Consider the following 72,089-nt stretch of genomic DNA (forward strand, 5'->3'; position numbering starts at 1 on the left):
TTTACCCTCTAAGGAGTATATTTGAAACAACCTGTAACTAAGCAACAGGATTGTTTAGGTAACAGAGCTAAAAAAAAGTTCTCTCTCCTGGTTTATTTTTTTCCTCTTTCTACCCTCCCAAAAAAAAGATTCCCTTCAATTTATAAAAAAGGTAAAGAGAGAAGCTTTTATATAAAACCTTTTTACAATTTATTTCTTATTATTAATCTTTAAAGTATAAAAATGAGTCTCTAGCTAAATGAAGGACTTCAATGGTAAAATTTTGTCCATGTAAACAAATAAATAATTATTTACAGTCTTTGGCAAAACAAAGCAAGTTTCATCAATCTGGACAAGAAGGATTTTTTAAAAAAGAAAAACATCATAAATAATTTACAAAGGAAAATATGGTACAGTCTAAATATTAACATCATTGTCCCACACTGATGTACCGTTTCAGTCAAGCAACTCCCAATAACCTAAATCCTACACGGCCATGATGACTGTGACATTTAATGAAGTCTCCCCCACCCTTACTTGGAATTGGGATACAGTTCCAAAAACCAGAAGCATGAACTGAGAAAGACTGAAAACATTACAAAACCAAATCAACAATAAAAGTAAGCAATCTTTAAAAATTTGCTAATATGAAAATGCAATAAAATGTGCAACAGTATCAAAAGCTGTAGATTATTCTTATTGTAATAGGAATACAATCTCCACTGTAAAGAAAAAGATAGGGAAAGAGAGAGAGAATTTGCCCAGGGCCAGGCAAGAGACAGTTTTCTTTTAGTAAAGTCCATATGTGAAGTTTGATTACCAAGTATTTCCTGTGCAGAAAATACATGCAATTTAATGCAAAGAAAAAAGTATTGAACATTTTTTATATTAGTGAATAACTGACTAACTGGTGGATCTGGTTAGACTAAATGCTGGTTTCCCTTCATTACTCAATCAAGAAACATCCTATGTACAGCAGACAGATAATAGTATAAAATAGTGAATTAAAATTGGGGGTAACTATATATATATATATATATTAAGGTTCCATTTATAAACTCTTTATTATGATTTCACCCTATGGTAATCTATAGCATTCTATATGACAAATTAATACTATCAAGCCATGTATTTTGACAGGCACATACATTGTTTTAGCAATATGTACACATTGCTATATGGTCATTATACTTCTATTTCTCAAAAATGTACTATAGAGGCCATGTATGACACGCTTAAAATAAGTTATTGGGGAATGTAGCTGCATCTGATAATAATCTAATAAATATTAACAAACATTTATAATTGGAACCTTAATTTAATGTGTTACCAAACTAGGTAACAGTAACATTGCCATCATTTGCAAAGCCCGGATCAGGATTTACATGTCAAAGTGCATTTGTTTGTGTTTTTTTTCTTTTGTTTTTAATTTTTTCAGCAGCAGAGATTGGGAAAATGGATCAGAGGGGAAAAACAACAACAACCCACAAGAAATCAGGGAATGGCAAACCATGGTGGGGGGGCGGGGAGGGGATTTACAAGAGTATGGAGCTCAAGCCAGGGCAGTCTGCTTTGTTATTGCATACATGGATTTTCTTTTGGTGGGGTGGACTCTTCTTCCAACCAATAGAACCTAAGCTTTCACTGTCAAAAATGAGGCCTTAAGGCTAGGTCTCTGCTTCAAGGTATTTCCTGATCTTGATGTGGAAAGATGGCTTTGGTAAGTGTGGGTTGTTTTGGTTATTATCTGTGGGATTTTCTCCTCAAGAACATCTCCCCCGCAATCAGTTGGACATGTTACGCTGGCTTCTGTGACTCTCATACCACACTCCAACTCTTTCTTTACTATTGCAGCACCTACAATCTTGATTTAACTCCTATTTACTCTTGGCTGATGTATTCATGTAGGCCAGTCCTGGATTGAGAAGTGGTTTAGCACTTGTTTTCCTGCTTAATTTAAGATGTGGCTTATACTCAGCATCCTCTTCAGCTACATATACATAAATATATCAAGTAATTACACTTTACATGTAAACGTCATTCTTTTAAAACAAACAAACAAAAACAGTGACATACATAGTCATAATCAATTTTTTTTTTTGTTCTGCAGGAAGCCTCTGTCATATTTTGCTTCTATGGCATATTGGCCACTTGTGTTAGGGTCCTTTGGATATTGCTTCTCAGAAGTCACTTAGGCATAGGATTGGGTGAGCAACTCCTGGGAATGGAGAGATGAAAGGCCACTCAAAGGAAAGGGCCAAGGAACTGGAGGAAGAGTAGGCACAGAGAGAGGAGGTTGAAGTACCGCGATGAATTGAGGTGTCTAAGTTACACACTGCACATACAGTACTTTGTTGGAAAGGCAGCATCCCTCACTCAGACATCTGCAGGAAGAAAAAGAGATAAAATGAATAAATGGGACTGTGAAATGAGCTACCTTTGGGCAATGGACTTTGCCCCTCTGGGGCAATGTAAGAGAGAGGAAGACTTGATAATAAGAACATAGGGTGATAAATTGAGAGCTGAAAGGACCTTCAAAAGCCATCTAGTCCAATTGGTTCATTTTATAAGCTCCAAGGAAGTTATGTGACTTATGATTTCTTAAGTCCAAGTCCTGTGAAAGGTTATTCTGCAATAGTACATTGTTCTGCACAGAGTAAACACACACATGCTTATGGGAAAAGTGCCTGAAGCTATTTTGAGAGAAGATGAAATAAGGGAAAGAGAGACAGAAGTCAAGGATTCTAGTTCTTCTCCCTCTACCACTCACTAACTATGACCTTACTCAAGCCTCTTCAATTCTCTGACCCTCAGGTGTCTCATCCCATCTCTAAAAATACCTTACCTGTTTGAAGGCAGGAACTTGGACTCTTGAAGTCCATTCAAGGAAAAACATTTGACATCATAATTCAAATGTTACTGAATGTTGAAGGGTAATGATCTTTTGTCTATAAGATTCCTCTGTCCAAAATTTTAACTCACAACACAGATATTACATGGAGAAGAGGCACTTCTTTTTTTAACTCATCACAGGTTCATAGATCATCTGGAGGTTATTAAATGACTTAGTCACAGCTCGTTGAATAGCATAAATCCCCAAAAGTCCATTGGAGGTCTTTACGCATAGTCATTTTTTTTTTTTGTATTTCACCTGTGATTTCATTAACATGGGGAATTCCAAGGAGGAAACTCTATCTACTAATGCAAATTGGCCCTGCTTTCCAAGTTAAAGTTGTACCCTCTGGGACAGGCAATTGCTTCCAAAGGAAAATGCACCAAAACTTACCTCGGCATTCATATTTGAGGTCTGAGAAAAAGACCATTTCTTGAGAGAAGACAAAAAGACCTAATCGTCCCCCAGCATAGGTTTGATCATAGATTGGTCCTGAATCTGCCATAACCTGCTTTCCTTCATGTACTAAAACTCTGTTGGAAAAGAAATAATAAAAGTGCAATCAACTTCCTAGAGAATGTGGACAAATACACTAATAATAGTTGGTGTTTATACAGTATATTTCAAGAATGTTTTGAGGTATGTATGCAAAGCCCTTATATATACACTGTCTCATTGGATCTCAGGGGTCAAATTATGATGATCATAAATGACATGCACCTACTCTTTACATTCAGCAAAGCATTTTATGCAAGTTATTTCACTTGATCCTCAGTCAAGTAACTCCTACAAAAGTTATTTTTTTTGACAATTTCTATAATTTCTTTGCTATAGGGAATATTTGGTACAGAAACTCCCTTTACCAATTGAAGTCAATACCAGTTGTGCAACTTAAGTAGTCTTATGAAGGAGTCTGGAGTACTGAAAGGTTAAGGGATCATATATCCAATATGTATCAGAAGTAGGATATAAATGCTGGACCAGCTCTCTATCCACTATGGTACAGTGCCTCTCTATAGATATTATTATCTCAACCATACAGATGAGGAGATAGAGGTGTAGGAAAGTAATGGAACTTTCCCATGGTTCACACAACTATTACGTGTCAGAGTGATATTTGAACCCTAGTATCTCTTAACTCGGAATCTAGTGGGCTTTTGATTCTATTGTGCTGCATCTTTAATAATCCTACATATACACACACATATATATTACACATATACATATACATTACATACATATATATGTGATGAATCTATTTCATCCTTAGTCTAGAGGCCAGCAATGTTAAACCATCACCTCTGAGAGCTTTCACATCATCTCACCTAGAACTAGACCCCCATGCCACTTCCCAGCCATCTTCCTATCATACTACCTGCAATCTGGTCATCTTCCCTATCCCCTTCTCTTTGGAACTTTGGGCTCATCCCTTAGGATGCCAGGCTCTGATAGTTCATCTTTTGCCTTATCTTGCCTTAGAATCAAACCTCCATGCTACTGCCCTACCATTTACAAACAATCTCCTTTGTTAGAATATCTACTCCCTGAGTTCTAGGAAAGCTCTTGCTTGCTTGCATCTGTGTCCCCAGAATTTGGGACAGTGCCTATTATAGTAAACGATGAATACATGTTTTCGCTCTCTATCTATTCCAACCTGTGTTGGTTGTCTTTAAACTATTCCCCCATTCCTGCTTGGCTAGTAGCTACATTTCATTAGACACACAGGTACAGTTCTGTGAAGTATTTGACTGTAACAAGAATAAAAAAAAAACTGTATTCCAATGGGTCACACAGCTAGTAAGTGTCGGATTCAAACTCAGGTCCTTCTGAATCCAGGGCCGGTGCTCTATTCGCTGTGCCACCAAGCTGACCCCCCACCATCTTTTTAAAAACTTATTCTACCATAACCAAGTATGCTAGAGTAATTTCTGTGCTCCAGGCAATTAGACTTCAGTGTTAATCTGTCTGATATTTCACTGCACAGGATTTGACAAATGAGATGAATATATTAACTTCTTTTAAAAAACAAATTATATACAAAAGGTGTGTGTCCATTTAATGATTGTAAAGTGTTAACAGAGAAGCAGGGACTAGGGTGTTTCTTTTTATTAACTGAGGGTGGGGTTTTTTTGGTTTTTGGTTTTTTGTGAGGCAATTGGGGTTAAGTGACTTGCCCAGAGTCACACAGCTAGTAAGTGTTAATTGTCTGAGTTCGGATTTTAACTCAGGTCCTCCTGAAACCAGGGCCAGTGCTCTATATACTGCACCACCTAACTGCCCCATTGAGTTTTAAAGGGTTTTTTTTAATTAAATATTTTTCCTGTTGGTTGAGATTAACCTATCAAGACTATTCACAAGTATATTTGTTGGTCATCTTTAATATGTTTCTAGTTATTAAGATAAAATGTTCTAAATCCTATTTGAATATTTAGAGATGCTAATTTCTAAATAGCAATTTAGCAAAATGCACTAAATAATTTACAATTTAATAATCTGCCTCTGTGTGTGTGATCCTGAGAAAGTCACTGAACCTGATTTTCTGCCTTGGTTTGCTTATCTATGAGATGATAATATGATAACAAAATGAGAATAATAATAGTATCTATCATGTAGGCTTATTGTGAGAATCAAATGGAATAATACACATTTCCATAGCTTGAAACACTATATAAATGCTAACTATGGTTATTGTTATTCCTGGATAATTACTTATTGATGACTGATTATGCTGTTCATTTAACTCTTTTTTCCTTCTTTGGCCTTCCACCCTAATTTTCAGTGGAAATTAATTTCAAAAACTTTTAAAAATGTATTTTGTTATATCAGAAAGAAAATTATATCTTTCAAAGAAGCAAATCTTCATATTTCATTATATACATACATACATACATACATACATACATACATACATATATATATATATATATATATATATATTACTCACAAACTAGGATCAGTTTGGAACCAGTTGAATAGCTACATTATGGGTTGTTTACATAGCATATTTTTTTTTCCATTTCGGTTACTGATAATTCTACCAATCTTGCCACCCCACACCCAATGTGTACACATACACACACACACACACACACACACACACACACACACACACACACACACACACACACCTAACCAAATTTTATTTTTAGAGAAATTTCTTTAAATTAATCCACCATAAAGAAGTAGAAAATTAAAATGTTTTGAAACTAAGATTCCAGAGAAGAATTTGCAAATAGGACAAATTAATGAATTAATCCACTAATCTTTACATTTACCATCCTTTTTTTAAGAAAGAGAAAGCTAGAAAAAGCTAATTTATACTCAGGAAACAGAAAAGAAACTACAAGAACTGAGGCCTTTCTTACCTCATATAACCTGTCTTGGGTCTGTGAGTCAGATGCCACCTGTAGGCAGTATAATCTTTCCAACCTATATTCTTGGGGTCATGCCATAATGTCCGTACCTGGAAATTAAAATATATATATATATATATATATATATATATATATATATATATATATATATATATATATATACCATTGAACATTTGATAGTGAATGTAATAGCTATTATTTAGAATCACTTTCTACAAGAAATAGCACATCTAATTTTTTAAAAACCCAGAAAGTTTCACATACAAACTGATTCTTATTACTTAGTCTTTCTAAAGTACCACTACATCATTTCCTAAAGACCAATAAACTAACATCTACAAGTAAGTGGAATAAAAGCAGCTGCTGCTGGAAGAGAACAGGAGCTTTCAATATCCCTTTTTTTTTTTTTTTTTTTTTTTTGGTGAGGCAATTGGAGTTAAGTAACTTGCCCAGGATCACACAGCTAGTAAGTGTTAAGTGTCTGAGGCCAGATCTGAACTCAGGTCCTCCTGACTCCAGGGTCGGTGCTCTATCTACTGCACCACCTAGCTGCCCCAATACCCCATTTTTTAAATAAATGGTAACTACAAGAAGCTGAAGGAGAAAGCAGATAATCAGCTTCCCCCTACTAATTTTACACTTTATAAACCTCAGTTTCCTTACTTGTCCTTCAGTGTTTCCTGTGTGCCACAGAGCATTCCTGAGATGTTCTCCAGTCCCAGTAGTAGAATTCACCACTTTGAGCGATACACCTGAGTAGCCATAAGCCCTGGTGGGCTGATTTTCCCAATAAGTCTGGGTGACCTGCTTCCACATTACAACATAAAACCGACTGCTTGACTGGTAACCAAACACAAACCCGGCATAATCATCATCACGGTCAGTGTTGACATAAAATGTGCCACTGAAGTCAACAGAGCCAAACTCATCAAAACCTGGATTCAAATGAGAAACATGCATGCAGTTAGAAGCAATAATTTTAGATAAAAAGAAATAATCTTTTAATTTCATTGATTAGTCCAACAATCATTAAAACATTACTATAGGTGTTTGTCCTTCCGGGAGGTAGGTGCTATTATTATCCACATTACTAATAGGCACTTAAATGGTTGTTGACTGGTGTTGTTAGGTACTATGAAAGGATTTGATTACTTGAGTGACCTCAAGGAGTTTATAGCACACTGGGGAGATAAGGATGAAATAACTACACATATGATAAATCCTATAATAGAGACACAGATAATGTATTATGAAATTAGAAAGAGAAGAAAGATTCCTTCCACGTCAAGAAAAGCTACATATGTCCTTGATTTTAACTCTGGTTTTTGGCATCCTGGTGTTTTTCTTTGTTTTTGTCTCTGTTTTTGTTTGAACATCATGAGACTGGGAAGGGATTAAAAAAACATACAAAGGTCAATTTTGTCTATAATGATAACAACTCATATTAAAAGTGCCTCAAAAGTCACAAAGCACTTTTCTCACAAGAACCATATAAGGTAAGCAATGTGTTGAGTCCTCTTTTACAGAGAGGGAAACTTAGGGTCAGAGAGGTTAAGTAACTTGCTGATGATTGCACAGCAAATAAATATGCAAGTTGGGATTTAGACCCAGGTCACCTGACTTTATGGACAACATTGGTTCTGATAGCCACATCTAAAGACAAAGTGGCATCTCAGTCATCATAGAGAGATCAGCCTCTAGTTTTTAAGGGATGTTTTCAGGAAATGAGATTCCACATTATCCCCCTCCTGGATACTCAAGGATGCTTCAATTATTGGTAGTATGAACTATCAGAAAGCTTAATTTATCTAAACAAAATCATTCTTTTAAAAGTCTGATGCTGGCTTTCCTGGAACTGTTTTCATGGGCTTCTATGGGCATTTAATGTTACATTTAACACTCCAATGAATCTCAAATGAAAGAATAGCAATAATTGTCCCTTTTTTCTTCCCCATTTCCTCCTAGAAAGAGCTGCATATATCCTTGTATTAAAAATGTTAGTAAATGTCATGCTTTTCTTGTAAGCCCTTCCCTTTGCATATGATATGCTGGATTACTCCAAAGACCATGCTCCAGAATACAAAATGGCTTGCTTGATATTAAATATTAATAGCTCATTTCTTGCTATGGTGATGGTTCTAGTAAACAAAAATTTGAACTGGCACCCAGTCAATGAGAATACTCAAAATATGACACCAAACACCACCCATAGAGTTTGCATAGCAATACCTGTTTCTCTTGTGATTCTCAACCATTCAAGGATTATAATGGTGTCATGTTTTGTTTGGAAACTCACCTACAGCTATACCAGGATCAGAATTGGCTGTCTGCACCAGCTCCTTGCCTTGGTGACGAATTACCCAGTTGGGATCTATCTGAGTTGTTCCCTTAGGGTCTAAATGCACCATTTGGAACTTTCTGAAATCAGTTTCACTGATAGCATTGTTTTCAGGACACACATCATCAATATCAGGGACGTTGTCATTGTCAAAGTCATCTTTACAAATATCACCCCTTCCATCACCTGTATAAAAAAAAAAAGAAAGGAACCTAGATTAGTAAAAAGATAGTGATGTTGGTCAGTTTGTCTAAGAAAAGTAAATTATCATGTCCTGAAAAATGAAGTGAAGTTGCTATAGAGTCTTGAGGTCTATATTCTTTTATCAATCTCTATTCTGGGACTTCCACACCAATTAGCCTAATTAACCTCATTTTCACTTCATTCCATCTATTCACACACACCTCACCTCAAAAAAAAATGGTGATGTGCTAAGTAAAGAAGCAGAAATTAATAGCATATATTGGGGAAAAACCAAATCTCTAATGAATTTCTATTTTGGAATAAATCATTTATGTGTTGGGAGGTTTTTTTGTGTGTTTTACTCTTTACTCTGTTGTAAACCTCCTAAACTGATGCTAATTTTTTTTCTCTTTGTAAAATATTTCTTTCCTAATCTTCAGTTCCCTCCTTCTTCCAGAAGGATTATTAAGATATGGGATTGGTTTATTTAAGATTTACTTAGTGGAAAACTTTTAGCAAATTTATCAGGAACAGTTAGTGTAAAGGAATCTACTTGAGAACAATTCGATTAACTACCTGAGCTCTACAGAACTCATATCATAATGCTATCAATATGACATTCCTGGACACAATTAGGTAGCATCTTATTGGTCAATCCCATTTTGCCTAGAGTTCTGTGTCTGTAAGGAGATTATACCAAATGTATTGGAGAATCATGGAGTCCTATGTGACCCCAGAGGCCTATGCCTGAACAAACACTCCATCTGCAATATATCCCACAATAGGTCATTCAGTCTTTGCCTGAAGACTTAGAGTGAGAGGGAACCCTTTACCTCACAAAGAAACCCATTCTCTTTTTAAGTAATTCTATATGTTTAGAAGATTTGGGGGGTTTATTTATCCTTAAACTTTCAAATTATCAGAGTGCAAGAAATCATATTCTACAACTTAGAGAAAGTGCCCGGGAAGATGTTTTGTGGTTTTTTTTGGTTTTGGTTTTTTGGGTTTTTTTAATGAGATGTCTTTACTTGATTGAAAAAAGAGAGTTCTAGATAAAGAATCAGATGAATAGAGTTTGAACCCCAGCTCTGATATTAATACCAGTGTGACTTTAAGAAAGTAATTTAACCTATGTGGGCCTTAGTTCCCTTATATATAAAAAAGAGGTGGTTAGACAAGATGAACTCTAAATTCCCTTACAGCTCGAAATCTATAATACTATGATCCTAGGACCTTCAAATGCTATGCAAGGAAGCAATCCAGCTGCTAGGAAAAGGAGACCAGATTCTCCAGAGTTGTGTTCAAGTTTCCAAGACCATTTTACTTGGTAATATCCCAAGACAAACTTCAAATCTTGGACAGCTGTGAGCCCCTGAACTTGTTTGCCTTAACACTTACGATAACACTAGGGTCTCCTACTCTGAATTCCTTTGCACTAGTCACAGGGAGAGTCCTTGTGTCCAAAACTGGGATTTGAGCAAATTTATCAACCTATGAGGTGCCTCTTTTCCCAGGGGTAATGGCTGGCAAGACGTAGGATTCCTAACTATAAGCTCTTGGAAAAATGTATCCTTTGAGTAACATGGCATTTCAAGGGACCCCTGATTTAACATGGGCCATAGATCAGAATATTTGTGTACTTCTTTATTTAGATGCGAAATAAAATTAAACATAGATACCATATAATGACAGCCATAGCCAGGAGCTTTCTCCACTGTCACATATGCCATTGAGACAATTTTCCCAATCTCCCCGTTTCTAAAAGATTCTATAATTTGTAAATGCAAATTCATTTTTCCTCTAAAATTATAATTTCCCTCGAGGAAGATTAGAATTTTATGCTATTTTTTTAATTTATACTCTGCCAATAAAAAACAAAAGAATTCTAGCTATCTAGCAATTCCCATTATTTCTCTCAGAGGAAAAAAAATATCATTCCCAGGTCAATAGTTCATGTCTTTCTCTATGTCTAATGGTGAAACTTGTTCCTTAAAGATCACCAGACTCTATAAATTATGAAAACTCTGACATTACCTATCCCCCACTGCCAAATATATACACATTTGATGTTTAGCATCTGTTGAGGAACGCAAACACAGCAACATGTCAGCAATGTATCTGACAGGTCATGCAGAAGCAAACAGCATTTCATGTGTCCAGTTCCATATAATATCTAAAACAACTGTGTTTTTCCATTATAATTTTAGGGTGATTTCATCACATTAATATCTATCTGCCTTTGGAGAGCTTTTCATGAACACATTTGTAGACAGACTTCTTGGCTTGGAAATGAACAATCACACACACACACACACACACACACACACACACACACACACACACACACACACACACACACCAAACCAAAAAAGAAAAAAAGAAACAAGCTGAATTGTGCTCATTTGAAATGCACTTACCATCTGAGTCCTCCTGGTCAGGATTGAAAACAAGTCGGCAATTGTCTCTGTCATCTGGAATGCCATCATTGTCATCATCAGAGTCACAGGCATCCCCCTTGCCATCATTATCATGGTCGGCCTGATTAGCATTGGAGATGTATGGACAATTGTCTTGGTTGTTCTGGTGGCCATCTTCATCTATGTCTTCATTGTTATCACACTGGTCACCAACAAGATCATTGTCCACATCAGTCTAACAAGACCAATTGACAAGTTATTGATACCGTTTTAGTGAAAGAAAGAAAAAAAGCAAGAGAACAGTTCAGGTTATTGGCCTTAAAAAAAGTCCATTGTAGGAATGCAGACTTTTTTCCACTATGAGGATATAAATACCGTGAGTTTAAGGTCCCTTATTATTTTCATCTGTGACAGTAATCATTTACATTCTCAAATGTAAGAAAAGGCATCATCTGGAACCTGAGTCTAGAGTTGGAATTTAGTAAGTACTTGCATGTCATGACATGAAGGACTAGAAAATCCACTATATTTTGTCCATGACCATCAGACTCCTGCAATTTAACTTTGCTACAAGCATACAAAGTTTCAGCCAAGAACACCATTGCAAAAGCCTGATTGCACCATGTTTCATGAAATGAACACATTTGTATATAACCTATGTTATATAATGGATATATTGGTTTAAAAACATTCATTTTAGTCTGCTCATTCATTCATTTACCAAATATTTATTAGGCTAAGCTATAACTCACTCCTCCTCTATTCACTCATATAATTGGATTGTTTACCTGGTCAGGATTGTGCACCAAGGGGCAATTGTCACAGTGGTCTCCAACCCCATCGCCATCAGAGTCTCTTTGGTCAGTGTTGTAGACATAAGGACAATTGTCTCTTTCATTAAAAACATCTGCAAATGACAAAAAAGATATGGAAATACTGAATTTAGGGAAAAGCTGTATTATGTTTCATATTCTTAAAATACCTTTCAGGGGCAGCTAGGTGGCGCAGTGGATAGAGCACCAGCCCTGGAGTCAGGAGTACCTGAGTTCAAATCTGGCCTCAGACACTTAACACTTACTAGCTGTGTGACCCTGGGCAAGTCACTTAACCCCAATTGCCTCACTAAAAAAAAAAATACCTTTCAGTAACTTTTTTTTGTCTGCAATAATGAAATGACCTAGAATATGATCATATGTGCAAGCATTTGGATATATCAAATAGCAGGAATTATATTTCTCTCTAGAAATTTCTTTAAATTTTCACATTTTAAAAAATAGAGCCCACTCAGGGATTTCTTAGTAACAAATCATAATGAATAGTCTTTGAGTGAGTATATTTACAATGCATACCTTTGGGAATTCTGACCTGTATGACCAATTGATTATCTCCATTGAAACTTCATGAGTCCTGCAGGATATTACATTATTCTAGCATTTGCTAGTGGGAAAATACCAATTGCAAAGCTTTGCCAGATTTTCTTTTGAGTCTTTTGTTTCAGGAAATTTAATAAATGATGTTACATTCCTGGAAAAGCTGTATTGTGAATGTGTAAGTAATATGAATTGGCAATTGACTGGAATAACCAAAGGATAGGAAAGAATCCAAGATAACACTGAGGCTTTTTTCATACAAAAAGGATCATAATGTTGCCAATAGTGATGAGGACCATGAGAAAAGGATTTAAAGGGAAAGATAAAGAATTCTGTCAAAACCACACTGAATTTGAGATGGTGTTGATATAACCAGTTGGAAGTATTCTAGGGAAATGTGGGACTGAATAGTTGAAGAGAGGTTGGAGCTAGTTTCAGAACTCAAGCAATATTGAAATCACAAAAGTAGAAAAAAAATCTTTCTAGGCTACCAAAAACTGTGGTTAAAATAGTATTAGCGTAGCACCCAGAAGATCTAGGGTCAAATGCTATCTTGGACATTTACTAGCTTTATGATGGGCCCGTTTCCTCAACTGCTTAAAGGCAGTAATAATACTTCTTCAGCTTACTAATATTCTGAAGAGGCAGCAGCTGTGGGCCTGAGTGAAGAAGGCCTCAGAGGTGTATGTGGTTACTGATTACCCTTGGGCTAGAAAAGATCAGCCAGAATGCTCTCCTGGTGCTTGTAATCAAGAGAGTAAGCATGTTATAGAGCCGAATCCTGGATTTCTGGGTGGAGTGCGTTGAGAAAAGAGACTGGGTGTATAGAAAATTGAAAATGAGTGTTTGGACTAAGTGATTTTGGTTGGTGCTCAGGGGGATGGTTCGATTGAGCCTATGCAATAAAGTAGTATGTGCTATGATCAGAATATGTTTGGTACAGATCTCTCAACAAATAAAGATTGTCTTCAAGGTCACCCTCATCAAATGTTTATAAGCATATCAATGTACAGACCCTTTAGTGCCTCCCAGAAATTCAAAAAGGTGAAAGACAGCATTGTATAGCAGTAGACAAGTCAGTAAAACCTGTGCTCAAATCCCACATCTGATACTGACCAGCTGTGTAACTCTGGTCAAGTCACTTATGTGACTTGTCACTTATGTGACTTGTCACTTTATGTGACTCATTTTTTTCATCTGTAAAATGAAGGGATTGAACTCCATGACTTCTAAGATCCTTTATAGCTCTAATTCTATGGACCTGAGATCCTGTGAATCTAAGTAATGCAAATGTTCTCCTTTCTCTGCTTATACCACAGTACTTTGCATGTGTTAATTCTATATTCAACTGTCTTCAAGTGTAATCACTTGATTCAGCAGAGGAAGAATAGTAAGAACATGCATAGGAGTAGAGAGAATCCCACTATCTGCAACTAGTCAATGCCTTCAACTCTTTTGCCATTCCAGAAACTATATATGAAATTCAAGGAATGAAAGATATCTTGCTCAAGACCATGGAGCCAATAGTTTTGTTTTTGGTTTTTTTCTGTATCTTGTCTGGTTAGACTATATCTAGATTAGGATGTTGCGTTCTAAGTCCCACATTTTAGGAAGGACATTGATATGTAGAAGAGTGTCTTGAGGAAGGTGACTCAGGAAGGTGAAGGAAGAATCTTGAGATCGTGGTACTATGGATAAGCTTGAGGTGGAGAAACTGGAAATGGTGAGCCTGCATAAGAAAAGACCTTGGGGTTTGGAGAGTGGGACAGGATGACTATCCCCAAGTATCTGAAGGGCTATCAAATGGAAGATGTGTTAGACTTGTTCAGGTTCCCTAGGTCAGGACTAGGCTCAAGAGGTAGAAATTGAAAAGAGGCACATTAATCAGGAAAAAGGATCCTAGTAGTTAAGACCTCCCCCACAGAAGACTTGCGATGCTTCCAGAAGTAAGTAGTGCATTCTTCAACACTAGAATGTCAGACATGCATTGCATGATCACATGAAGAGTATATGGTAAGGTAAGTAAGATATGGAGCAAAGTGGTGACGCAGGTCTGAGAATTTCTGAAATATATCACATGAATGGATAAGGCCCCAAACAAGTACGTTAATATTAGTGATAGTGAAGCCTTATAGTAACTGGTAGGCAAAGCAGACAGCTGCTTCTGCGGCATAATTTTAGGCTCCTTACTGAAAAAGGCAAATTGTCCTATTTGCTTCGTAATGGTTGATATATTTTTACAAGGTGTATACACCACAATAATGTAAATTGTGCATATATTCTTGGACAGATATAGACGATTAGTCATTGTTGTGAGTCTTTTCCTTGTCAAAGCCAGATTTGGTTGGAGCAAGAGAGGGTATTGGCTCCCTAGAAGCTATGGAAGGGATAAAAGGTGAAGAAATTGAAATCTAGGCAGGGCATACACAAACTTCAACTTGGTGTTTCTGTTTCAGTAAGGTTGAAGATATTCATCACAGAAGGAAGGAAGGAAATGAGAACCAGAGAAAATATAAATGGAATGGATTTCCTATCAGATTACAGTTATCCCTTCCACATTAGGACTTTTCCTACTGTGGTTTCAATCAATATATTGTGGGTAGGCATAAGACATTATATGTAAATTTATGGGGAGTTTTGTGGAAGCCACAGATAACACACAAAGGACAGAAGAAATCAAAAGAAAAATTTAGAAATTCAGAAATGCATAATATATATATATATATATATAATATTGTATAATATCAACATATTTCATCTTTTAATGCCATAATAACTCAGACTGCTTTTCTGGTATAAAGGGAGGACCAAAAAAATTTACAGACTTTGCAGATCACATGGGGACCTTGCTCCTGACCCTCACAATATAGAAGAGATAAATGTAATGAGGTTGATCATTTTATTATAAATTTTTAATGAATGAAACTCCACACCACCACAAAATAGATCATGGTTTGTAGCTACTTCTAACACTTTACCAGAAAAATATATGAAATGCAATGAGAGAAAAAAGAACTTACCATCTCCATCAATATCTACAGAACAGGCATCACCTTCCCCATTATTGTCTGTGTCAATCTGAGCAAGGTTGTGCACATATGGGCAGTTATCACAGCGATCTCCAACCTCATCCTTGTCATAATCAGCTTGACGGGGATTAAAGAGAAGAGGGCAATTGTCCTAGAAAACCCAAAGAAAGAATTGAAGAGAAAACATAGAGCAAAGTTGGAAATGTTGGTTGAGTTGAAAGGGAAGAGAGGAAAAGGAAATAAGCATTTATACCATGCCACCTATTTATCAGACACTGTTACAAATATTATCTCATTTGATATTTTGCTCAGTTTATTGTCAGGTGGAAAATAGAAATGAAAGTAATGAAAGCAAGCTTGTCTAGTCAAATACATGGTAGATATAAGACAAGAAATCTAATTGTTCTTCTAGTTGTGAAGTCTAATAATGGGTAGACTTAAAGCCAAACTTAGAGACACAATTCTTTGTTGTTTCATAATTTATCTTTGCCAGAAAAAATAGGTCTAAATAAAGTGCTATAAAATTGAAGGAAGATATTGATTCAATTTAAGGTAAGATGTTAAGAAGCTTCAAGAACTTAGACTAGGACTTAAAGGAATAAAGGGACTTCAAAAGGTAGGTATGTTAAGGGAAGAATTCTTTCTGGACATCGGGATTGCACCATGAAGATGATCAACAAAGGATGTCTACATGGAATGTAAGGTAGTCCAGGCTGAACAGAAGGTAGGCTACAAAAAAGTTGCATAATAAGGACTAAGGCAGGAGAAGTATTTTGGAGCTGGATGAAAAGCTATAAATGTCAGAATAATGCTAAAGTCAGATAACTGAGTGATGATATGGATGTTCCTACAATATTCATTATCAGGCAATGAACAACTAATAAAGCTTTTGGGGTTGAAATAGTGTATAATCAGACAAAAGTGGTACCTTAGGAATATTACAGAGGAATCAATCAATCTTAAGTAATTAATAAATATTAAGCAGCAACTCTGTGCCAGGCACTGTGCTAAGTAGGAAAAATTAAAAAAGGAAAAATATAGTCCCTGCATCAAGGAAGATACAATCAAAAAAAGTGCATCACATTGAGATTTAAGCTTAATCAAGACAAAATTAAGTGACTGTATTAGAGAGATTTCTCAACAGAGAATATAGGGTTGAACAGAGAGGAGAAAGATGGGAAGCAGAAGGTCCAGGAAGCTGTGAAAGTAACTTGCACAATGAGATTCAAGAGTTTGGGAGAGGGAGGCTGCCATAACAATGTGAGCAGAAAAGAGGAGACATGACAGATATTGTAGACCCAGAATCAACAGTGTTGTATACCTAAATAGATGTGAAGCATGAGGGTAGGGAAAAGTACAGGTCAGTGTTATGGTTAAGAGTCTAGGTGACTGGTAGAAAAACAGTGTCACCAACACAACCAGAGAATTTACAAGGGAATATCAGACATGAATGTGGGGAGGAGGTGATTAATCCAGTTTTGGCCTGTTGATTTGAAATGTCATTTGGGTATTCATGTGGTGCCAGTTGACAGATAGTTGGTCACATGGGATCAGAATTCTGTTTAGAATTCTGACTTTAGAATTTAGACTTTATAATTATCCCTACCAAAAAGGGGTGGAGGGACAAGTGTAGAGGGAGCAAGTGTAGAGATATTTAGAAAGATATTTTTTTGCAAGACAGTGATCAAAGTAATTACTGTCTAATTTTTTAAAAATAAACAGTGGCTATATCATGGTACCTGGTTAGAAATGCAACTAAAAGAATTGACTTACCTTTTCATCATCCACGCCATCATTGTCATCATCGGTATCACAAGCATCACCAATGCCATCTTTGTCAAAATCTTCCTGACCAGAATTCGGTAGGTGGGGGCAGTTATCCTGAAATTTTATATTTAAAGAAAGTTGAGTCAATTTTGCAGACATGTTTGAGCTAAGAATTCTGTTTTGCTGACTGCTGAAGAATCTTCAACGAGTCATTTAATATTTTCAGACCTCCATTCCCTATGTAAAATGAAGGAGTTATACTCAGTGGCCTCCAAGTTCCCTTCCAAACTTTAGTCCCTGATCGTCATCACTTTCAGAAGATTTTCAGGGCTCAATAAAATAATTTAAATAAAGCAATACTTGTTAATAAGAAGAGGAGATTCCAGATAGATCTCCTTAATAGGAAACTTTTATATAGAGCACAAGAACATAAGTTATTGGCCAACCTTGAAATTGATGAGTGTATTTCTTTTCAAGTTCTTCCCCTGAAATTATGTGCCTTATAATGGTGAGTGGAGACAAAGGGTAATCCTTGTTTTCTAAGCTGTGAACCTCTGTGGATTTGTCAAACACCGCTAAACAAGAAAATAGAGAACTTTCCCTTTGTAAAACATTAAAAGCATTCAGTAATATTTAATCACTTTCCTTTTCTTCTCACAAACTTAGATTGCAAAATGAGATGCTAAAGAACAAGAAACTGGCAGCCCCCGTTGGACTTCAATGTTCCACCAAAAAAGATAGTTTGGGTGGAGAGGCATGTTCAGATTGAATCTTAGAATTATTATCCAAAAAAAGTTATTTTCTCCCTTTTTATGTCATTCCTTTCTATTAGTGAGCAAGATATATAAATAAAAGGGACTAAGATCATATTACCAAATGAAAATTAGCTCTGGATAGGAACCACCTGAGAATACTTGCTATTATCAAAATGTGACCATCAAAACCACATTTATTTCTATTAAATCAACAGGCATTAGCAAACCCTCAGAGGGTGAGCGCTTCCAAATGTGTTCAACATGTATCATTTGTCTGATCAGAAGCAGCTCTTCCTGGTGCTTCATCTTGAGCCAATATGTTTGAAGATGTCATGTGAACAGGGTCAGGGGAGTGTATGTTGATATTAAAGTTGACACATATCCAAAGAACTAGAGAGCTAGAAGAGTAGAAAGGATATCACTGGAGCCTCAGGTTACCCAGTGGTAGAGATATTTAGAGTCACAGTGATCTAGTACTACCATACTTTGGGTCAGTGTCCAAACATGTGCTACTTATGTATACGATGATTACACTCTGCTGTTTATTAACTCATTGACTTTTTCTTTCTTTCAGGTGAAGTCCTATACCCATTCCTGATCCCCCTTAATTATAGAACCTTCCATTCATTGGTTATTTCAAATTTATCCTGCATATACCTTTATCATTTGCATGTTGTCTCCCCCATTCAATTGTGAGTTCTCTTAGGAAGAGCACTGTTTTTTGCTTTCCCTTGTATCTCTAGTGCTTAGTATAGTATCTGTTACATAGCAGATGCTTAATAAATGTCCATTGATTAACTGACTACAGACATAGGGGAAAAAAAGAAAAAATGCTCAGGGCCTGACTGGGTAAAGCTCTTCTTGGAATAATGAGATTTACTTCCTGGTCTACTTCCTACCTAGGGCGGGAATAAATAAATAAACAAGCAAACAAACAAATAAATAAATATAGATAATCAATTCACATTATAATTAGTGATTTCATGTGAATTGTCACTCAGTCAATAAACATTTATCAATAATTTACTATGTGCCAGAATTATACAATAATCAATCATCTACCCATCTTTAAAAAAGGACAATGCTTTCTCCAGGTGAATAATCAAGAATGTTAGTTCTATTATGCATTGGTCATGAGAATGCTGACAAAGAATTAGGTAGATTGGAAAAATAGGGGTTTGTAAAATTTACACCCTCATTTTTTTTTTTTTGGTGAGGCAATTGGGGTTAAGTGACTTGCCGGAGGCCACACAGCTAGTAAGTGTCAAGTGTCTAAGGCCGGCTTTGAACTCAGGTCCTCCTGAATCCAGGGCCGGTGCTTTATCCACTGCGCCACCTAGCTGCCCCCATCCTCATTTTTAAAGTGGCTTAAGGCATTAAGGATTCCACTCTGTTTGCCACCTGGTGAAAAAAGAGTACAAGATGTGGAATCCAATGAGTCCAATTGCCTGAACTTCTATTTATTAGCTAAGCGGCTTGGGTCATTCAATTATCTATTATGAACCTTAGTTTAGTCATCTGTAAAATAAGAATAATAACATATCTCACTCTTGTGAGGAAAGTAATTTGAAAATATTAAAACATTATATTAATACCTAATAATTATGTGGCACTTTAAGAAAGTTTTAAATATATTATTTCATTTGATCCTCACAACAACCATATAAGTGAGTATTATTATTATTATCCTCATTTTAAAGATGAAAAAGACAAAGATGAGAGAGATTGGGTGACTAGCACAGGGTCACATAGCTAGGTAGCCTCTGAGGTACCATTTGATTTCAAGTCTTCCTTATTCAAATACAGCAATCTATATGCTTTGCTAACTCTTATATCATAGGTTCATAGACTTAGCACTGGAAGCAAAGTTCTCTGCTAAAATCAAAGGGACATATAAATATTATTGTTACTGATGCTGTTGCTGTGGTAGTGGTAGTGGTGGTTAGCCATCAATTCCTACTCCTTCATTTTACATATGATGTACTTGAAGTTTCATAGATGAAACAGATAAACACTGGCAAGCAAAGTCCAGTGAGCATGGGGTCTGTGAAGATAATGAATGATCTTAGGGGCATCAATTTCCCTTTTAACTTTCTCTTTGCCTTTTTCTCTCTTTCTCAGTGTGCATAAGTTTTTGTGTGCTTGCAAGTATAGATACACATACATATATACATATACCCACATGAGTTGTATAGGCTGGACAGGAGTGGATGAATTGCAATCTGCATCATTAGAGGGAACTTCTAAAGCAATAACATTCATTTGAGTATGTGAGCATGTATACATGCCATGCATATGTAATATACATAATATATTTGTAAACATTTATTATCTATGCACATGTGTGCACATACCTTATATGTAGCATAAATATGTAAATTGCTTACAATCCATTTGGGCTATAAGAGGAGAAAGATAAATACTTATACATATTATGTATTTTTGTGAACAGATAAATTTTATTCCCCAGAAGTATCATGACCCCCTTGACCTTCGAAAGAAATGTTATGAGAATGATAACTTAAAAAGCTCGATGTCCCAGTGAATACAATATTTGGCCTAGAATCAGGAAGACCTGAGTTAAGACACAGTTTCAGATAATTACTAGCTGTGTGACCTTCAAAAAGTCTCAACCTGTGTATGCCTAAATTTCCTCAAATGTTAAATGGGAATAATAATAGCACCTACCTCCCAGGTTATTGTGAGGATCAAATGAGGTAATACTTGTGAAACATCTAGCACAATACCTGGCACATACTTGGTTGTTCCCCCCTACTTATATTACAATGATGAAATATGATGGGAGAATAACAAAACTAGTTTCCATAAGTCACACACACATACATACACACACATACATACACACACACACACACACACGCATGCACGCACACACGATTTCATTTCTTAACCACAACTCATATACATTTCCACTTACCTTAATGCAGTGATATGTAGCATTTGTTGCACAGACAAGGTTTTTATTGGGCCAGCCATCCAGATCAGAATCTTCCCCACAGATGAGCCCATCACCAGCATAGCCAGTCTTGCATTCACACTTGTACATTGGATCACTGAAATGTCCCAAGTAGATGCATTCTGAATGCTTATGACAATTGTGAGTCTTGTCTTTGCATGGGTTTTCTGGTTCACAAACCTGTAATACCATACATCTGAATGTCAGTCCCCAATACTCACTGAGTGCCTATGTGGATGAGGCATTGAGGGAGAGATAACATGAGACAGAAGGCATTGGCTTTAAAGAAATATGGGTGAGACTATGGTTGACTACATAATGACAGCAGAATTCATGTAACTAGAAGTCTTTATTCATATGTTTTGCTGTAGCTAATCTGCATCTCCTTTTGAGTGGCAAGCAGCCTAGAAGTACTAATCCATCTTATTTTCTGTGACTTTATGTGTCACTCCAGACCCCTTTCTACTTCCTCACTTCCCCATGTACACATTTCTGGTCAGGAGTATTCAAAAGTCTGCATCAGTGATGTTGAACTCAGAAATGGGGACCACTAAAACTTAGATAAGGATCCCTATGTGCTGTAAATTGAATTAGTTTTAAAATGTAATGTTATCTATGTTTTATTGTATTATTATTTTATTTCCTTAATATTTATAAATTAAATTTTAATCTTGTCTAGGCTACACTTGGGAATATTGATGGCTGCATCCACATTTGACCTCTCCAGTTTACATAAATTGTAGAAATATGTACCACCACTCCCAACAATTTAAATAGTACATTAATTTATTGTGCTAAATAAAGCTGACAAGTATTTAGAACAGGCTATAAGACAATAGAGAGACTGTAGTGCAGTATATAAACAGCTAGACTAGTAGCTCAAAACATCAGATCAAGCCTTGTTTCTAATGTTCACAGGTATTTTATTTTACTGAGATTGTGAAACTGAATTTTTAGGGTTGCATTATGCTTCCCCAGTTAAGTCTCACTACTGAACTGTGATATTTTCTTGATTTGTTCTTTTGTTGTCCAAGAGTAGAAAAGGCCAAACTTTCAGAAATAATTTTATAGTAAGTGCTATTCTAAGTAAAGCATGCAGCCTATGCCAACCAGCCCACAAACAGAAGGTGCATTTCCTTCCCAAATGATCTGAGACTACATACTCCCCCACTCTCCTTTCCTTATGGCTCTTGGCTGAGTTGCCACTAGAGTTTACACAGCTGATCTCTTGCCGACTGACCTCATATCCACATTACTTACTTGCTTTTCTGTTCTGGCTGCCTCCAGCCCCACCCCAAAAGGCTGAGTTCCTTTGTAGCGTGGGGGGCATGGCAGGCAGTGGAAGCCTGGGTTGGTGTTTACACAACGGTGAACTTTATTGGACATGAAGCAGACATCTGTGACAACTGTGCACTGTAGGGAAACAAGCAAAGCAACTGGTTTGTTGAGCTCTCTGATCTTCAAATGATGCCTGGAAAAAAATGGGAAGGAGAAAAAATGTCCAGGGATATGAAAGACCAGGAAGAGCACCTACTTCATCAAGGTCTTCACAATGAGTGCCATTCCCCAGGTAGCCAACTGGGCAAGAGCCACATGACCAAGAGCCATCAGGGAAACTATTACATTGTGCTCCAGGAAAGCAAGGATTGGATAAACATCCATCTGGAAAGACAGGAGGAAAAGTGGGATTTTATTTTTTTATATTCCAAATACTAATTGCATTAAAATAAACATAAGACAAAGTCATATGGACTCTATTCAGAAGCTTCATTTTGTGTGATGAACTACTATATGCCTATAGTTCAGACCACACTGGGTGAATTCCTAGATCAGAGCGTCTAGATCATGGAGCCAGCCAAAGGCAGAGTCAAAGTTCACATGTTGCTAAATCAGAACAGAAGCATTGATTATTTCATACATACCAATGGGACAACTCCGTTTGTTGCACATCTGGTGTTCTTTGACATCTCCCACACAATCCTTTCCTCCATACTGTGGCTCAGGATTGTTACAGACCCGGGACCTCTCACGAATCCCTCCTGCACATGTGACAGAGCAGGCAGACCAGGGAGACCATGGACTCCATCGACCATTAACTGTAATTGAAGGAGTTAAAGATTAGGGATGTAAAGAGTATCTACAAACAAGCAAACAAATAGAAATGTATTAAATGCTTTCAATGTGACACCATTAAGCGCTTCCACTGGGCTGGGTATTAGAAATATATAGACAGGCAGCTAGGTGGTACAGTGGATAAAGCACTGGCTCTGAATTCAGGAGGACCTGAGTTCAAATCTGGCCTCAGACACTTGATGCTTACTAGCTGCGTGACCCTAGGCAAGTCACTTAACCCTTATTGCCCTGCAAAAAAAGAAAAAGAAAAGAAAAAAGAAAGAAAGAAATATATAGACAAAATTTTAAAATCTCTGCCCTCAAGGCCCTTATGCTCTATTGAGGTAGATAGCATTCACACAATATGAAAATACATGTAAATATGTCTTCATATAGACATATGAAAATACATGTAAATATATTTTCATATAGGCATATAAAAATACATGTAAATAGAAAATATATCTGTCTTATTGTGTATGACCATGGACATTTTACTTAACTTTTTGAGACTGTTTTCCAGTCTGTAATATGGTTATATTACTACTTATATAACCTGCCTTTCAGAGTTGTCATCAGGAAAGCTCGTTGTGAACCTAAAAGTACTGCATAAATGTGTTATTATTATTAACTTTCTGGGGAATATGGATTTAATTCCATTTTTAGTTTGATGTCAGTTAACAAAATGTGGATATGATAGCTATATTTAAGTACTTGGTGGCCTGTCTCATGGAAGAACTATTAGATTCTCTAGAACAAGAAGAAATTGTAAGAAGTAGAGTAGAGGATGATTTTGACTCTAGTTAAGAAAGAAAACTTCACATGTGTATAAATGAGAAGACAGGACTCACTGGAAAAGACCCTGATGTTGAGAAAGTTTGAAGGCAAAAGAAAAAGGGAACAATGGAGGATGAGGTTCAGAAGATAGTATCCTGGAAACAATGAACATGAACTTGGATATACTCTAAAAGATAGTGGAGAATAGAAGGATCGGGTATGCTAAGGTCCATGGAGTCACAAAAAGTCAGACACAATTGAATGACCCAATAACATAAAGTATAATGGGATGCCCTGGAGGTCATAGATTGCCCTTCCTGAGATCTTTAAGGAAAGCCTGGGTGATCACTAGTCAGGTAGTTGGTAAAGGGGCTCCTTGGAATCCTTGTTAGCTGAAATAGTCTATGATTTTTGAGATTAAAAAAATAAAGTTTTAAAGATGGTCGTATTTCAAAGGATTATTTTTAACTTTATAGAAAAAAGTCAAATTTTATGGAGGGCTATTATATTTAGCTCTCTTCATATATGCTGAAAGGACCTCAGACCTAGAGCTAGAAAGTACCTGAGAGATCAAGTAGTTCATTTTACATCTAACCTATTTTATAGATGAGAAACCCGAGTCCCCACAAATATGAGATGGCTTGCCCAAGGTCAAACAGGTAGTAACAGATGCATAATTTGAACTCAGGTCTTCTTATTCCAGCTCTAGTGATTTGTTCTCCATACAACATAGGTTCATGTTTCTCAAAAGTCACATATGAATCAAACCACTTAGGGAGCTCATCATTTAAAGAAAGACTGAATTTAGATATTTTGCAAAGGGAATAATTTCTCTATAAAGAAGATAAAAATGCCCTGTTTTCTGAATCATATTTCAATGTTTATCTAACAGATTTTCTTGAATTGGGGCAAACCTGTTCCAAGTAACCCCACCTTTAATGAGGCCCAACTTTTACAATATAATTGAGAAGGAAAAGAGAAAAAATAGTTTGGGGGAGTTTTATGTTATATAACTTTACACCATCTATTATTTCAAGAATTCACTACTATAATTTATTTTACACTTTGAGGGGTAGTTTTTTTTTCTTTTTGTTTCATTTTGTTTTCATTTTATACTGAAGTCTTTGAAAAGACCAGTGAAGTCAGATCTAAACCACACAAGGATCAATGTTGAACTCAGGCAAGCGGCATCAATCTGGAAGGCCAAGTTCCAAAAGCAAACCATGCCAAGATAGTTGTATAGCATTTTCTATTTCAATGAAAATGTTTCTTGTGCTTATTTTATTCAAGCTGGGCTAGTTTTAAAAATATATTCTGGCATGAATATCTTCTTTTTATCAGCTTGTATCCATAGCAATCCTTCTACTGGCAATACCACATACAAGCAAACTCAGTAGGGTGCTGCTATACATGGATTGTAAGTAAAGACTTACTTGGACAAGGGGACTTCTCACATTCTTTTGTCTCACGTCCACTTCCTTTACAGTTCTTTCCTCCCAGCTGTGGGACAGGGGAATTGCAGAGACGAATGCGAGTGATATTCCCCAACCCACAGGTTACAGAGCAGGAAGACCAAGGGGACCAATGACTCCAGCCACCATCTTGCCGTCCTAACAGATGCAGAAACATAACAGGAGATTAATATCCTATGTTGGTTAAATAAGGAAGGAAATAACTAAAGTTCACCCAGAGGACCCAACCCCAATCCAGATGTTTGACTTGTTAACTGAGTGATAATTCAAAGTTGGAGCCCAGGAAGGAAGTGAAATGTTACCTAAAATGAGAAGGAATAACTTAACCTTCCAAATTCTAACATTCTAGAGGTTAACCTGGAAAAGATTTCTCAGAAGTGGAGAGGGTCACTACACTAAGCAATCAGATACTAAGCAATGAGAAGGTATGTAATTTCTGTATTGAAAAGTCACAAGCACACAAGCTAAAAAAATGAATGGCCTGAATGGGTTGACAAACCAGGTGACAGCACCAAAGTAACAAGGACTTTCCTCCCCCACTTACTTCGGTTGTCACATTTGCCAAGGCTGCACATTCTTGTCTGGATAGAGGGTCCTAGGCATGTGTTGCTGGTGACATCACATGAGCGTCCTCTCTGTTGTGTTCCTGAGCCACATGTGGCTGAGCATTCTGTCCATTCAGCCCATGGGGACCAGCCTTCTTCATTGTCATTGACTGGGTGATCAGAGAAAAGAAAATATCCTAAAGTCCAGGCCTCACTTTCATTCATAGTTGGGTCACTTGAGCACAGAAATAATACAGTGTCTCACAATGAATAGGTGTTTTTTTAAAAATATCTAGAATTAAACTGAGCAACAATGATAAAAAATGTGCTCAGATTCAGGGGTGAGCCAGAACCAGCTCACGGGAGACAATTGTTGACAAATGCTACCAATCAGGGTATTATTTGTTGTTTTGTTAATTGTCTAGACTTTAAAATGGATGGAAAAAAATGTTAAAAGCTTAAACTTTAAAATGTCATGTATATACTTTATTTTTAGTGTCAGTTGTTAAACATTTACCAGCATGCCCCTGGATAAATATCATTGTAATTAACGAAACGAAATATATTTTCTATCTGATGAAACAAATTGTTTCTCTCCCTTTCTGGTAAGTATATGGTCCTATAGAGAAACCATTCTAGGAATAACAAAAGCCCAATCATAGGTGGCAGGCTACAATGGAAAGAACATTGACTTTTCTTTTTCTCTTTTCTTTTTTTTGGGGGGAGAGGAGGAAGAAATGAGGGTTAAGTGACTTGCTCAGGGTCACACAGCTAGTAAGTGTCAAGTGTCTAAGGTCAGATTTGAACTCAGGTCCTCCTGAATCCAGGGCAGGCACTTTATCCACTGTGCTACTTAGCTGCCCCTAAACATTGGCTTTTAAATCAGAGAATCCAGCTTCAAATCTGTGTCAATTATAGATGCTAAAATCCCACCCAAACCTTGTACCCTGACCCACCAATCAAAGACAAATCTGGGATTTGTCCTGGGATACTCCAATAATGGAAATGGAAAAGGCAGTGGGGAAACAAAAGGTAGCAAAACAGAGGAGACTTAGAAGGAGAGAGATCCAAAAATTGATCCTCAATCTTAACATGACAGAGGAAAATTTAATCCTCATAGTTAATGTATTCTCATGGAAACATATTATAGTGAGAGGACACCTGGGTTTGAATCCACTACTGATTGTCCATGGGACCTTGGCCAAGGCACTCTTCCCTCTTTAACTTCAATTTTATCCTCAACCAAAGAGGAAAAGGGGAATAGTAATATTTGTCCTGCCCACCTCAGGTGGCTAATATAACTGGCGATGGCTATATGAATGGGAGCTGGTATTATTAGTATAATTATACTTATTAGTATCATTCTATTTATGTGGGTATTAATTTTGGTGGACTTCAAATTGTCTTGATGAAAAATATTATCTTATTTCATTGAAAAAACTGTATTTCCTAGAGAATTGGTTTTTTACTCATTTCTTTGCATTCACTTTCTTCATCTTCTTCTCTACCAACTTTTTACCCTCAATTACATATATGTATTACTACTATTACTACCACCATTCCCACTACCACTACCACCACCACCACCATTACTATTACTACTAAGACGATGACGACTGTTACTACTGCTACTACTACTAATAATAATAATATTAATAGCTAGCATTTATATAATGCTTTAACATTTTAAAGTACTTTACAAATATTTAAAAATCAATATTATCTCATTTTGTCTTTACAACAACCCTGAAAGATAGCAATATGCCCAACTGTAAAATGGGAATAATGATACCCACTATCACAGAATTGTTTTGAAAATCAAATTAGATATTTTTTAATTGTTTAGCACAACTCCTGGCAGATTTATTTATTGTTCAGTCATTCAGTCATGCCTGCCTCTTCAGTTATTCTCTTCCATTTTAGAGATGAGGAAACTAAGGAAGGGGTTAAGTGATTTGTCAAGTGATAAGGATCACATAGCTAATAAGTATCTGAGATCAAATTGAACTCAGGTTTTCTTGACTCCAGGTCAGGCATCTGTCCACTGTGCTACTAGTTACCTTTAAAAAGGTAATTCTTCCCATTTGGAGTAGTAGATACTTACAGGGGGAGCAGGAAGGACAACATTCACCTTCAACAAAGGTGGGATTGGCACAAGCTACTGCTGGGCAGGTGATTTGGTTGCAAACTGTTTTAAATTTCTACAAAGAAAATAATTTCATTAGTTTCTACTGTTAAACATTTTTATAAACACAGGCAGTATAACCTTTGTAAAATAGCAACAGAGAACGAAGGAAGCAAGCAAGGAAGGAAAGAAGGAAGACTATGACTACTAGTCTCTGATTAGGGAGAAGAAAGGTATAAAAATGCATTTTACCCCTCACTTCTCATTTCTCTTATTATCTTCCCCCACCTCTCTCTCTCTGTCTCTCTGTCTTTGTCTGTGTGTGTGTGTTTGTGTGTCTGTCTGTCTGTCTGCCTGTCTGTCTGTCTCTGTCTCTCCCTCCCTCCCTCCCTCTCTCCTTGATCTCCATTTCATAGAGGGAAATTGCTTCTAAATTCTCACCTTGCAAGTACATTTAGTACAGCTGTCCACTACCCAGGTCTCATTATCTTGAAAGAAGCGGCCATCCTGCCAACATGCTGTTTGGTTCCTCACTTTTAGAGGTACGCCAACGAGTTCCCAGAGAACTTGATTATCATTTGTCTAAAAATTAAAGACACCCCCAGGAAAATGCACAAGTGAAGTTCAAGGTTGAATTCCAAATCAATATTAAGACATCTTAATGATAATTTTATGATTTCTTGTTAACTGTTTCTCCCTTTAAATAAGCTCAAATGAGATAATAATGTATGTAAAATAAATCTTTGCAAACCTTAAAGTGTTGTTAGCTATTGTTATTGTTATTAAAAAACATAAAGGACATCAACTTTATACCACTTTGTGATAGCTGACTCTTGGCTATTAAAGAGGGAAAGTAATCAAAGTTGAAAAAATTCAAGTAACTGTGTACAGACTTATTATTACAACAACAACTACTTCAATTACTAAGTACACTACTATTCTATAGCAATTTCTACTACAACTATTATAATTACTAATATTTTCTACTATTACAATTACTAATATTTACATCTACTAAATCCTACTATTACTATTTTATTACTACAACTACTTCTACTACTACAATTATTTCTACTATTATTATTCATACTACTACAACTACTTCTACTACTACAATCATTTCTACTATTATTATTCATACTACTGCTACCACTTTACTACTACTACTTATTACTACTTCTACTACTCAATAGTGCTACTACTATTCTACTACTTACTACTAGTTCTACTACTTAATACTATTAGTACCATTCTACTACTACCACAACTACTTCTACTTCTTCATCTTCTACTATTACTACTACTTTTTACCAGTAGTAGTGCTATTCTATCACTACAACTACTACTTTGATTTCTTCTTCTTCTTCTTCTTCTTCTTCTTCTTCTTCTTCTTCTTCTTCTTCTTCTTCTTCTACTACTACTACTACTACTACTACTACTACTACTACTACTACTACTACTACTACTACTACTGCTGCTGCTGCTGCTGTTGCTACTACTTTTGCTACTAATGCTACTGGTACTACTACTTCTACTACAATACAATCAGCCCTAAGTATTTCCTAACCTCAAAACAAAGCTGCACAGGCAACTTCTACTTTAACCACCTCACATCTTGATGTTCAGCTGACTTGACAATATACACTTAGAAACTAAACTTTTTTCCCCTCTTCTACCCAATTACTCAATGGTTTTGGCTGATGAGCCAAACATAGGAAGGCAAGCACCCCTTGTCTGTTGCCACTGGGCTGAGATTCCAAAAAGCAGTGGGAGACTGATAGACAGACATAGTTCATGTGGCTTGTGTTAACAAGAAAGGGGAAAAAATACCAACCTACTACCAACACCAATATAATCAAGGCAAAAGAGTGTGAATGCCTTCTATCGTAGAACCATCTGCCTGGCTAGTCTGCTTTAAATGCATGCCCCCTTAAAGACAGCTCTTAATATGAGAATGCACTGGAGGGGAGAACACATTGTGCTTTGTGTATTTGTCCCAGCCCTACATACATCAGCAAACACTGTCAAACTTTTGCTTTGCTTTGGTACAGGATTATCCATGCTTTCTACTTTAATGAGAAATGTTCCTAATTTTAGTTATTCATGACAGAAACTTCCTCCAGGCAGATTCAGAGAGGTCCAAAAGCCATTCCACTAATAACAGAAGCAAAAATCATAGAATTGAAAGTAATGTAATATTTTTTCCTTAAACCAGGCCCAGCTTTAAAATGGTCATGAATTTCCCAAATGGAAAATTTAAAGATTTTTTTAAAGGAAGGAAGGGTATAGGACTTATCCTTCAGGTACTTGGTGCTACAAGAACACCAGCTTAATTTCTCCACCCAAGATAGCTCTAGTGCCCTTATTTCTCATGACCTCACACTTTATCTTTCTATTATATCCTCTGGAGAACCAGGACCACAGAATAAAATAAAAACCCTGAGCACTCATGTCCTTGCTAATTCTACAAAACCATGGCAAGAAGTAGTGCAGATTGTCTCAGAGCTAACCCTGCATAAGTCTGATTTAGAATCTGAACACAGGACATCTCTTAAGCCACATCTCCTCCCTGCTACGTAACGCTCACAGATGTTCTTGTCCCCAAATGTCACTGAATAACCAGCGCCAAATATCCCATCTCTGTTCTTGTTCACCCTTACTGTACTCCCTTTATTATCTTGGACCCTGTTATTGTGAAGAAGTTAACTTGCTACAGGTATTCATTACGTTTGACTTTAAATCTGGATCCTGCTTTATCTCTTGTAAAAAGCTATAGTTCTTCATCATTAGCATATTTTTCTCACTTCCCTTCTTTAGTCCAAGTCAGATCCCAGACAACCAGCCACTAAACTAAAGAATGTTGCCGTATCTCATACAAATGCCATATATTCTTTAAAACAGACTCCATCTGGACATAAGACAGATGGAATTTTAGAGACTTTGCAAGCCTTTTCATGTTCCATTCTCTTGTCAATGGATACATACATCAAATTACACTCAAACAGACACAACTCTTTGAACAGCCATCTGTCAATTATCCAATTTGTGATTTCTAGAGAAACTATTTTACTTTGGACGTAGGTGCTACCTCATGACCAGACTTCCCTGTCCATTTACTCTGTCACCATTCAGCCAGTCTTAAGGATTCTGTTATCACAGGATCAGAAGTCTAAAGAGAAAAGCTTCCTCATAGGACATCTAAGGTAAACTTCCTCATTCTATAGAGAAGAAAACTGAGACCCAGGGATTACAAGTGACTTGTCTAAGATCTCACAGGGAGTAAACACAAGAGGGAAGATTTTAATCTTATCCTCTGGCTCTAGAACTAATGCTCTTTCCACTCAACCAAATAGTTCCATGTTTCTTTGTTCCAGATTAATTGTAGGGGAACTTACCACTTTATTTAGATTTTCTCTGAGGCTGTTGACCAGGCTATGTAGCCCTGATATTTCATTGATCATGCTGCCCAGCTCTTCACAGGAGCGCTCACAGACTTCTGCCTTTTTCTCTACGTTTGGGCTAAGGTGGAGTATCTCCGTGCTCTCATTGATGGTGTTCATTTCAGCTGCAGGAGAAGAGAATAAGGAACAGTTGCGTGGGCGACATTGGACCTCTGATTATAACTTGTTTGGCAAATTATATGTTGGCCTCAGAGGTGGAGTTGATTGGCATCTGTTTTTGGAGTTGTCCGATGCTAAATTATACCCAAGGCAACAGAGAGGAGTTGAAAATCAGCTGTTTCTAATTACAACTTTTTTTTTTCACAAGGGAGTCCAGTTCCGTTCCATGAAACTAGACTTACCACTTAAAGACAGTTCACTAACAAAAGAAAGCTTTCACTTATATGAAGAGAAGATATTCAATGTCCTAGGAACCTTTACATTTTCAAGTTTACAAAGATGCATTTGAGTTTTACAAATATAGCAATCACACTAATGTTGACATGGCTTCTTCCTGTTCTTTCCCTGATTCTGAATTTCTTTTCTTTTTCTCAACTTCCCATCTAAAATATCACTAAATATTCTCTTTTCCTGCTGATCACTAATACTTCTTCTAGTACATTTCAGGTTTTTCTCATGTTTAAGAAACCTTTCCTGTAATCCACTCTTCTTCCCTGTTTTATAATATCTCACGTTTCTCAGTGAAGCTTTTCCTAATCCTTGCATCTGTAATCTCTCCCAACCCTCCTCCCCATCAACATCACTTGTATTTACTTACATACATACACACACACATATTCTGCCTCCCCTCATATAATATATGCCTTTTAGGACAGGGACTATTTAATGGTGTCTTTTTATCCTTATTGGCTAGCACATATTAGGAATTTAATAAATATTTATTGGTTGATTGGCACATAATAGGAATTTAATAAATATTTATTATTAAATTATTTAATTTCTTGAAACAAAACATATGCACCACCCCCCCACTTTTAAAAAACAGACTTTCTCCCTTAAATCTTTATATGACTTACTTATTCTTAATAATATGCATTCACAATTTTTTATTCTGATGAATTTCTTCCTGCCTTGTTTTCCCTACAGATAAGACTGTTCTCTTTGGGGCCTCAGTCTTGGAACCAAACCTGGGTAGGTGACATTCAACATTAAGGTGTCCAGCACCCACAGATCACCTGTGGCCTTGACTTTGACAAGTCAACTTCTGGAATCTGTCAGTTTCTAAATAAAGGGCCCAGGTTGGGTTCACATATTAATTTTAATGCCTCACCCCAATAGGAGCAGTGCCCTATTCATAGCCCAAATGATAGATGCAACCCTACCTTTGAACACAACCTTCTTGCCTCACTGGGATGATTACATCACATTATCTTTGGTCCAAACCACCTGTGATTTCATCCTCACAGAGAGTTCCCAGGGTCAAAGATTTTCTCCATTAATAGAGATTAATAACTAGTGTAATTCGAATTCTGGAAGTTGCCTGAGGCACCTAAAGTTTATGTGACTTAAGTGCTCACAGATAGCATTGTTAGGGAGAAGATATGAATGGAGGTCTTCCCATTCATCATCCTAAATTTCTGAACCAATATGCCCCTTCTGCTCACCATTCTTTTATGTGTCGTCTCCCCCATTAGGATGTAAACTCCTTGTGGACAGGACCTGTATTTGCACAGTGTCTGAAACATAGTGAGCACTTAGTAAATTCTTTTTTCTTCATTTGTTCTTTGAAACCAATACCAAACTATTATTCCACTACAAAAATTACATTTCAAACTGGATTTTGTATGTAGTATTTCATCTTTATATGTCTTTATTTTACTCATATTATTTAATTCTACAACTACTTCATCCACTCATGGTTAGCATATAAGCTCTACCCATCTCCAGAGCCTTTTCAGCTATAATATACATTCTTCTCTATTCAGAAAACATTCAATAAACATTTCTCAAGTCTTCTCTATGCAAGACACTGTGCTAAGCACTTCGAACTGTGCTTTTATGTTTACTCTGGATTCCTTTTAAGAAACATCTTTAGCATCTTCAATTTATTTCAATTTAATCTTATCCATGGTTTTTCTTAGGAAATGTTGATTACTAATGGACCTTATAGGTAATGTGAATATTACCCTCTGTGATAAAATAATGGGATTCGGCAGATACTCAAAATCCACCTGGAGATTAATCTAAACTGATTGAATTAAGTGAGAGTGATTGACTGCTGATTAGCCTACTTCAAGTTTACTAGATTGTAATCACACCTGACTAGCCTTAAGAAGGTATTGTTCTCAGAAGCTAAGGACTTTGACCTTGACCACCTTCAAGTCCAGTAAACCAATGGATTTGGATGACACAGACCAATCAGCTTGAAACAGTGTGTAAGGACCTCCTATGCTCTGGACCTATAAAAAAAGCTTCCACACTCAGTTTGAGAAAAATTTGTGATCGAAGCAGGCTTGAGGAAGAACCCGACCAGGCTGGAACTCTAGGCTAGATAGGCCTTTCCTTAACTTTCTGAACTCCACGTGAATACCTGGTATGCTTTAATAAATGCTTAATGCCCAAAGACTGGTGCTAAAGCTTCTAATTTAAGGTGACCACACATTTAGATTTTAAACATCACACCTCCATGCAATGAATCCTGACTGACACAGAAATAAGTAGGACATTGCAGGAAAAAAAAAATCTAGATTTGAAATTAGAGGCTTTAGATTGAGACTCTGCTCTCTTGATTTTTCTTTTTAATACATTTGTGTGTCATCTCAAGTAAATTACTTACCTTTAAGTCTTTTTCCTTAACTGTAAATGGGGATAATAAAAACTGCCCTGCTTTCTCCACATCATATTAGGTAATGCATATATGGTGTTCAATAACTATAAAGCACCATATAGACATTAGTTATGAATAAGATTCTATAGCCATATGCGATCAAGACCTCATTGGTATAAATTGGTGCTTAGCAATTAGAGCATCTATTTCAGATAAAATAAGTATAGAAAGGTTAATGGTCCCAAATGGATCAAGAAGCATGCAGAAATATTTTCAGACTTGAGGTAAATCACTCACTGGCATAAGCATTCTTGCATATTCTAGAGTCTAGAACTTTTTGGCAATTAGTAGCAATGACCTATTTAAAGTGAGTTCTTAATAGAGACAGGAAAAATATTTGCTCTTTATGCAGACATAAAATAAAATAATATAGGAAGATAAAGATCCAAATAAAAGATAACTGACATTCATTTCATTTTATATGCATATCTCATTTTAGTCTCAAAATATAGATACTACATAGACTATAGGTTGGTACTATAAGTATTTTTTTAAAAAACCTTATTTGACAGATGAGGGAACTGATGTTTGGGAAGGTTGAATAACTTGATGATGGTTATACAACTAGTAAATGTCAGAGTTAGTATTTTAAGTCAGATCTCTAATTATTACAATTCCAGTGCTCTTCCTACTAAACCATTGATCTTCTCTCCATTCAACAATGATTTCTGTTTGGGCTTGTCAAGCAGTTTCCATTCTAATATTGTCTCTTATCACAACTCTCCCTTTTCCATTTTATAACACATTCCGTAAATTCCTAGCTTACTTAGCCATATTTTTTAGGCTGATAATGCTTCTTCATTTGAATATTAGGAAAATCTTCCTTCTAAGAAGAGTAACACACCTACTTCTTCCTTTTGCAATGTGTTTTGATGGGTGGGTAATTGAACCAGGAGTAATGTCTTTGCCTTAAATACCCCCTACCCCGTTACACTTAAAATAGGTCATATGTTTGGTGGTAATATGCATAATCAGGCAAATACATGTGTCTGAATATAGGGTCTGGAACTTGGCTTAACCTACTGGCACCCCTCAGTGAATCAAATATTAAAAGCTCTTTGAATCCACTGTGGTTTGCCAGAAGGGTATAAGGATAAGTATTTTGTTTCTTGAAACATGGCACCTGCTGACAAAATCAACTAGAAACAGGATTGTTGGCTTGGGATAAAGCAATCTGCCTCTCATCTGTTTATAGACAGAAATGTAGCAGCTCATTCCTTCAAACTCTGCTTCATTCTAATGGCATCGACATGAAATTCTTCCTGGGGAACAAAATCTATAGGACAAGGACTCCTTTTGGCAAAGCTAAAGTTTGTCTTTTCACAAGCCACCATAGCCACAGGGACCAAGTGGGCTTATGCGTCCCTTAGCTACCCAGAACATCATATCTAAATGCCTATTTCCCAAGGCCATGTCCTATTTCAAAATAATTTCTCCTTGTCCCCCCCCTGGCCCCCCCACTGCCGGGAACTCTCCTACTCCCTCTGGGTCCTGCTCTTCCATCTAGTTTTCAGTCACAGAAGAATGTAGTGCTTAAAAAATGACTCACACTAAAAGATTTATGATTAATCTATGCCTCGGTTGCTCCTCCCTCTGTTATTTGCATTTGCAATCAGCATGCCAAGAGAAGTTAATGCCTTCGCTCAGGGGAATGAATTGTGAGCTTCAGGTAGATTTGGAAGCAGGTGAACCTTTCTAGCACCTCTCAAATCTTAACAGGGAGAAAAGAACCTAATTTTCCTAAACATCAGTCCAGGTCCATATGGGACATCCACAACTGAGTGAAGACTAGGAAGTTTGATCTCTGTGCTTTTACGTGTTTAGTTGGCTTATTTATATGAAACAAAAGCAAGAGATTTCTGAATTTTAAATCATAACATTTAGCAATGAATTAAATAAGACAATTTTCCAGTTAATTTTTTCAATGTTATTATTTTTAGTATTGTAATTATAAAACATCCAGGTGGAGCAAGGGATGGAGTGCTGAGCCTGGAATCAGGAAGATCTGACTTCAGAACCAACTTCAGCCACAATAGCTGTGTGATCGGAGCAAATCACTTAACTGCTGCCTCAATTTCCTTAACCATGAAATAGGAATGATAGCACCTACTTCCCAGGGTTGTTGTGAGGATCAAATTAGATAATATGCATAAAATGTGTAGCAAAGTATCTAGCACATAGTAGGTGCTTAATAAGTCTGTTTTTTCCTTTTTCTTAAAAAATGGTAATAATAATATTGAGTAAACAATTCAGAGTCCATTGCAGTATTCTTTGATCCAATAAATCTAATTTGGCAGTCAACAATAATCAAATAAACTAAACCTTGCCAAGTTTCCTTTACGTTCTTTCCTCTTGGCATGATCTGGATAGTGATCTTAAAACGTTTCTTTTCTCTGGGTGGGCTACCAGCTATCTTAAAGTCACATATGGAATCATTCACCTTTAACATGCCTTTGCACAAAGCACAATGCAGATGGTTATTTTCATATTTCTACTTTTAAGAGCAAATTTAAGATCTATTATCACAACAGGGAGTGCTGTGCTACCCTATGTAACACGTATTTAATCTGTACCGACTCCTGGAGCCTTACAAAGAGGGTCAATGAGATGAATTCTTTAAAAGCTCATATAGAAAAAACTGATATTATCTTCATAGACATGAACCTTTCAGGCTCACTAACACCCTTCATAAAGAAGAAAGACAGAATAAGTTTTCTTTACTAAATATCATCCTTAAAAATTCAAATATCTGTTATTCCTTTAAAAGCCTATAGAAACTATGTCAGTATTCAATCCAGAAACCTTGGGCTTGTTTCAGTTGTTGGATATGGACAAGCATGTGCTAGTAAAAGTTATAACAACTGACTTTCCCAAAAAATTTTTAAAAGATTATACACCACACACTTTTAACTTAAATTTGCATTTTTGACATTTCCCCCTTCACTTTCTTAAGCCCAAAAAACAAACAGAACAATAAATCAAAATCTGATTTGTAACATCTGCCATTTTCCAAGGTATGAATGCTCACACTGAAAATCTAACAATTGGCTCTCCTAAGCCATTTGAGTTGTGTGCGCGCGCACACACACACACACACACACACACACACAGAAAGCAGGGGCTTTCCTGAATAGTATCTTCCGAGGACAATAAATTGTCAGTTGACCTTCATCCTCTCTAAGTTAGCTGCCACCTTTCATAGGAAGAGAAATATGACTCTGAGCTCCAGCCTTCAGGTGAGTCACAGAAGCTTGAGATTATGGTAGATACGAAGCGAAGAGTTTCAGTTACTTATCCAAGGATGCAGTTTTGATATAAATTACTCACAATCCAATGTTTTAGAAACACGTATGATCTAGTCAAGGCATATCCTTCTGATTATATATTTAAATGTCAGCATTTACCCGTGCCCTGTTCACAACCTCAAAGAGCTAGAATTAGGTTAACGCTGGGAATGTGAGGGAAGGAGTCAGTGAGGTGTGTATCTGGGCGGGGCGGGGGGGGGGGGGGAGTGTATATGCTAGAGGGAGCAAATATACTCTTAATAGTGCTGTAAACACCTTCTAGGTCTAACCTAAATAAAAGCTCTCATGACCAAACCCTAGTTAGAGCTTTGTTACTTTATACCAAACAATACATTTCCTTAGCATTTCCCACCCAAAAGAACAGTAGTAATAGTTATTTTCATGATGTTAAATTGTATGTGCGTCTGTGTATATATGTGTGTGTATATGGTATATGTATGTGTGAATACATACCTATGAGCAATAGATATGTATATATATGTATATATATATGTGTGTGTGTGTGTGTGGAGACACACAAAGCATGTTCAAAGTCTTGTTGAAGAAATATATCTTTGAATCAATATCATAATGTGTGTTGTTCAGTCATTTCAATCATATCCAACTCTTCATGACCCCATTTGTAGTTTTCTTGCAAAGATACTGGAGTGGTTTACCATTTACACATTTGGCTCATTTTACAGATGAGAAAACTGAGACAAATAGAATTAAGTGACTTGCCCAGGATCATACAGCTCATTAGTGTCTGAGGCCAAATTTGAATTTAGGTGTGCCTGACTTCAGGCCCAGTGCTCTACCCACTGACCCACTTAATTGCCATCTTGATGTGTGTATGTGGGTATGTATGTATGTATGTATATGTGTGCATGTTTGTATATGTGTGCATGTTTGTATATGTGTGTATGCATATACACATAAAACTGTTCACAGGACTAAAAATAGTCACATATAAGAAATTTGGAAGAGACTTTCCCAAAAACAATTGAGGCCCAAAAAAATTATGAATGGCATGAACCCTATAACATTTATTATTATTATCATTATCATTATTATTATTATGCACACACTTCATTCACCCTCTACAATTCATCCCAACTCATAGGATCATAGTTTCATGAATGGAAGGCACCTTGGAGGTACATTTTACATATAAGGAAACTGAAACTGGGAAAGCTCAAGTGATTTTTCAAAACTCATACAGGTAGTGAGTGAGTGGCAGAGCCATGAAGCTCAAAACTCTGGTTCTAAATTCAATATTATTTTTTACATTGCATCATTGCATTTCTCCAACTTTTCTATTCTGTTCCTTCACCTCTCATGATATAATGAAAAGAAATACTAGGATCTACCCAAATCAAGTATATACCAAGTTTATCCATTAACCCCACAGGAACTTCTTGGTTGCCTTTATTCTTGCTATGAGTTCTTAGAGATTTAGAGCTCAAAAGCTACCTAGACCATGATTACTTTGCACAAATGTTATAAAACTACTTTTGGTAACAATTTAATGAGGTTACACTGGGGACTCATAATTCTAGCAGAGGTCAGAATAAATGGTCTTTAAGGCGCCTTCCAAATCTAGGATTCCATGGTCCTATTATTCTATGTCACTTACCTCAGACATGATTTATGAAGGCTAACTAAAAATAATGCAATCATAGAGCCAGAAAGGAAATAATGTGGTCTGTTCACCCGGCTCCAAGTAGAATTGCTTTTAAACCAACTCAGAGAGTTTATCCTTTTTGAAAAACCACCTGATCCCAGTCTCCAACCCAACTTAGGGCCAATCAGCCTTAATTAAGATGATCTTCACTATAGCTAACCTTAATCCCTTGAACTCCAACATGAGCCAGCTCCTCTTTTACCAGCCTAGATGAAGATGGAAAATCTGTAAGTATTCATATTTTCCCAATTTAGAAATGTCCAATTTTATGATTAAGAAAAGAGTAATTGCAAGGATCAGAGGAAATAAATACTGTTACTCTCTTCTCTGTAATCCCATTGGAATTTCTAAAAAAATATTTTCCAGATTTTAAAATGTTTTTTAGCAATTATGTACTTCTAGCAGATTGATAGAAGATGGTCTGTGTCAAGATAACTAAGAAGTATACAGCAAAACCTAGACACTAATAACTCACTAAATTTGGTTGCAGAAAATCAAATTAAATTGAGTATAGCTTGCACCCTCAAAAGTCATTATGGCAAGAAGATGATCCTGGATTCTTGAAGGCCATGCCACCAAAGAAGTTGACATTTTTTAAGATTCTACCATGGTGGAAAGACTTCTAGTATAATCCTACCAATACCCTACATCTGCTTCCTAGGAAACAGCCTAGGTAAGCACAGAGGAGCTCATGGTCAATATATTGGTCACTAGGTGATAAAGTCTTCAGCCATGACAAAGAAAGCAAAGAAACAAAGAAAAAGTAAGATTGCCCTCAGTCTCAGGAAATTTCCTTTAGTTGTTGTGGTGGAAGAAAGTAGAATAGAAGGTACTAAGAACACACAAAAAAAGTTAAATTTACTGCAACGATTTTTTTCTTCAGCAATTGATATGGGATCACCCCATTTAACCTCTAACATCTCAGTCCCAAATATTCTACATAAGTAGAAATGACACTAAATACATTCATAATGAGATCAACTAGAGAAAACTAAGTATATACAAGATCAGGAACTATGATTGAAACAAAAATAGTTTGAGATTTTTGAAAAACTTATTCTCAATATAATTGGGGGAGGGGAAAGAAGATAATAAATGACTGGGGAAAAAAATAACTGATATTATTACCAAAACCAGAAATGCAGAGATCATCAATAGTTAACTTCTTATTGTTTAAAAATTGTTCTAAAAACACATATATCAAGAGTTTACTTGATGAAAATACAAGAAACAGCCAGCCTTTCATAAATTATTCTCTACAACAGAGCATATATTGACATTTACACAATTAACTCAAAGATACAAAGAAGCTAAAATTCTTTTGTACTTATTTTTGTTAATTATAGGGAATGAGGTGAATATTTTACATGTCAAGTAAAAAGCAGCTTTAAAGGCTTGCTCCAAAATGAGAGAGAGAGAGAGAGAGAGAGAGAGAGAGAGAGAGAGAGAGAGAGAGAGAGAGAGAGAGATATGAAATTAAGGAAGTGTGTTCACAGGCTCAGGAAGTCAAGTACTTCCCTAATGTTTCCCTAAAGTCAGACTTAGACTGTAGTTAACATTCATTTAACCTCTTTTCTTAGGAGTCAAATCAGCTTCATCCCTATATTCTATAATATCTGCCTGGAGTTTGAGCTTCTACCCCTCCAACATCTCAAGTAACATCTCCTTTATTGATCTTTGTCCCTTCTATTCATTAATGAGTATAAATTTGGAGGTCACTCCAGTGGGGATCAATATCTAAGGCCTTTCAAATATAACAATCATGAGGTATGAAGTCTAGTACCTTGCTGTGTAAATAGTAATTAGTCAATGAATTTTTATTTAAAGAGTTGAATTAATTTAATTTTGAGAATCCTGGTAGATGTTAGCCTGCTGGGGGCCACCATTTTGTAGCATAAGAGAACTCAATTTGTATATTCCCATGATATTGGTTCTATGAAGTATTGATTTAAATTTTTCTTAATTTGGATATTATAGGGATATAATATCTTAATCAATATGATGAGATATTTAAATTTTGACTAGTTATCCATGCTACCCTGTTCTCCAGGTGTCATGGGTCATCATAATTTGGTTATGTTACCACTGGCAAAGGAAAAAAATTAAATCAGGAATTAAAACAATCCCTACAAGCTTCTTCATGCAGATCATATTCATTTAACTTTTTAATAGAACCAGATTATACAAGTAGTATATACTCAAAACTACTTTTAAAGACCAGCAACATTTGGCTTGAGAAAATTTGAGATGGAAAAATCTTTTGGACCATTCAAAATCTGTCAAAAGTTAGTGCTTCTGGTAATTTATCATTTCCAACTGTCAACATCTGCAGCTGAGTAGTACTTTTTCCAAAATCTATGAAAGATAATTTATTCAGTAGTTTTCAATTTAACTAAGTTTAACTAAAAATTCTATCAAATATGAAATGTGGAATGCAACATTAGGCAAAACATCTCTACCTGTCTGGCTTCGTTCACATCCTCTCTTGATGAGAACATCTTCCACAGAATTTTCAAAAACTAAGTGGACATCTTGAAGGAAACCCTGTAAGAAAAAAAAAGAGAAAATGAAGTGGAAAAACATTTTGAAATTATCAAGGACAAATAAGGACAATGTCCTTTCATTATTTACAACTAGTGAACTTGATCATCAGATAAATAATTATCCTTGAGGTGTTTCCTCATGAAATCACATTACCTTTAGAAATTGGTAAAGGGTGGGATAGCCAGGGTTTTGCCACTGGCACTTTCTATGGAGGGGAAGATGCTGCTTCTTCCACACAGCAATCCACTGCCCCCTTTCTCTGCCCCTCATGGTATTATGCTCCCTGCACCCTGTTGAACTTGGGGAGAATATAGACCCAAGTAGAGGGATAAAGAATAGGCTTAAGGACCGACAGAGGAGAAGAGGGAGTACATGAGACTCTCTCCTTTCAACAGTTGTCCCAGTATCCTTTGTGTCCCTGCCATTCTACCCCAAACTGAACTCAGGATCACCCCGACCTCACCATCAAATGTTTTTAGTTATAAGCATCTGAGAACAAGGGCTTGGCATGAAAGTATTTCTAAATGAGGAGAAGGCCACCTACACAAAATGCACTACTATAAAAATAGGAGAGAATTTTGAAAGAATGACATTATTCTTGTTTTAAAAAGTCCTTAGTGTTTAAGTTCCTCTGTGTTATTATGTTAAAGGTCCCAGAGATGACAAACAGTATTCACATTTGTCATTGCAGCATGGCCTACAAGTCTATGAAGGCTGCATCAAAGGGGGGCAAAATATGAGTCTACAATAACATAATAAATCAGAAGTGAGTCATTCATCATGCTGTTAGTCTAACCAATCAAATGCAACTACATTATTTTTTAAAATAATATAGCACCAAAATAATAGCATTGAACCTTTTAAATCATTAAGTGGTCTTAACCATACTTACATTTCCAAGTGTAAAACCACTATAAGAAAATAATGACATAAAATTCCACTGTAAGTCATGAGCATTTATGCTTTGAAAGATACTCACCCCAAATTAAATGATCAAACATCTGCACTGAAATAAATTCTTACAAGTTAGTCTTAATCTTGACATGGATAGCTAATGGCTCATTCTCCTTTGCTCTTCAAAAACAGGGAAAACAACAGGAACCAAAACAAGAAATCAAGTGTTCAAATGTGACTTCAGAAAATAGTAAAAGCAACCATGCAGAATGAAGTAGAGGGGGCAGCTAGGTGGTGCAGTGGATAAAGCACCGGCCCTGGATTCAGGAGTACCTGAGTTCAAATCTGGCCTCAGACACTTGCCACTTACTAGCTGTGTGACCCTGGGCAAGTCATTTAACCCCCATTGCCCCAAAAACAAAACAAAACAAAAACAAAAACAAACAAACAGAATGAAGCGGAATGTGAATTGGACTGTTTTTCAGAACCCAAAAATCCTAATTCATACGTGGGAATGCTGGTATTTTGATCTTTTGTAGAGACTGTACACATGCAAGTTGAAGGAAATAGTATTCTTTGGAATGTGCATATGTGTATGGTCAGAATCTGTACCCTCCTGACTCAGGAATGCATCCTCTCTTTCTCACCTCAATAGCAGACTAAAGAAGCAACCTTTTAAAAGATATGCCTTTTTCCTATTTCATCCCTATTCAAATGGAATTCTCGCCCTAAGAAAGAGAACACATACCCTGAAGTGATTTTCTCGGATAGAGCCTTTGGCCACATACATTCTGCTATCCTCAGCCTTCAGCAGCTCATAGAAAGGCTCCTCCAGAATGAAGCTGTCAATGAGGTCACAGCCCACATAGAGGCTGTAGGTTTCCCCTGTCAATTGCACAGTGATGTTTTTCCAATGGGAATCAGCCAGATCCACATCCTCCAAAGAAATCACATTCTGGACCTTATCTCCTGAGTAAATCAGGTCTAGGGTGTTGGCCCGGCCATTGGATATAATCTCAAACTGGCGCTGAGAGTTTCCAGGGCCCTCCAAAGCCAGGAGGGTACCCCTCGAATGTTTATCCTGCTTTAGAGTAGCAGTGAGGAAGAAGCCCTCATTTTGCCTCATCATTTTCAGCATCTTCTTGAGAATCTCAGCTTTCACTGGTGGAATGTGATCAAATCTGATAAAGCGATAAGCTGGGATACTAGGGTCAGGCCCTCGGAATTGCTTGGCACCAACGGTCTTTCGGTTTATGTTACTGCTTTCAAATAGGTCAAAGGAAGTGTCATCTTCTCCATCACCATCTGTAAAAGTTAATTGCAAATAACAAGCTCTATAACCAATGGAAAAAAATGGCATTTATGGAAAAGAAATATATATATATACACACACACATATATATATATGGTTACACATTCTCTATTATTAACATATCAATTATGATGATTATATCCTTTTAATGAAATAATTTGCTTATTTTATACAAAAAGTGGAGTTCTTATTGCTCTGTTCTATTCTGCTCTTTTCCATCTCAGATATAAATCTATATCATACATATATACATACATACATACATACATATATATATATATATATATATATATATATATATATATATATATATATATATATATATAACTACTCAGCTCTAAAACTGATATATCTAGAAAAAAGAGCAGGGTAAATTTATATCCCTTCCTTAATTTGGACTGAATTTTCAAAAAAAATGAGTTATTTGAGTTATCTTTTATTTGCTTTTAAAACACCTCATTTAGCAAAGACCCTTTTTTTCTTTATTGTAACCCATGGTAAGGACTGTAAGGTGGTTTCAGGCAGTAGTTGAACTTTAGTTTATACACAATGGAGATAAACATTTTACTCTTTTTCTTTTCATTAATAGCCTACAGCTAGAGTCTAAATTTACTAGCAAGAGAAGTTAATATTGTGACATCATACTTGAATCCATAGTATCTAAAACTAATAGAAAAATTACTACTACTACCTTTTTAGCTAGACATTTGTGTTAGGTCAGGTATTCTGAAAAACAATTTTTGTTTGGGCCAGCTCTCAAGATCTATCTAGGTTACATCCTAAGAATTGATGTGTTTAGTGAGTACATACCTTGACCATTGGAGAAAACCCAGAGAGCCAAGAGGACCAGCGACCAGAGCATCCTGCCTCTCTGTAGCATCACACCTGTGGGTAAAACAAGAGAAAAACAAACAACTTACTTTCAGCATGCATGGGGATTTTTTAGTCATCTGACCATTTAAAAATACTTATATGTAAATAAAACTAGATGTACATTGTCATGTGGGAAGCTAAGTGATAGGTACTATGGTAACCTTAAATTTAAATTGATAGCTGTTATTTAAAATAATCTTAGCAGTTTCCACTTAAAAAAGGTCTTTTTTTCAAGTGCTTCTTTTATAATTCCCAAGCCCTATGGGCTAGGAAAAACAAGTAATTATTTCCATTGTACAGATTTGGAAACTAAGGCTCAGAAGGATTAAATGACTGGACTAAGGTCACGGAGTTATTACATATCAGGAAAGAAATCTAGCTCCTTCAAACTCCAAAGCCAAAGTGCCCCCAGTGTGCTATATTTCAAACAGCTTTTGTAATAGTGATTTTGACAAAGTGATCTAAAGAGAAATGTCAACTTGCCTTTGTAAGGAAGACTTCCCTAGGGTTAAATAATTATAGCAAATAATTTAAAGATAAGACTGTGTACAAATTTGGATTGACTTTCTTGAAGGTATTGGCTCTGCATAAAAGTTGAAGTAATGACATCATTTACTATATATGCAGGATTCATTTAAAAAATTTGGAAACATTTCACTTAGATCATTCTTACTCTAATTTTTTTTAATTTTCCCTTTGTGAGTTCATCCTTAGGAATATTGAGTTGGTATAGTGGAAAGAGCATGTGATATCAGATAATTGGATCACAGATCTCAAAATGAAAAGACAAAAGGGGCCACCTGGTCCCACCTATCATTTTATAGATGAGGAAATTAAGGCCCCCACCAAAGTAGTAAATTAACACCAAACTTATATATGACCAAATAAGGAAGTGTATCTGCCATATATTGAGAGCAATTGATTACACAAAAATGGTCCAGTTGTGGTGTTGATATATCCATGAGATACTAAAAACCATAGAGAAAGGGGGTTGAGTTGTTCCTCTATAAAGGATTAGTGGAAGATGATGGGCAAGAATCACACAGGATGAGAAAATATGTATGAGCAATAAATTGAACCTTTGAAAAGAGTGCCCACTGTTTGGATCTAACCAAGAACTTCAGTTTCAAAAAGAAAGTGTACTCACCACCACCACCACCAACAACAACAACAACAACAACGCTTATATGTTCATTATGTGCCAAGAACTGTGCTAAGTGCTTTGCAAACATTATCTCATTCAACTCTTACAACAACCCTGTAAAACAGATGTTATTATTATCTCCACTTTACAGTGGGAGAAAGCAAGTCAAATGGAGGTTAAATGACTTGCCCAAGGTAAGTGTTTGAGCCTAGATTTGAACTTAGGTCTTCCTAAAACGCAGGCCTAGTGCTTTATTCATTCCACTATCTAGCTGCTAAACCATTACCTTGATAAGGAGAGTCAGAAGATAATTCCAGTTCTTCCACTAATGTGCATGACCTTGGATAAGTCCCTTGACATCACTAAATGTCATTTCATTTTAAAATAAATTAGAACATAAAATTCAATCTTTCACAAAGTTATAATACTAAGGTGGCTTAGTATTAGTTCTTTAAGATATTCAAGGAAATTCATTCTCAAGAGATATAAACAAAAAGGTAGATAATTTCTTTTAAGAAATTATAAACCCAGAAGATTATAAAATCCATTCATATAACCAATTCTTTTCAAATGCTGATTAGGTGGCACTGTATAGACCCAACATCTGGAATGTCTTTACTAAATTTTTCATTGTTCAGCCAGATGTTTGCTATCATGTATATGCCGCCTCGATGTTCTTCAATTCATCCCTTATTTAAAACCAAAACCTCCAACTCAGAGTAGCAGGATTCCTGATTCTGGCAAAGATGGCCCCAAAATAGTATCATGATATCTTAGTGACCTGTCCCTGGAATCCTAGTTCCAGAGTTGAAAGGGACCTCAGAGGCCAAATCTCATCCAACCTATTCCTTTTACACATGAGGAAACTGAGACCTTGGAAATTAAGTAATTTTCTCAAAGTCTCACATCAGTCATGGGATATGAACCCAGATCCTGTCATTCCAGAGCTAGTGCTTTTCCCCTTGTACCATGGGAGCCAAGCACTGAACAAGAGGAAGAGGAAGAGGAATCCAATAGCTACAAGGTTAAAAATCCCAGTTCTTCCAGCACACGATGAAGTTAAATTATTTGATTGTGATTATAAAATCCATAAAATGGGATTAATAATAGAATTATACTTCATGGCAGCAGGGAGGAAGGATGTGGAGGTGGTGAGGAGAGGGATTTGTTTTTTTAAAAAAAGCATATGAGCATAAAACATTTATTAGAGGTATTAGAGTTATTGAAATGTGAAATATCTATGTTTACTAGGTAGTACAATAATTCTCTCAACTCTAAAGCAATTCATATTATTAGTAAATGTTTATATTTTGCAAATCAAATTCCAAAATGTTTTGTGGCAGAATATTAAAGAATGATTAAAAAATTCCTAAAGTAAGAGGAAAATTCCCCCAAACTGCTGAACTGCTTCAACAATTTAAGCAGGCAAAATAACTTGGCTAAGATGCATTTCTTTACCTCTACACAAAGTCATCAGAATATACCTAAAAAAAAAAATTAGTTCCACATCTTCTGGCAGCCAAATTCAACTATTTGTTGTAGTTCATGCACATACTAACATTTTCCCTAATCTTTGGGGGAAATGACTACCTCTACATGCCAAGTAATTTTAAAAGAGTCATAGTACATTTTCCTGGAATTTTAATGAGGTTGCTCATTTGGGGAAAATATATTAAAAGCCTTTTTTATTAATTAAGTATGCTCTAAGTTAGTAGCAATGTGATCTCTCCTAGGTTTCGCAAAAGTTTCAATGAAATTTGAGATTGTCAAAATGTAACAAATATTTCTAACTGCATCTTAATGGTCCCTCTTCTCTTTAAATAAACTTCAGCAAGTGAGATTTATTTGTCATAAATATAAATTTTGGCATATTCAAGAATGCACATAGTTCACAGACAACAGGTATAGGAAGGAAGGAAGGAAGGAAGGAAGGAAGGAAGGAAGGAAGGAAGAAAACCATCCAAAAAAACTCTTAAGTAGCAGGCCAGCTTACAAAAGGTAGCATTACAAATAAAACTTTAAAAATAAATATTTAATTACCCAGGCTCTTGTGATATGGTAGAAAACTATTTTTTTTAATACAGAGAAATAGCAATTTCTGACATAGGGCAAGATATACACAGCAAAGACTACCTATTTACACAATATTCTATTCTTTTCTTTTCAATATAATAATCCTCAAAAATGAAAGAACAAAGAAATTGTGCATTAAAAATTTTCACTTACCTAGTCTTTTTCAAAACTCTAATGAGAAATGATGCTCCAATTCAAACCCAGAAAGAATGAGAGAGCTGCACTCCTTTTGAAAAGCTAACTCAAAGACTTCTTAAGTGTTCTGAATGCACTCTGCCGTGGATGGAGTTCCTCTTACTGACTTTTAGGCAGCAGCTCCCTCCTTTATATACTCTCTTTTCTGTCAATCAGTCACACGAGGAAGCACTTTTTAATTCATTCCTTTGAAAGAATGACATAATTTCTCCTTCTGATCTGACAATTTGCTCTGGGGTACCTGGAAGGAGATTCCAAATCCTGCCCCTTCAGGGCTCTGTACCAACCCCCCCCTCCCCCTTTTTCCACCAAAGGCAATCCCAGATTGCTGACAGAGGAGGAGCCAGACAAAAGAAAGGGAAAGTCAGTGACTTAGTTTTCCTGTCTTTTCTCAGGAAACAAAATGCTATAAATAAAACTACTAGGATTGCAGGATTGTCTGGAAGTCTCCTCTTTTACTTAGGAATGCAGTGCTTAAAGGAATAGGCGGTTAGGCTAAGATCTGTGAACATTTTCAGATTAAGAGGTGAAAATTTTGAAACTTGGTGGTCAAGGCTAAATGAGATTTTTAAAATATATGTATATAAGTATTGAAAAATTCTATATTTGGAATATTGATATTTTCCTAAATAATATATACACATATCTGTGCATGTAGGTATGCATGAGTATATATATATATATATACACACACACACACACACACACATACACCTTGAAGGGGGGAGATTCTGCAGGATTTTTATTTCAGAAAGATATATGACTATGAAGAAACACTGTAGCTTTAAGAGATGATCAGTCTTCACCTAAAAATCCTCTTTATTCACTTAGTCTTGGCTTCACCAAATGCATCCTCCTTCCCTATACAGAACTCTTGTTCTGAGTCAATATCCATTTTGAGCAGGTTTGCATAATGGTAGGTGGCAACCCAGAGAATTAGATTCCATATGTTTCCATTAAAGTGACAACTAAACATGTGTGTTCTCCATAAATTGGATTTAAGGAAAGGGAAAATGTAATACTCACCAGAACCCTCCACCCCATTAACACAAATCTTGGGTCCTTCATCCCTTGTCTGTGACACAAAATACTGGCTGAGCCTCAATAGCCAAGCTTGTGTGGGCTGAGGCACAGGTGTTTATCCGAACAGGAGAGGAGTTAGTGGAAGGCTGCTCTTTTTGAAGAACTGCACACAGTACCTTCATGTGCTTTGCTGAGAATGGACAAGTGATCTCCTGAATAGACATCTTCAAACCCCATTGTATCTTTGGCAGTGGAACCACAGTGAACAAACCTGGCACTGATTAGTGGGATCTATAGAGAGCTAGAAGCCAGTCAGACAGGAGCAGCAGCGGTAGCCACTGTTGCCACAACCTATCCGATTTCCATGTCTCCAGCAGAAGGTGGAAAGGGTGGAGGCTGAGAAAGTGTAGAATGTTCTTCTCCAGGGGGAGGTCTGTATATTTAAGGGAGCCAAAGAGGAAGGAACAGGGAGAAAAAGGATGAAGGAAATGAAAGAGAGAAAATCATGCCTAAAACTGTGAGGTTGGTGATGACTTTATTCTCTAATGCATTTTTTATCATCATTTTAATTAGTTGTTCCTTATCTTTTGACAAAATCACTAGTTGTGCTGAACATATGAGGAAAGCAGCACAAAGAGGTGATAAAAATAGCTAATCATGAGCATTTACAGTTCTTTCAGGTTTGCAAAACACTGTATAAATATTATTTTATTTCCTTTCATCCTCACTGCAACTCTAGGAAGTAGATCCTATTATCATCCCCATTTTGCAAATGAGGAAACTGAGGCAGACAGCCTGAAAGACTAGCCCAGATTCACACATTTAAAGTATCTAAGGCTGGATTAGAATTCAGACCTTTCTAACTCCAGGCTTATCCTTCTATCCACTGTACCACCCAGCTGCCCAAGTTAAATGTCATACTTAGAAAAGGCAGCAGAGTATTATAAAGTCAAAAGACCTGGATTCAACATTATCTTGACTACTGCATGTGAGTCTTTGAGAAAGTCACTTAACACTTTTAAGATGGTCCCTCTGTAAATGAAGATAATCGCAGTTTTACTACCTACCTCAAGGGGCAGTGTTGCATAGTGGATGGAGAGCTGGCCTCAGAGCCAAGACAACCTACATTCAAGTCTAGCTTCTAACATATAGTGTCTAACTCCAAACATATCACTTGACCTCTCTGGGTCTCAGTTTCCTCATCCTTAAAATGAGGGAGTTGGAGTAAGTGACCTTCAAGGGAGACATCTATCTTGGGCTTTACTGGGGCGATTGAACACACTGAGGAAATAATAGGGGTTTTTGTTTGTTTCTTGTTTGTTTTGCTTTGCGGGGCAATGGGGGTTAAGTGGCTTGCCCAGGGTCAAGTGTCTGAGGTGAGATTTGAACTCAGGTACTCCTGAATCCAGGGCCAGTGCTTTATCCACTGCGCCACCTAGCTGCCCCCAAATAACAGGTTTTTTAAAACAATGGAGTTGGTGCTGGAATTACTTTGAAACTTAAAGTTTGGGACAAAAATTCCTGAAGGGCAAAGATTGTTTGTCCTTTTGATTTTTATAGCACATCTAACATGTAGCCCTGTATATAGATCATACTTATTAAATGCTTTTATGAAATAAACTGAATTTGAAGAAACAAGCACTTGGTTTCTAACTTATTATCTAACAAATTATCTTAAAATACAAATATTGAAACAAATAGTCCATTTAATTATATCTGGACACTGGCTGCTAGCATAACCAGGTAACTTTTCTTTACAGCAAGCCTAATCTTGTCTCTTTGTAACAGGCTAAGCTAAACATCCCCTGCTTCCTTCCACCAATCCTCATAGAGAATTTGGATTACTCTCCTACTTCCCAATATTTTCTTAGGTTGGCTCAGATCCCAAAGGAAAACTAGAGGTAATACCTAGTTTCCTGAGGCATACAAGGACCGGTGAGGTCTTTGTGACACCCTCGTGTATCCTGACACATCGACTAGTTGAGAAACACTTAGCTAAAGAGCTAGTTTGATGCAAGACGTCACAGCTGCACCCATCTGTTTTCTTTTAGTTCATCATTAAGATGAACAAATACAGCAAGCCAGTGAGTAAGCAATGGTCCCTTCTCACCTCCCTTGTCTAGGAGAGTTATGGGATTTTGCCCTATCATCACTAACAACAGAAGGGAAACAACAGTTTGAAATTTCTTTGTTAGCATGCCCAGGATTGGTAGCAAGAGGGAAACTATTCCAGAGCAAAGCCCATGCCGGCAGAGGTTGAACTGGATGAGCTAATGGGCCTTTTCCTCTTGACTACTAAATGATTTGTGTGTCCTGAGGACATACACAGGGCAACTGAAGCCTGGTTTAGAGGTGGGGAAGTTGGGGTTATACTATAAAAAAGTTAACTGTTCATTTATGTAGTATAATTTCTTTTAGGAGACCCTAAGAGTCTGGAGCACTGAACTGTCTTCATAATATCCCTATCTGGTAATTAAAGAGAAAGAAGATATTATTGTTATCCACATTGTAATAGACAAGAGGGTAAAAGCAAAGTGGAAGGTAACTGATTAAAACCACACAGAACTTTTGGCTAAGAAGAGAACCAGTCTGCCTGACTCCTGGGTCAATGCTCTTTCTTCTAGATCACATTGTTCCCAGTTATGAAACTCGGTAGCACCAAAACCTTAACCAAATGAACTCATTTTGTTCATTTTTGAGTAAGGACTCACACAAGGGTTGGGGCAGTCAAGGTTTGTGACTACTCTGCTGGCTGACTCTCTAGACAGCAGGGAGTGGGCTTAAAGAAGTTTAGGAGCAGGGTTAAAATCAGAGAAAAGATGTCGTCTATCTTTAGAAAATAGCAATTTGCTCATTCATGCACAGCCTGCTCAAAGAAAGAAGAGCTTTTTCTTCAGCTCAAAAGAAAGGTGAAAGTCAAGAGACATTTATCGAGTACCAACAGAGTCATTTGATAGCTACCACTGGTATAGTGAGAAAATGTGGGGTATATGTACTAACATAATTAACAAAAATCATGGTCCTTGCTTTAAAGAGATTTGCCTTCTACTTTGAGAAATAAAACACAACTGCCCAAAAGGATAAAATAATTCAGAGCTGGAAAGGACATCAGAGACCAAAAGTATCATTTTAAAATTTTGGAAACTGAGGCACAGAGAGGTTAAGCAACCTGCCCAATTAGTATCTGAGGTGGAATTTAAACCCAGATCTTCCAGACTCCAAGTTCAATGTCCTATCCACTCACTAAACAATGTTGCCACTTCCAAGTGCCAAGAGATGTAGAAGAATTGATGGACATGGGCACCTGGAGCATTTAAAAGTTACAAAAGAGACAGGGCCAATTTGCCCCTGGACTTTGTGTGGAGTGTTTAGTTCACCAAGCCTTCCAGGCTCTTTCATTGGCAGCCTAAACACACCTTCAAGTGAACATAATTATCATACTTCCGTCTTACTGGAATAGCTTGGATTCATTCTTCTTTGAAGGCCTTTCCAGCTACATTGTCCTCCTAGTGATGGAGGAGAAAAAAAAAATGTCCCTTTGACAGAGCAGCAGATGAGAGGGAAATCATTACTGTAAACACTTTGGTCAGGAAACACAAGGTGCTACCTTCTTGGGGACAGCACTGCTTCTACTCTTCCTTTTCCTTTTATTTTACAGCGTTTAAAGAGCATTTTCTTCCAATTAAAAGACATATCTCAAAGATTTCAAGACAGATAGGATTGACTATCAAATAGTTCTGTTTACTGCTCTAAAGAGATTTTCTATTTCCCTGAGGAAGAAATAATAATGAGTAGGAAAGGAATATATTTGAAAATATTCATAATCATGTGCAACAATGTGTCAAACCCCTAAGCATAAGGAAAATGACAATGAAAACAACTCTTAAATTTGACCTCACACCTAGCAAACAGATGAAGAAAAAAATCTATCTACCTATCTATGAAGAGTCAAGATTAGAGGGTTTGTGGAAGGCCAGGCATATATGCTTCATTGATAGAGCTGTGAATTTATTCGACCATTCCAGAAAGTGATTTAGAATTATATTAAGAAGGTAATGACAATATCCATACCATTTGACCAAGTCATATACTTCACAAAAGTATATCCACCAAGGAGGTCAATGATGAAAATAAAGTTCTTATATAAACCAAAATATTTATAGCAGCAAAGAAATGGAAACAAAATATGTGGAGTTGTGGCATGTGAATGTAATAGTATATTACTGTGCTAGAAAATAATATGGTGAATACACAAACTGATGCAAAGTGAAGTTAGTAGGACCATAAAAGTAGTATAAAAATTATTACAACAATGTAAATTTAAAGAAAACAATAATATCACAAGAGATTATATCTGACATTATAATCATCAAGGCTGACCCCAAAAAAGAGATTAAAAAATACTTCCTCCTATGCAGAGATGAGAGATTGTAGGATAGAGTTTAACGTATAATGTTAAATAATTTGTTAGTTTTGTTGAACTGGGTTTTTTCTAATCCTTTGTTAAAGTGTAAGAGTCTGTGAGAGCCAAGAGAGAGAGAAATTGATGTAGTGTTGTCCTGCTAAATATTTAACATCAGCTCTCTGGGGGAAAATGAAAGAGAAGGGGTAGAGGGGCAGAGTGAGTAGATGAAAGAGAGAGTTGGATCTCTCCTATAAGTGCCCTTTTCTCCAGACTTTCTTCTTTCTGTTGAGTGTTATCGTCTACCTAGTTATCTTTGACTTTTCCTTCTCCATCACATTCTCATATCTAATCTTTTATGTAGCCTGATATAGATATAGATAAAGAGAGATATACACAAATATATATATTCATGTGTTTTAATCTGAAATCATTTTAGGGGATTTTTCATAATAAAATACAAAAACATTAACACAAAGCTTAGAACTGAATCACTTAACCCTCTCTTCTTATCTTCTCTCTGTTCAAAATGCTCATATCTCTTAAATACCAGCATCCTATTAGAATGATCTTCAATTTGAATCAGTGCACTTAAGCCTGAGCATAATCCTTATGTTCTTTTGAAAAATGAGCTTCATTGGGCCATCATAGATACTCTACTTATGATCATAACACCTTTTTTATCTTTATCCTCTGCCAAGGGGCAGCTAAGTGGTGTGGTGGATAAAGCACCGGCCCTGGAGTCAGGAGAACCTGAGTTCAAATCCAGTCTCAGACACTTGACACTAGCTGTGTGACCCTGGGCAAGTCACTTAACCCTCATTGCCCCACAAAAAAAATATACTTCAATCTTGAGCCTATGCCAGCTTTGTTCTTCTTATGCAACATCATAGGGTTGGTATTTGCCATACTTCTTTCAAAATTAATAGCACCTATCTCTCAGAATTGTTGTCATGATTAAATAAGATCATTTATTTAAAGTTCTTTGCAAGCTTTACAACATTATATAAAGACTAGCTGTTATTAGTAATACCCTTGCCCTTACATTCTTCTGCTGCTTTTGTAGAAATGGAATGTTTATCTATGATACTGAAAATAGAGGAGGAAGCAACTCTAATAAGGTGGGTAGCTGCATTTCCCTTTTTTCCCTAATGAATCATTCTTCAGTTTCTATTCTCAAGTACAAAAACAAAAACAAAACAGGACAGCAGGAATAGAAAGAACACCTGGGAATGTCCACTCAGTCCTCAGTGCTACGGGGATTTATGAATCAAGAGACTCTTTTAATCCATGAGCTAGATGAAGCTGTATAGATTCCTTGTCGGAAGAGATTGCCATTCATACTTGCATATCCCAAGATGCCCAAGACAGTTCTTGACATATGTTAGACAATAAATATTTGTTAATTGAATAAATCCAAAGGCCACAAATGGCACCCCAAGGCATTTATTGCTAGCATTTCCCGGTATAGCTACTTGCCCATTAACTGTATCAGAAATGACAATATGGGATCAGTGCTATAGCCATATGACAAGATTTCAGAAAGGAACTTTTTTGTTGTTGATTATTAAGTCTAAAGGTCTATCAGAGTGAAAGACCTCAATCTTTATGGTTTTTATGCTTATATATGAATAATAATCTCTATGGAAAATGCCTGACAGGTCAGAGGCTCCTCTCACACAACTCTTTGTCTGACACATTAGAAAGCAGCCATGTAACTGTTCGCATCAGATAAGACATGCACCAAGTCTAGGAACAGGTAAACAGAGAATATGGCACTAGGAAACTGATCTTCTGGAGTCCCAGTTGATTTACTGGAAAAGGAGATCGTTCCCTTGTCCAAAGAACAAGTCCTATAAACCAACATCAGCTGCCAGCATTCATTGGGAGGCAGTACATGGTCATTTCTAGGTTTCATAAACTCCTGAGCTACATCCCACCCTCCCCTCATTCTATGGAACTCAATGTCCCAGATTGAGACCCTCTTCAATTTTAGATTAAAAAGATCCTTAATACCCTTGGATCAGAACGGAAACTAAATATGGTCAAATCTGAGTACAAGTTACTACGCTCAGAAAGAATGGAAAATTATATTGCATAGTATTAGTAAAAGTACATTCTCTTCTAGAAGGAAAAGTCCAGATTCATTCACATTCTGTTTGCTTCCTATGTGCAGCATTGTACTATAAATGGTCTGTCTTATTCATTTCACAGAGGATATTGGGCCATCCAGGGATGAAACCTTTTGCAAGGGAACATAATCATCTCTGTGTTTTGCACAACAAAGTGCACAAAAAATGATTTCTGAGCAGACTTGTGTGGTTTCACTTGTTATTAAAAGTGCAGAAAAACCATCCATTGATAGATCAGGGCATTGTGAGGATGAAATATATGCTTCACTAATTTTGCTAAGAAGACAGCTATGCTGTCTTTATCCTTTTCAATATTTCAGTATTCACTAATACAAATAAACTTCTTCTTTCTTTGCAGGGAAATGAGGGTTAAGTGAATTGCCTAGAGTGCTAGTAAGTGTCAAGTGTCTGAGGCCTCACTGGAACTCAGGTCTGCCTGAATCCAGGGCCGGTGCTTAATCCACTACACCCTACACTAGCTGCCCCCTATAAACTTCACTTCTGCTCAGTACTTCTAGTTGTGTATGAGAGCTAGTAAGTCTCAATGGGAAAAAGAGGGGACTTGGAGTCAGGGACTAACACATATTACATCTGTGACTAAGGACAAATCATTGACTCTCTGAGCCTCATTTTCCTCATTTCCTGAATGGGGTAATAATAATAATACAATAACTTATTGTATAACAATATATCAGCTTTTATGAGGAAATCACTTTATAGATCATAAAGTACTGCAAAAGTAGGGATAAGTGTGATGTACTCTTGTAATGGAAAAGGTGGATGAGAGGTTTTCAGATGAAATTAGATATTGCTAGTCATTTTTATCATCATGTATTTTATTTGCTCATCAGTTTCCATGTTCTTTGAAGGCAGGCACTATTTCTTTTTTTATCTCTATATACTCAGTGCCCAGAGTAATTCCTGATATAACTAGACATTTAAATAAAGCTTTTTTAATTGATTTGACTTTTAGATCTTAAATGGGATGCAAGCTTTTTGAGTACAGGTACTGTTTTGGTTTGGTCTTTGTATTCTTGGCTCTTTGCCCTCTTCCTTCCATATAGAAGGTACATAAGAAATATTTAATTGAAGTCAAATGAATCACCAATTATCAAGTAAAGAAAAATGGTACAACTATTGGACCACAACTGGACTTCTTGCTTCATTACTTGATTTTGTTGATGATTTACTCAATATGCGTCTTCTAGAGGAAAATATCCCAAAGATGATTCACCCTCTTTATAAGGATATCCTAAGAGAATACACACATGGCAGGGAGGTTGCAACAAAGACTCATGTGACTGACATTTAAACAATATTTTTGTAATTAGGCAGGAATCTGAACATGGAAAGAGAATGGAGGAAAGTTTGGGCAAGTCAGCTTTGTACTAAGAGGTCGCTGGGAGTGCGTGTGAGCGCATGTGTGGGTGTATGTGTATGTGTGCTCTGCACGTGTGTGTACTTGTGTCTTGTGGAATTCACCAGCATATGTGACTATGTATGCTGTGTGTTTGTGCATGTGCATGTGCATATGGAAATAGAACTTACTGTGTATTCGGAAATGGAAAAGATATTTCTGTGATTATCAAGTACCACTGGTGGTATGACAAATAAGACTCTCCATGTTGAGCAAGGTTAAGGTTCTGAAAAGTACATTCATTGAAATGAAATTAGAAGTGACTTATTTCCTTTAAATACATCATATATTAACAATGCAGCCAAGTATTGAGGGTTGTCCTATTTTGATACTGGCTTTTAAAGATAAAGGTGGGGGGGGGGGGCTAGGTGGCGCAGTGGATAAAGCACCGGCCCTGGATTCAGGAGTACCTGAAAATCCGGCCTCAGACACTTGACACTTACTAGCTGTGTGACCCTGGGCAAGTCACTTAACCCCCATTACCCCACAAAAAAAAAGATAAAGGGGACTCCCTCTTTCCAATATGAACTTATAAAAGGACATAAGGGGCCCCTAGGTGGCACAGTGGATAGAACACCAGCCCTGGAGTCAGGAGGACCTGAGTTCAAATCTGGCCTCAGACACTTGACACTTACTAGCTGTGTGACCCTGAGCAAGTCACTTAACCCCAATTGCCTCACACAAAAAAAGAGGACATGGACAAAGTTTTCAAAGGATAGGAATATAGATGGATTATAGTCCACATAAGGAATAATCACATCAGTGATGTCACAGATACATTTTCATATTATGAATGTGTCAAATCTGACAACAAATAAAAATGCTAGACATTCAGATGGGAGTGTGTAGCTCAATAAGTAGCTCAGTGCTTCAGAAGGATTTCAATATGAAACTTGGCAAATATTTTTTTCAATAATTTAGTGACCAGTAATTTCATCAGTAAGGGCACTGATAAAAGTTCCCTTCAACACTACAAGTGTTGACTGGATCCACTTTACAAACTAGTAAATGGGTTTCATGATCTGTGATAGTCACAAAGATTTGAATGTAAAATCTTCAGGTGAGAAACATCTCTAGTGCATAAGACATACACACACACAAATGCTAATATTAGGCCAATACTCAAAGACCTTTCAACTTAAGAGAACTTTCCAGCATTTTTACAATACTATTATGGCCTTGGCCTTTGAAAATGCAGTCACTCTCTAACCTCAATGGGATATCAGAACATGTATTTAGTAGAAGCAGCAAAAATTATATCAATGCTTCAAAGAGTCATAATTTTTATGTGAATGCTTGCTCCTTTACTTATTAAAGATTGCAATACCTCCACATCTTAGCAGCTGACTTAAAACATCAAAACAGCCAAAACAATTAACCATTCCATGGCCAATCCTCCTGTGAAGAGGCTCTCCTAGTCTGATTGTCAAACAAGCATGAATTTTGTCACTAAGGTCCATTTATGAAGTTTTATTATCTTTTTATGTCCTACCAGACAAAGCTTGCTCTCCAGTAACATCAACTTTGAGAATTCATACTTGTCTATACATGGAATCATAAATTTAGAGCCGGAATGGACCTTAGAAGTGATTAAGTACATTTTAGAGAGGAAGAAACTGAGGCCCAGTAGGTTAAGTGACTTGCCCAGGGTCACACAGCTAGTCAGTCTCTAAAAATCATAATAATGCATTAGAATAGAGCCATCAGCATATTAATAAAAAATAGCATTGTGAAGATTAAGACTGAAAATAGGGAAAAATAATTCAATCTTGATATTAACAGGAATGGCCTAGAATGAATAAAATGTATCTGCTTTTGCTTTATTTTATGTGTTTGTCAATAAAGTTAAAAAAATGATGCAAATTGTCAAAGAATTAATCTTAGAATTGAATAGGAGGAGGAGAGCATGTTAGGAATTGCAATGTTATTTTAATAACCTTAAACTTCTTCCTGAAACAAAGCCCAATCTTTTTCAGCTCTAATATACTTGTATTATGGTTGCATGGTTGCAATTCATTGAATGTTACATTCTGTCCAAGTACTATATGATAGTTCTAGTGAGTCCATGGGGAGCCACTGTTGTTGCTGCTCCTGCTGCTGTTTCTACAGAGCAGAACTGTACCAAGATTTCTGGGATTAGAGTTGAGGAGGGAGAAGAGATGTTGCTCATCTACCTGACCACAGAAATGTCCTGCCTTTGCATAAGGCTGGGGTTTTTTTGTTTGTTTGTTTTGGTTTTTGTTTGTTTTTTGTGTTTTTTTTTGTTTTCTGGAAAAGGTCTGGAGCAGCTTCGAACACAGAGAGATGAGCAGGAACTAGAACACAGAGACTTGGACACTACAATGAAACCTAGTGGTTACACACTGAATTATTGAAATTTATTATTACCCAGAAGATAATAGAGAAATATGAGAATTCTGCAACACATCAAACACCCCTCCCCCCCAATTTAAAAAGGACAAGCGAAGTGAAGAATGAAACTATCAAAGAAATGTATCAGCAAAAAAGATGGGTTATCCATGTGGAAAAGGAAAGGGATAGTCAGTGGTCAAGCCACTTATTTCATTTTCAATTCTTATGATACCAAGAGAAAGCAAGAAAGGCCTCAGTACTTGTGCTGTACTCCCTTCTTCCAACTTGAATTCATTAGATAATATGGACAAAGTTTTCAGAGGATGGGTGGAGAGATGGATCACTGTCTGCATAACTGGAGGGAATTATCCCGTCAATGAAATCCCCAATTCGTTGATATATTTGTGAATATGTCAAATCTGGCAATACATAAGAAAATGCTAGAAATTCAAATGGGAGACCACAGCTCAATCATTAAATTCAGTGACACCTTAATGAACCAGAATGATCTATAAATGAAGGTATTGGACTTGATAATCTGAAAGTTCCCTTCCAACTCTGTGACTCTATGGTTGAACCATATATGTTTTGACTAACTGAGTAAAGCTGAAAACTCATTTTATTTCAATTGCTTTTATTGAAAATACTTCCCAAAAGCTTAGGCCCAATTCCGTAATTGAAACTGAATTGAATAGAAGGTAATCTTTCTCCAAAGATTAGTAATCTTGCATTAATGCTCATCATTTTGAACATCAATATTCAATGAGCATCATTATACCTATAGGTAGATAGATAAATGATAAAGGTAATTGGGCTAAGGGCACACAGATCTTCAAAAACAAACTAGTTGTTTCCTGTTCTTTTGCTAGAAAATTTTTTTAACAACTTGTTTTTTAAAGAATTGTCTTTCTTTTTTGTGCTAATGTAATAAAGGAAAAAGAAAAATGTTCATCAGTTGTGTTCTGGTTAATAGAATTCTAGTTAATTGAGATTTTACTGTACTAAGAAAACAAGTAGTGTATATTCTATGGTTGCTATTGGGAGCTAAGAAACCCACCTCTATAGAAAAAGGTCTTTTAAGAAAGTCATGGGAGGGGGCAGCTAGATGGTGCAGTGGATAAAGCACCGGCCCTGCATTCAGGAGTACCTGAGTTCAAATCCGGCCTCAGACTCTTGGCACTTACTAGCTGTGTGACCCTAGGCAAGTCACTTAACCCCCATTGACCCACAAAAAAAAAAAAAAAAGAAAGTCATGGGAGACTATATTAGGGCTCCTTAGAGAGCTCTAAATATGTAAATAAAGTAGCTGAACTTTGAAACACTCTTAAATTATGGAATTCACTTTGATATTATGAATATATCTAATTCAGTATATAAAGAACTAAAATGATATCTTGTGTTTTCTTATATTTTCCACCTTTATCTATGAAATGCCTCTATACTTTGTAATCTAAACTGTTTATAACTGCTTTCAATGGCCATGTTGGCTAAGTTGTCAAATATATGTGTGTGTCTGTGTGTATATATGTACATATACACATATATGCACATATATTTATATGTGAACATAAACATATCGATATGTAAAATTAATGTAGACCAACTATTACAGTAATGAACTATATTTAAGTAGATATTTTTGTACCCAAGTAGATATTTTTCATTGCCATTATTTTGGGCAAAGAGTGGTAGATACTTCCTGAAGGAAACAGCCAAGAATTTTCTATCTTTCACTTCTCCCATTTTCCAGGTCACAGATAAAGATAAATGAAAAAAAAGTTTACTATTGGGCCTTTCTTTGACAAGCTGGTGGGTTCATGATCAAATATATAGTATGGCTGTGAGAAAATAATGGGGTTCTATGAGACCCAGAGATCCTGTCCAGACCTTTCTTAAGGCCAGCCCAAAGTCAGGAGGATTTCAAAGGAAATGTGGTTGGACCTTGGACTGTAAATAGGGATTAAAACCACACTGACCAGAAGTGCAGGGAAAGGGAGTCACTGCGGTTTCCAGCTTCAACAATGCTTGAACAGAACCCACTGCTGGATTCCCAGCCGGAGCTGCCCTTAGCCACCTCTCCACCTTCATCTCCACTAACCAACACTTCTTCCTATCGTTTGAGCAGCAGCTCTCTGTCTCAGCTGCTTCAGCTGCCTCAGCCACCCCAACCGTTGGTGCCGCACTGCCACTCCAGCCTCAGCCACAGCCGCTGCACAGCTGCCAGCTCCCTCCACCTCTTCGTCAAAGCTGCCTCCACCTTCACGACCTAGTCTCCCTCTCAGGTATGGCAGAACTACCAGGACTCTGAGGCCATCATAAACCGGCAGATCAGCCTGGAGCTCTACGCCTCCTGTATCTACCTGTCCATGTCTTACTTTAAAAGAGATGACGTGGCCCTGAAGAACTTTGCCAAGTATTTCCTGCACTAGTCCCACGAGGAGCTGGAGCATGCTGAGAAGCTGATGAAACTGTAGAACCAACGTGGAGGCAGCATCTTCCTGTAGGACATCAAGAACCCAGACAACAAAAACAAAAAACAAACAAACAACAACAACAACAACAACCAAACAAACCAGACCATGATGACTGGGAGAGCAGACTGAACACAATGCAGTGTGCTCTGAACTGGGGAAAAAGTGTCAATCAGTTGTTACTGAAACTGCACAAGCTGGCAACTGACAAGAACGACCCCCATTTATGTGATTTCATTGAATGAACACTGTTCACTGGATGAAGTCCATCAAACAACTGGGTGATCACATGACCAACCTGCACAAAATGGGGGCCCCGATTCTGGCATGGCAGAATATTGTTTTGATGAGCACACCCTTGGAGACAGTGACAATGAGAACTAAGCCACATCTGGCTTCCCCCACACCTGGGAATTGTGAGCACCACTCCCCCGGTCTTTCAGTGCATGCATATTTTGGTTATCTGACATTTTCATAATTTGTACCAAAAAATTACCACCATTTACATCCCAATAAAGTAACTTGGTACTGATGAAAAAAAAACCCACATCTACCCAAAGGCTTTTTTCCCTCACAGGGCTCCATAGTCTGACATCAGCACACACTGCACCTTAACCACCCTCAAATCTAGTAAACCAATAGATTTGAATTATGCTAGCCAATTTGAGCAATATGTAAGGGCAGACTCTCCTCCAGCCAGCAGGAAACTTACACAGTCAGGGGCTCTCTTGGCTTTTAACACTCACGGATGCAGGATGTAGATTATTCTCTCTACCCTCTTTTCTATGTAGGCCTTCTGATCTTTCTGAGCAATGTGCTCTCTCTCTTTACTAATATTTAATATGCTTTAATAAATGCTTAATGCCCTAAACCTGGTGCAGTAGCCTCTAATTTCTAAATAACTATACATTAGAATCCCAGTTAATTTTCCCTAAAACTTGGGACAATTATAAGGCAACCCGATATAATTTTAATCACCACAATGGCATTTGCTTTTTGTTTTTTGTTGTTGTTGTTGTGGTGGTGGTAGTGGTGGGGTTTTTTTGCTGGGCAATGAAGGTTAAGTGACTTGCCCAGAGTCACACAGCTAGTGAGTGTCAAGTGTCTGAGGCCAGATTTGAACTTGGGTACTCCTGAATCCAGGGCAGGTGCTCTATCCACTGTGCCACCTAGCTGCGCCCCTCCTCCCCCCACAATGGCATTTGAAAAAGCAAGCATTTCCCTTTTTTCTTTTTTTAAAACAAATTAACTATTCTCTGTGTAGCAACTGGGCTGCATCCTTGTCTAAATCTGCACCCTATGAACATCTTTAGGCACTTAGGCATGTGCCCTTTCCATATTGTTTCAGCATATTTCAGAGTCAAGTTTACTTGCTGGCAGGAATGTTTTTAATATTGTACTTCATGTTTTCATTACTTGCTATTATACTTGACCTTTGCCACATAGCTACTTATTCTTCTAGCATGAAATTATTATATCATATGTTCAGACATATTTATGTCAATGTCATCACAAATAGATTCACAAACATTTGCATGTGATGACAAAATCTGTCCATGATCCTAAATGTCTAACAATAAGACATGTCTTATATTAATAAAAGACTGTGAAATATGTATGTTCTCTTCACACAAAACTTTACTTGGTTTGTCATTAGAACAAAGTATCCCTTGAGTTATAGCAATGCAGTGCAGATTTTTAAACTTTGAAAGTTTGTCAAGATAATTTTGACTTGTGCTATCTAACTCTATTTCATATTGATTCTAAACCATCTTCTCTCCTTGTCATCCTTGCTTCCTTGATTAACTCAAATTGATTCCTAGAGTGAATATTTATCTGGGAAAAAAATTGACTTTGAACATAATTTATAAATTAATTCTTAAGAATGATTTTAGAAAAAATGAAATACTTTTATCAGAAAAAAAGAATGATTTTAGAGAGGATGGTGGGAAGTTGGTGAAGTAGGCCAAAAAATTCCAGGCTTTCCAAATTTTCCTCAACAAAGAAGACAGAACATCATCTCAAAGTGAACTTGGAGCAAGAAAAATAAACACAATTCTGGGTAAAATAGTGATCTTCCTAAGGCAACTTGAGAAGACCCCAGGAAAGATTCAACCTCCAGGGGCAGAGCTTTAGTCCTGTTGAAAAGCAAACATCTCCAGGCCTACTATTCTGAATCAACAAACAGTAAGTCCTAAGGATACCTCAATGGAGAAGTAACCTATGCCTCAGGAGCTTTCACCTAACTAACAGCATAGGGATTGGGCTTCTGAGCAGTAGAAATTGAAGAACCCTCAGCTGTATCAGGATACCAGGACCAGCTGAGTTGACCAAATGCTGTGGAAGAGAAGGAGCAAGGGTGAGTATGGTAGGAGAGGGACAGGTGCCTTGATGGATGTGGCCACTTGCAGGAAAGCCGAGTCCCTGTTTTCTGTTCTAGGGCAGAGGGGAAAGGTGAATTTATAGCCGTGAGATGAACCATAGAGAGCAAGAGTGTTTGCAGGACAGCATGGCTAGTCCTAAGCCATGGTTTAGAGTTGGAGAGGATTGTCCGAGGTTGGACTTTAGGACAAAGTTCAGAAAATAACATTAAGAAAGACCTGAGGCCTGAGTCACCATTCCGCACACTTAGGAACTAGAATCTGATTACAATAATAAGCTTCTTACAATAAAATAAAGCAAAATAAAAATAGGTAAGCAAAGGAAAAAGAACCCCATCATAGACTACTACTATGGGGATTGAGAAGATTTGGGTTCATATTCAGAGAAAGAGAGGGAAGTTTAAAAAAAAAAGCCACTATTCCCTCAAAGTGAAACATCAAATGGTCATAAGCCCAAATCAATAAGCCCAAATTGAGGAAAGAAATCCAAGAAATTTAGTTAAAAAATAACTCCTTGAAAACAAAATTGAGCAAGGAGGAGCAAATGATGTTATAAGACACCAAAAAAGAATAAAACAAAACCAAAAGCATGAAAAAACAGATGAAAATGTGAAACAATTGATTAGAAAAAACTGATCTGCAGAACAGATTGAGGAGAAACAACATAATCATTGCTGGACTCCAGTTTCCCTGATATATATCTTGCAACTGGACTCAGATGGCTTTAGAGGAGAGAGTGAGGTTGGTGACTCTGAAAGCCCTTCCTCACTTAAATTCAATTCCTTTCAAGTCATGACATCACCTCCCCAATGTCATGGTCCTTTTTGAAAATGAAGGACAAACAACAACCTGAAAGTTAGAATTAAAAAATAATAATCTTGATGCAATATTAAAAAAATGACAAAAATTTCCTGAAGTTCTACCACAAGAGGGTAAAGTAGAAATAGAAAAAATACACTAATTACCATTAGAAAGAGGTCCTAGGATGAAAACTTATAGGACTATCAGAGCTAATTTTAAAGTTCCCAGGTTAAGAAGAAAATATTACAAGTAATAGGAAAAAAAATTCACATACTGTTGTAAAAGGCTAAAATTCTAGCTAGTCTGTCTAAAATATCTAATGAGGGGTCGCCAATAAATTATAAGCTTTAGCAAGAGTTATATTTTTAAACATTTATTAAGGAGAATAAGAATTTGGTGAAGAGAAAAGGAAAGGCCTAGATTCATCTATCTCTTAAAGGGAGAGACCATTCCTAGCTCTGCTCCCCACCAGAGTCCACACGAAGGAGAGAGAGTCAGAGTGCCAGGCTCCCCCTTCTTCCTCCCACAAGCAAACGTCACTTCCTGACACCAAAGAAAAGATGCATGGTCTTGCCCTCAGAGACCTTCACCTCATGGTGGAGCTTTTTTACAGTAAGTCTCCAGCAGGTGGTGTCATTCCAATCATTACACTGTGAAGCAACAATCAGGATTACAGAAGACCTAGCAGCTTTCACACAGAAAGATCATAGGTCTTAGAATATTATATTTCAAAGAACAAAAGATATAGGGTTATGACAAAAAGTAAGTTACCCAGCAAAGCTTAGTATAATACTGAATGAAAAAAAATGGATATTTAACAAACTGGAAGACATTTAGGTATTAGCAACAAAAAGGTCAGAACTTAATGGAAAATTTGACATATAAGATCCAGGAAAAATATAAGGTAAACATGTGAGTACAATTATAAGTGACTCAATAAGATGAAACTGTTTACTTATATATGAAAATGTTATTAGTATTCTTGAGATTGCCATTATTACTTGAATAGTTTGGAAGAAAAGTTGGGGCCCAGCTGAATATAATGGGGTAATTCTACTTGGAAAATCCTAAAGGTTCAACTAAAAAAATAATTAAAACAATTCATTTTAGCAAAGTAGCAGGATATAAAGTAAACCCACATAAATTATCAGTATTCCTCTACATCCCCCAAAAAACTATGCAAGTAGAGATAGTAAGAGATACCCCCATTTAAAAGAATTCTAGACAGTATAAAGTATCTGGGAGTATGCCTTATAGATTTTACAAAGTTCTTTACAAATTTGACATATCAGACTTTTATCTGAGAAAGTATCTATAAAAATATTCCCCAATTTGAAGTTTTCCTTTTGATCTTGGCTACATGGCTTTTATTTGCACAAATACTTTTAATTTAATGTAATTGAAATCCATTTTATACCTTACTCTGATATCTGTCTCCTGTTTATTCAAAAATTGTTTGTCTATCCATAAGTCCGACAAGTAATATGTTCCATTTCTTCAAATTGTCTGGTTCATGTATCCATTTTGACCTTATCTTAGCAAATGATGTAGGATATTGGTCTATGTCCAATTTCTGCCAAACTGCTTTCCAATTTTCTTGATAATTTTTTATCAAATAATGAATTCTTATCTCCAAATCTCAATTCTTTACATTTGTCAAATACAATTTACTATATTTATTTGTTGCTGTAAATTTTGTCTACTCTGTTTCATTGATCTACCTTTCTGTTTCTTAGCTGGTACCAGATAGTTTTGATAATTATTGCTTTATAATATAGTTTAAGATCTGGTACTGCTAAACCTCCTTCCTTTACAGTTTTATCAGTTCCTTTGATATTCCTGATTTGTTGTTCTAAATGAATTTTGTTATTATATTTTTAATTCAATAAAATATTTTTGGTAATTTATTTGGGATGGCATTGAATATATAAATTAGGTTAAATTGTCATTTTTATTATATTAGCCGGGCCTACTCATGACTAATTAATATTTCTCCAATTATGTAAATCTGATTTTATTCGTATCAATTTTTAAAAATAATTTTGTTCATATAGTTCCCAGGTTTGTTTTGGCAGATGTACTCCTGGATATTTTATACTGTTTAGAATTATTTTAAAGGAGGGTATCTCTTACAATCTCTTCTTGTACTATATTGGAATGCTACTGATTTATGTGGATTTATTTTATATGCTTCTTTGCTAAAATTATGAATTGTTTCAACTAACTTTTTAGTTGAGTCTTTGGGATTTTCCAAGAATATTACCATATTCTCATGTTCTAAATAATGAGGTGTTTATAGTAATTAATTCAATATGCCACTTCATATTTGGGACAAATCAAAAAGTCCTTTCTACCATACTTGAAATAGACAATGGGGCAGCTAGGTGGCATAGTGGATAGAGCACCAGCCCTGGATTCAGGAGTACCTGAGTTCAAATCCGGCCTCAGACACTTCACACTTACTAGCTGTGTGACCCTGGGCAAGTCACTTAACCCCCATTGCCTCACCAAAAAAAAAAAAAAAAGAAAGAAATAGACACCAACTTTCACTTCTGCTCCTACTATAGCTCAGACTGAGTTCTAGCCTTCTCTAGGAAAACTAATTGTCAAGGAGAACCACTGTGTAATATGGCTTTTCTCTCTTTGGCTGAGAAAGGCAGCATGATGCCTTTCTTGAGAGTAGCACTTGAAATCACACTTCACTTACCATGTTGTAGCATGAGAAGACAGTGAAAATTTAGTGATTGAGAAGCAGCAGGGCCTTGTGGTCAAAGGATTCAACTTAGCATCAGGAAAGCCTAGGTTGAGATCCCACATTTAATACTCACTAGTTGATGACCACAGGTAAGTTAATTAATCTCTCTGTTCCTCAGTTTCTATATCGGTAAAATGTGGATGGTGGTGACAATGCTTGTACCCATCTATAGGATCGTTATAAGACTCAAAAAAAAAATCTCCATAAAGCATTTGAAATATGAAGCAGAAATCTCTTAGAAATAATCACTTATTTATTCATTTCCATGTGAATTGATACATTCCTGAATAGATCTGAGACTTTATTCAGTACTGACCCACATGAAAGTTATCGCCTCTTCTCTGGGATACCGTGAAATTCAAATGAAATAATAGTAATAAAACATTTCACAACCTTCAAACACCATATAAATAAATGCCAGTTGTTTTTTATAATGATTAGCCTATAGTCACTGGGCCCCTAGTATAGTGATGATTTCATTCCGTTTCTGTGGGTTTGCTAAATTCCATCAATATTTACACAGAAATGCAAGAATATGCTGGTAAATGTTTAACAACTGAGCTCCATAAAAAAACAAACAGTATACATGCACACGCACTTTTAGGTTTAATCTTCATTATTTATACTTTCTTAAGTCTGGGCTGTCCTTCAGTCATTCCCTCTCCCCATTTTGTCAATCATAAACTTTAATATCACTTCTACTGCATAATTCCTTATTTTTTATATTTGTAGTTTCCTCATAAAACTCATACATACCTTTACTTTGCCTAATTTTCAAGATTGTATTAAAATGGTCGCCAAGAAATCAAGAATTTATTGAATACCTATCTTGTGAGATACATGAGTTAGTCTATTATCTTCTTAGATCAAATGCCATTTTGACAAACGTTGTTACTTGTAGGATGAGCAAGAAAAAAAATGAAAATAGAGCTGAGAATAGTATCTACAGAAAGGCAAAAAGGCCTTGGTGGAGATTAGGGTCTGCCTTGTTAGGACATAAGATTCTAAATCACCACCTTAACTTCATAGGAATTCTGAAAGTTTCCTACCAGCTTACTGCTAACAGTGTACAGACTGCATGTGGTACCTCATGACAAATAAGTGTAACCACAGCTCCTTTAAGATGGTTGGCCATTTTGTTCTTTACAAGATGATCCATATTGGAAAACTAGCCCAGGAACTTCATCTTTGCTGCCTCCAGCCATCTCATTACATGCCATTTTCTCCTCGAAGTTTCTTTTCCTTCCCTTGGGCACCAGTTTCGGCATGGTCTGATTCCTCTCCTATCTATCAAATAGGCTCTCGAGAAATTTATTGAAAAAGTATTCTTGGGGAAGCTAGGTGGTGCAGTGGATAGAGCACCGGCCCTGGAGTCAGGAGAACCTGAATTCAAAACCGGCCTCAGACACTTAACACTTACTAGCTGTATGACCCTGGGCAAGTCACTTAACCCCAACTCCCTCACTAAAAAAAAAAAAGAAAGAAAGGAAGGAAGGAAGGAAGGAAGGAAGGAAGGAAGGAAGGAAGGAAGGAAGGAAGGAAGGAAGGAAGGAAGGAAGGAAGGAAGAAAGAAAAAGTATTCTCTACAAATAGCCTAATGAAACTCCATCTCACTGAGGTGGGTATTGTTTCCAGTGATGAAGGGCACAACATATCCATTCCTTCCCATCCTACATGCCCTTTGGGAATGTCCTACCATAGATCTGCCTCAGGGAATCCATCTACCAGACTGTCAGTCTTTCTCACAGTCTCTTGCTACCAATGGAACACACTCTTCACTATACTACCATGTTGCTTGTCACTTTGTATTTGTTTTATACATATACTTATTTTTTTATTTGTGAACATGATGATCCCTGCTTTTCCAGGGCAAAGATTTATCACTTTAGCATTTGTATCACTAGTGTTCAGCTCCATATCTAGCACACTGTAGATATTTAATAAATACTTGTAAATTGCTTGGTCACTTACAAAAGCCTTTCTGTTCCTTCTCTTTAGCTTTAACAAGGATGCACTTAATGCTTATGCAGATTAATCTCAAAATTAATTTGTATTTGTAGGGAAATTAGGTGTTTGTGTCAGGAGTTATTAATATTCTCCTGGTCACCTTTGTTGGTAACAGTAGGGTCTAATATTGTTTTTACACCTTTCAAACAACAACTTAAATGTACTGATACCCTCATAGATCACTATGTTTTAAATAAAACAAAGAGTTTGGTATCCAAGAACAAAGCCCCAACAATGGCACATTAAACCAGCAGGTAGACAGATGCTTGGATGAACAGAAGCACCTACCTAGGACTTTTGACATCACATTATACAGACAATAGCCCATTGTACTCATTGGTCCTGCCCCTACCATTATTTCTAGAAGAAATGACCTCTGGGCTATTCAGTCAATCAACAAGCATTTATTAAATGCCTCCTATGTGCATTTTAATTAGGGAAATTAGTGCATATGTAGATATATACAGCATAAATATAAAAGGACTAAAAACAAAATACAAGGCAGTTTGGGATAAAAGATATTAGCAAAAGCTTCACATAAAAGAAGCTGCCTCTTAAAATAAAAGGCAGTGTTAAAGAGGACATACATTCAAGGCCTTGTGGACAGTCAGGTCAGAGGCATGAAGATGGGAAATGGAGAACTGTAAGTGAAGAACAAAGAGAAGGTTAGTTTGGCTGGATCACAGAATACAGGAGGGAAAACAATAGTTTGAAGGCTATAATGATGTGTTGGGGCCAGGTAATGGAGAGCTTTAAAAACTAAATAGAGGAGTTTATAGTTTATACTAAAGATTTTAGATTTTTCTAAATATTATTATAGCCTATATTTTATCCTAGAGTAAATAGGAAGCCACTAGAGTTCACTGAGCAGGGAAACGGCCGTTGAGTCCATGCTTAAGGAAAAATCATTTTGGCAGCAGTGAGTAAAGTGGTGTGGAATAGTGAGATACTTGAGACAAGGTGACAAGAGGAGATGTGATCAGAACCTGACATAGGAAGATAGCTGTGTGAGTAGAGAGAAAGAATTCTGATGGGAGGGATACTATGTCAGCAGAAACAGCAAAGTTTGAGAACTAAATGAATATGAAACTGAGAACAATGCACATCAGAGCCTGGAAGAAGAGAAAAGAATAAGTCTATTATGTGCTAGAAACTACACTAATCACTTTTACGATATTGTCTCATTTGACTCCCCTCCTAAGGGCCCTAGGTGGGAGATGCTATTATTATCCCCATTTTAAAGTGGAGAAAAGTGAGGAAAACAAAGAGGTTAAGTGACTTGCCCTGGGTCACATAGGTAGTAAGTGTAGGGCAGGATTCCAACTCAGGTCTTCCTAACTCCAAGTCCAGCATTCTGTTCATTGCCTCAGTGCCTCAATAACAAGAATAGTGGTGCCTTTGAGAGAAATAGGAAAGTTTGGAAAGTGAGTGAGTTGGGGGTAGGAGTGGAGAGGATGAATTTCATTTTAAGTATGTTATGTTTAAGATGTATCTAAGGGGGCAGCTAGGTGGCGCAGTGAATAGAGTGAATAGGCCCTGGATTCAGGAGGACCTGAGTTCAAATCCAGCCTCAGACACTTAACACTTACTAGCTATGTGACCCTGGGCAAGTCACTTAACCCCAATTGCCTCACTAAAATTTAAAAAAAAAAAAAAGATGTATCTAAGATATCTCATTTGAAATGTCCAAGAAACAATTGGCAATGAATAAAGAGGCATGAATCTCTATGACCTGATCGTGCTATGATTCTAGAACTTGGAAGTAACAAAACCTGTCTTTCAGAGACTTCCGCTGAAGAGGGATAGCTGAGGGTTGGACATATCCCAGTGTAACCCAGAAATGCTGAGTGCTCTTACCAGATATGTTCATTTGATTGAGTGCCTTAAGAGATAAAACAATTGTGTTTTGATGCCAAGTTTTGGAAACATTCTCACTGCAACATT

General features: G+C 36.7%; 1 protein-coding gene across 1 annotated transcript; it reads right to left on the reverse strand.

Moving 5' to 3' along the window:
* Nucleotides 1-233: 233 nt before the first annotated feature.
* Nucleotides 234-48,497, reverse strand: THBS2 (thrombospondin 2). The gene is made up of 22 exons (XM_043999496.1): nt 48,363-48,497; nt 44,930-45,004; nt 43,556-44,112; nt 41,829-41,913; nt 31,509-31,678; nt 28,555-28,695; nt 28,093-28,189; nt 25,988-26,158; nt 25,405-25,581; nt 23,005-23,178; nt 22,617-22,744; nt 22,343-22,495; nt 21,044-21,262; nt 17,357-17,464; nt 15,575-15,734; nt 11,973-12,091; nt 11,185-11,419; nt 8,543-8,770; nt 6,910-7,181; nt 6,238-6,335; nt 3,266-3,405; nt 234-2,363 (listed from the first exon to the last, which is right to left on the reverse strand). The coding sequence occupies exons 2-22, from the start codon at nt 44,997-44,999 to the stop codon at nt 2,356-2,358; spliced, it is 3,510 nt and encodes a 1,169-aa protein (XP_043855431.1). The 5' UTR covers nt 45,000-45,004; nt 48,363-48,497; the 3' UTR covers nt 234-2,355.
* Nucleotides 48,498-72,089: the final 23,592 nt, after the last annotated feature.

Source organism: Dromiciops gliroides, chromosome 4 (genome assembly GCF_019393635.1).
Source record: "Dromiciops gliroides isolate mDroGli1 chromosome 4, mDroGli1.pri, whole genome shotgun sequence".
In the NCBI taxonomy this organism is placed as follows: Eukaryota; Metazoa; Chordata; class Mammalia; order Microbiotheria; family Microbiotheriidae; genus Dromiciops; species Dromiciops gliroides.

Bases quoted from the DNA above. Each gene is read 5' to 3' on its own strand.
- THBS2 (XM_043999496.1), bottom strand. From the start codon at position 44,999: ATGCTACAGAGAGGCAGGATGCTCTGGTCGCTGGTCCTCTTGGCTCTC. The intron at 22,496-22,616 runs GTAGGTGCTCTT...GTTTCCCTACAG, and splicing joins ATTGTGAAGACCTTGATGAA to TGCACAGTTGTCACAGATGT. The intron at 17,465-21,043 runs GTAAGTGGAAAT...ATAAAATTTCAG, and splicing joins CTACATATCACTGCATTAAG to GATAACTGCCCCCACCTACC.